This window comes from Phaenicophaeus curvirostris, chromosome 6 (genome assembly GCF_032191515.1).
Source record: "Phaenicophaeus curvirostris isolate KB17595 chromosome 6, BPBGC_Pcur_1.0, whole genome shotgun sequence".
Taxonomy (NCBI): Eukaryota; Metazoa; Chordata; class Aves; order Cuculiformes; family Cuculidae; genus Phaenicophaeus; species Phaenicophaeus curvirostris.
Genome location: NC_091397.1, coordinates 53,301,690 through 53,356,800, shown reverse-complemented (window position 1 = coordinate 53,356,800; position 55,111 = coordinate 53,301,690). Strand labels below are relative to the sequence as shown.

The 55,111-nt window shown below is 42.1% G+C and overlaps 1 protein-coding gene across 1 annotated transcript; it reads right to left on the bottom strand.

The window, feature by feature from the left end:
- Positions 1-11,192: 11,192 nt before the first annotated feature.
- COLQ (collagen like tail subunit of asymmetric acetylcholinesterase) lies at positions 11,193-54,732 on the bottom strand. The gene is made up of 17 exons (XM_069860213.1): positions 53,541-54,732; positions 40,093-40,205; positions 38,321-38,425; positions 35,706-35,750; positions 35,037-35,063; positions 34,543-34,614; positions 32,164-32,226; positions 31,135-31,161; positions 30,447-30,491; positions 29,849-29,884; positions 28,988-29,068; positions 24,266-24,362; positions 22,344-22,483; positions 18,461-18,580; positions 17,736-17,856; positions 15,371-15,473; positions 11,193-13,444 (listed from the first exon to the last, which is right to left on the bottom strand). Exons 1-17 carry the CDS (start codon positions 53,644-53,646, stop codon positions 13,375-13,377), a joined length of 1,371 nt encoding a protein of 456 aa, XP_069716314.1. The 5' UTR covers positions 53,647-54,732; the 3' UTR covers positions 11,193-13,374.
- Between the last annotated feature and the right edge of the window lie 379 nt (positions 54,733-55,111).

Genomic DNA, 55,111 nt, shown 5'->3' with positions numbered 1-55,111 from the left:
CTTGGTTGGCTGGACGTATAAAAAGTGTGCCCAAAGTTTGCTCCAGTTGTTTGCAGTTTGCTTTGGCAAATGGACATGGAGCAGTATAGAAAACAGTGTTACACGTGTCCATATGCTGGACCTTTAACCCTTTCTTTTCATTATCAATTCAGCTTTTGTGGAAAACTTTAGGGAACTCTAAAATGCCAGAAAAAATTCTTTACAGAAAGGGTCATTGGGCACTGGAACAGGCTGCCCAGGGAGGTGGTTGAGTCACCATCCCTGGAGGTGTCTAAGGCACGGGTGGATGAGGTGCTGAGGGATATGGTTTAGTGTTTGATGGGAACGGTTGGACTCGATGATCCGGTGGGTCTCTTCCAACCTGGTTATTCTGTGATTCTGTGAAAAGATCATTAGTACATTCCTATGTGGCTAGCTTTCCCTCTTCCTTCACCTGGTCACTACTTCTTCCTTTCCTTCCATTCCTCAGCGTCTTTGCTGCCGGAGCTGTTGCAGTCAAGTTGAAGCATACCTTATCAGAGCACAAAGCAGGAAGGTTTGTAAGTGATAAAAACATAAATTTAGAAGATGTCATGTGACTTGTTTGGCAGGCAATCAAACATTCAGTTGTATGTAGAATCTGCTGCCTTTTTCTGAAGTTTTAACATAGTTTGGCATATTTTTGCCAGGAAGACCACACTGTTTTGAACTTCTGATTTCACTAATGAAATTTAAGTCAGGACACTTCAAAATTGGCAGTTCTACCTCTTTTGAGTGAAAGCACAGGGATTTTTTTTTTTATTTGACTTATATCTATTCTCTTGCCTGCATAGTACTGATCTAAAAAAAAAAATATGAAAAATAAATTAAAAAAATAAAGAAGGGGCAGGAATAACTGACTTCACGCCTCTCTGCTACCCTCTGTACCCCCTTGGTGAACAAACCCTGCAAACTACTGCATGCTCCAAGCAATATAAAATTACCCTTGTGCAGAAGGGGTATTGTAGAGCACTTACGGGTTCTGAGTAAGTTCAGGCAGTAGCTGATCCTGCTCACAGCTCACACAAGGGCTTAAGCACTTACTTTGAAGTTAGAACATAGGCATATGTATGATTCACTTAAATACACGCTCACCTTTCCACTGGCATGTGCATCTTCAAAATGTGGTCTTTGACTATCATTTTTAGTATCTCTTTCTTGGTGTATTATTTCTCCCCTAGTTCCAGAAGTGCTAAAGATTATCGGTTTGTTTGGGTTTTTAATATATGAAATTTCCTTATTTTTAATATCCCAGTTTTTGCTTAGTGCTGTTTATGTGTTTTGCATTGCAGCTTTCAAGGGGTCTGAAATTTATTTTTAATTCCTTTATTTAAAGCCATCTCGAAAGTTTGAGATTTATGTCTACTTGAAACTAAACATTACAAACAAATTGCATTCCAGAATATGGTGACTAAACTGAAAACCAAAGTAGCTTCCTTTTTGTGTTTTCCTTTCATATTTTCTTTCTTAAGCCAGTTTTGGGCATGCATTTTATCAATGTCAGTCTGAGTTTACTGCAAGCCTTACTTATATTTTAGCATACATTACATACATACTGAAATACATGTAACGTGAAGAGAAGGTATATTGCCTCACATTTTAAATTTACTTAATTCCAAGGGCTTGTTCATGCCCCCTAAATCACCTCTTCTAGGATAAGCATTGCATAGATTGTGCTGTCGTAAGCAGTTCAGTCTCAAAATACTTTGAAGTTTCCAGTCTGTGTCATGTCTCAAATGCAGCACCTGTCTCTTTTTTTTTTTGGTTTTTTTTCCTTTTGGAGCATTGTTAAGACCTTTGTCAGACTTTTATATTATTTCATTATAATAAACTTATTTTAAATAAGCATGTTTTAAAATCTCACTTTCTCCTTGCATGGATTTTGTTTCTTTTGTTACGATAGAGGGCCTAAAGTGCTCTTCAGGACTGCATCTGTTCTGGGTACTGTGTGAACAGTCAAAAACAGTTATGTTTCTGGTTCATAGAAACTACCTGTATGTATCTTTGTACGAAGAATGTTAACACACATGGAGCCTGTTTTGATGACAAGAATAAAAGCTGTGTCTGCTATATGGTTGTGGGTCGTTGACCACTCTAAATATATGAAGGCTGTAGTTAGAAAAGCCAGCCTGGCAGGGTGAGAGGAATTCGTATTTTAAAACTGTATATATTATATGTCCTTTTGTTTGGACTGGAATCTCTTGAAATGTGTGTGGTCATGTTACCATGCAGGTGAAGATGAGTGTTCCTTCCGTAATGTGCATGTAACATCTCCCTTTTTTCTCCCTTCCTTTCTCTCTCTGTATAAACACAGCGCGGACCTGAGCAAATCTCTGATACCCATTTGTATCTCCATAGCAAGGACAAATCCCTCTGTTAGATCTCCACCTGGATGTTGCCATTTGTGAAGTAGTGGAGATGTTTTCTCAGCTAGGGAAGAGCTGGTGAGACTGAGCCATTGCCCAAGCCCAAGCAGCCCTGTGGCAGGGAGGAGAATGCGTAGATCCTGTTGCAGCAACAGCAGCGCTGCTCAGCAGTGGGAAACGGGAGATTCTGAACCCTTCTTTAGCTAACTGCAGCCGTCCCCAGAGCTTCAGGAAGGGCTGGCAGGAGCTGCAAACTCTGCATCCCTCTATCTCACCTGCTTGGGCTGAGCTGGTGGTTAGTGAAGGAGGAGGAGTTCTGAAGGCCTCCAGCACAGAGATCCCATCCCTTTTTCACCGCCCCAGGGTTTTCTTCATCATTTCCCCTCGCCAAGGGAATGAGCAGGTTATTTCAGTGATGAGACCCTGGCAGTTGCAACTTTGTGTGATGCAGCTAAATAAGAACAGTTGTGTTTCTAATGTTTTTAGAGAGACACTGTCTTGGCCTTATTGCATGGCAGCGTGGAAATAACTTGGCGTGTGGGTGAGCTTAGGTGCCACTTGTGCTGTCATTGGCTCTCCTAAAGTGTCGGCTGTGCCACCGCAGCAGAGAACTGAGCCCAGTTCACTCCCCTGGAAGAGCTGCCAGGTAAAGCTGTGCTGTTACAGCTGGATGGGGCTGCTGCTGGGGCAGAGCCCTGTCCTACCCTGGGTGAGCATTTTCTGCTGCTGTTATCTGTTCTGCCTTTTAGAGTTGCCTCCTTAACATTTTCTGCTTTCCTAAATAGCCAAACTAGCAGTGCTGCACAGATGGATGTCAATAAAACCCCATGCACAAACAGGCATCTCCCAGGCAAGTGCCTCCTCACCCCAGCTTCCACTGGTGAAGAAAAGCAAATCTGTTGCCTTTATGGGATCCTGGATGAACTGCGGGAAGAGCTCCAGCTAAACCTTTGACAGACTTTGTAAGGCTTGCTAGGAAGGCTCATGGGCTGTGACAGTGGCTGCTAAGTTCCTATCCCCACCCCTGTCCCTGGAGAAATCTAGACCTGTAGCTCAAAATGAAAAAATAAGTGTGCTGGATGTGTAGGCTTTATAGGGACACGGGTGCTGCTGTTAGAATGGAAAACTCAAAGGCGGAATGTTACAGATTCAAAAATGGCCAAATTATCCGTAAATATTTATCTTGGGGTTCTCCTATATGGAAAAAGACTGTTTTCTGGAGTTGAGCAGGAAAGGCAATGAAAACTCACAGCACCAAAGCTTTGACTAATGCAACCAGGCAGAGCAAAACCTTTACTGGGGTGCTTGGTTTTAGTCCAGCTGGAAACCCTGCTACACTGGGGACAGTGTGGGGCTGGCATGAGGTTTTGCTGCCCTATGGGAAATACAAAGCTATGGAAATGCAGAATATATGGCCATAACTCGATGCTACAGGCTGGAGGGACTATGAATACCAGCTTACTGTGCTTCCACAAAGCTGTTCCATGAATCACAGCCACAAGTGAAAAACTTTCTTTATCTTTTAGGGACACAGAATTAGTGTGAAGTGCAAGTATTAGGACTGAGGAAAGAAAGTAGAAGAGATGTTGCAGTGTGCCACACAATTCCAGATATCGGTGCAAGCAACTTACATGTCTGTCTGTCGGGAAGACTTAGGCCAAGATGTTACCATCTATTTTTTGGTAATATAATGATATCTTGACTCAACTATATTCATTAACAGATATTTATTGCTTCCCTTCTGTCTAATACAGATTTTAGATTTGTGTCTATTGTATTATAATTAGAAAAATAAATTAACCTCAGAAAGCCTCCAGCTTCCCTGCTCTGCCCTGTGAGGGAACGATTGCTGGAGAAGCTGCAGTTGATGGCAGTGCAGCCTCAACCCTTGACTTTGGGGGTTTGGGGAAAAAGGCTTTTCTGAGTTTTGTTGTGTTCTTGTATTCCCCTAACCTTCGTCTTGCAAAATGTGTTTAAATATCTCCAGGATCTTTTGCTGTTACCCAACGCTTAAGCAAGGCATCACCCTTAGTGCAGGAGCTTTGCCTGCAACTGGAGGAGCTGAAATTGGTGATACTCGTGTCCTTCCAGAGCTGTCAATCAAGAGGTCACTGAGATACTGCTTCCCTGTCAGGGCCTCCAGTGGGTACTGGTGCCAACCAGCATGTACCTCACTTTGCATGTGCCTCACTGCTTTTGGCAAGATGCACTGCCGTGTGGCCTGTGTAAAGTCCAGCAGCAACGCCAAAGAGACAACAGGTCACTGTTTTCTCAAAATCAAACATCTGAGACTTCAAAATGCGTTTTACATCTATTTATCTTTATACCCGGGCTCTGGCTCCAGTTATGGCTTTCCGCCAAAATAATTTTAAATCAATTTAGCATCTGTTTGCAGTGTTGGTATCGTCAGCTCATCTGTAGTCTTCAGAGACCAGACGTGCCTCACATAGTTTCCTATAGGTCATAGTTTTCCACTTGCTTTCTTGCTTAGCAGCTGGTACCCAACCTCCTTCCTGCAGGCAAGAGGAAGCTTTGTGCTGTGCAGCCACTGCTCGCCTGCCCAGCTTTCTCCTCAACGTGACATTTGAGCCATGGTCTCAGGTATTCAGCATTTGCTGAGCCAGATGCTTCATGTCCTATGCATTGATTGGCAATCAGCTTTCCCAAATACAGCACAACAAGGAGTTTTGTTCCACTGACAGGATGCACCTGCATGTGTCTCTGCAAAACCTGCTCTGCCTCAAGCACTGTGGCAGCTGGGAGAGCTTTCTTGCCAAAAAGGTGGTGGGAGCAAGAGGCATGTTGTCCTGCACAGAGCTTCATTCTGCTGCCCCTGGCCCTCGTGTTGAGGCACCACCAGCTCTGCCTTACCATTTGCGCTAGATGCAGGGACTTCATCGCAGGTGCTCGTCTGTAAGGAGCCATCCCCTTGTCAGGGACATGCTGAATGTCCCAGTCGGGCATTGGATCCCGCCAGGACATTTCACAATTTATTTTCTTCAATCTGATTTATTAAATTCCCCTTCCTCCCAATCTTTTAAGGAGTCGCATTCTCTCACCTTTAATTTACAACATGCTGTCAATGTATAAACAATCACATAGAATCATAGAATCATCAGGTTGGAAGAGACCCACACAATCACCGAGTCCAACCATTCCTATCAATCACTAAACCATGTCCCTTAGCACCTCGTCCACCCGTCCCTTAAACACCTCCAGGGAAGGTGATTCAACCACCTCCCTGGGCAGCCTCTGCCAGTGCCCAATGACCCTTTCCGTGAAAAATTTTTTCCTAATGTCCAGCCTAAATCTCCCCTGGCAGAGCTTGAGGCCATTTCCTCCTGTCCTGTCCCCTGTCACTTGGGAGAAGAGCCCAGCTCCCTCCTCTCCACAACCTCCTTTCAGGTAGTTGTAGAGAGCAATGAGGTCTCCCCTCAGGCTCACACCAGATGTTGTCTTGCTCAAAACGTCCTGGCACAGAGCAAGCCTCTCTGCTCTTCGTTGCACCCACCAAGACCAGTGAAAGTGCCAGCTTCACCCCACGGGTCCCACACTGCTGTTTGGGGTTAGTGCTGAGTTTGAAAATTAATCTCGGGTCAAATGACAGTGTTGTTCAAAATACGGATCCATTGCCCGGTGTGCAATAAGCCAATAACTACATCACCAAGAGGAACGTTGTTTATTCAGGTTTGTGCAAATCCCATGTGCTTGGAGGATTTTTATTTTCTCCAATCAAACACGACTCGAGGGGTTTGTCACTTTCATTTATACACAAAGTTACACAAAGCCATACATTATTCCTCATGCATGTAATTATATATTTACATGTAATTTTAATAAATGCCAAGTCATTGCTTGTACCTTCTGAGCATGTTTCAAGGGGGTTTTTAGGGGCTTCTGGTGGTCGGCATCCCAAAAAACACGAATCGAGTTCACCCATCAGTTAAGTCTTCCCAGTCTCCTCTCAATTATTGGCAGTATCTCTAAACCATTGGCTTCAAAGTTCTTAATTTATTTAAATGTCTATCTCCTCATTCAGAAGCCATGTTAATAAATTGCACTATTATATAAAGTGGAACGAACTTTAGTGTCCTACACTAGTATTACAAGAGATGATACTCATTAACTCAGACCTGTCTTGTGTAAGTCTCCTGCCTATCTGATGATCCCAAGTTATTTTTTAAGATGTTAAAAATATCATGTGCTTTTACCAACAACAGAAAACCAATGACTCGCCACTAGAGCCACTAGATGCTTTACGATGGTTTATCTGAATGCACTGGAGCATCACAGCTTAAATCTGACTTTCTATTGCACTTTATAACCAGCCTCTCTGTGTTTTTTGGCCCATGATACACACATTTTTACAGGACACTTCAGCACAGTTCAGTAGCCTGAACTATTCTCTATCTCTTACATCTAATCAGTCATCTTTCCCTCTAACTCTGGTGACAACTCAAAATCTAAGCAGCCCTCAATATTATTTTGCATGGCACATTCTGTTCTCAGAGCAGGAGTCCCAGATAAGAGGACAAACCCAATGGAAATGTGTAAAAGAAATTACTTTGAAGTGTCAGGGTTGCCAGGTTCCCGTATATGTTTGCCCATCAATTAATCTCCAAGAGGAAGGATGGGAAGCACCAAACGTGTCCTGCTCCAAATGTCTGACAGGCTCAGCACAGCTTCCCCCAGCTCCTCCCCAGGTGAGTTTTGTGGGGATTACAGCCAATGGAAATGAGAAGGCAGGCAGCAACGGGGACTCTTCCAAACAAAGTTCATCACTTAAAAGGTCCTACGGCCCTACAATGGGACAGGGGAACAGTAAAGGGTCCTCGAGTTATCCCATCCTTGCTCTACCAAATTGGAGATGCTCTGGTTAAGAGTACAGTGGAAAATAAGCCTTACATGCCTGCATTTCCACTTCTTAAGTCAGCACTTGGTAGTGGTTCCATGAATACTGGGTGCCTGTTCCTCCTGGAAGGGTGAAGGTGAATGTCCTGCCCTGCTCCCCCAACTGGGGGGGGAGCAGAGATCTCCACGAGGTCTCTGTCTTCTCTCCAAGATGAAACCTGAAAGCTTCCTCCCCTTCCTGGCACAAGAGACAAACACGTATGTCTTGCAACAGGCTTGAATTTAACGCTGATGTCAGTTTGTTCACTAATTAAACCCTGACACTTTAGACCAGCTGAGACGGGATCATCATTTGCTGAGTTTCTAAATATACTAAACATTCTGCTATGTGAGGAGGTTAATGTTACCTCCTCTTCCTCTTGATGATTTATTGTGTGGCTACCTCAAATTCCTGCTCTGTTGAGGCTCTGCGCTTGGGTTGTTGAACACCAGCTGGGCAGGCTCCTCATCGTGCCTGCAAAACTGCCTGGGGAGCACTTTATCCTTCCCCGTGGCCTGCAGGAGAAGCCACCAGTTGTGTTTTCCCTCGGGACAGCCCAGCAGACAGCTTTTCCTGAAGAGCAACAGACTCTCCGATACACGAGATGCTCCCTTGGAGCCCCGAGTATGATGGATAGAGAGACTCTGGCTCCCCACAGTGACCCGCAGGACCAATTGGCTTTGCTGGGGGGGGGCTCTGAGGGGTTCAGCTCTGTGATTCTCCTCCCCTTTCCTTTCCCAAAGATAATGCTGAGCAGCACACCATGCAGGAAAGGCTACTTGTTCAGTAGTGGGTGGAAATCATAGAATCACCAGATCATCGAGTCCAACAGTTACCATCAATCACTAACCCATGTCCCTCAGCGCCTTGTCCACCCGTCCCTTAAACCCCTCCAGGGAAGGGGACTCAACCACCTCCCTGGGCAGCCTGTTCCAGTGCCCAATGACCCTTTCTGTGAAATTTGTTTTCCTGATGTTCAGCCTAAATCTCCCCTGGTGGAGCTTGAGGCCATTCCCTCTTGTCCTGTCCCCTGACCCTTGGGAGAAGAGGCCATCACCCTCCTCTCCAAAACCTCCTTTCAGGTTGCGACTGTTCAAATCCTGGTATCTGTCACTCGAAAAGACCCTGTGTCCAAACTGGACCCTCCATCAGATGCACAGGAAGCTGTCAGAGAGAATTAAAAGCCCTGGGAGGCTGGGGCTATAACTCAGCGCTTTCTAAGCTCCAAGATTTTGTTGTGGGTGGAGGGCGGGAAGCAGTCACTAATGTAATTTCCAGCACTCCTCTAATACAATTTGGCCTGGCTACCCTTACAAATGCAGCCTTTGCTCTGCTAGGCTGGTTCACATCCATCCTCCTAAATGCCCCAGTAATTATCAATGCAATGAAAACTAGTGCCCAGGATTTGCTCTGGCCTCTTCAGGCCTGGAGTGGCACCAACCTTCAGCACAGAGGACACTGGTTTTCAGCAAACATCACATTGCTGGGCATGTAACCGAACTCATTAGCACAGAGGGGTTCTGTCACTGACCGTATTCAAAGAAGACACGAAATGTCTCATTTGCATAAGCTTATTCCCTTTTTCTCTTTGACTGAGGTTTGGCAGTCTACGAATTGCGCAGTCCCTTACAAGATCATTAAGCATCAGTTACTCTGAACTGGGTTTCTGATCCAAATGTTACATTCCCTATTTGCTTCTGGTTGTCCTCCTGCCAGCACCTTACGTTGCCTTTAGCAGAGTTCACTAGTCCATTGCCTGCGGCAGAGTTCAATAGCCCTTTACTCAGTGTTTGCCGTGCTAGAGAATGGTTTCCAGGAAAGGGACAGCTTTGCAGTATCCATCTCCTTAGGCAAAAACTATCAAAGGAAGAGCTTAAAAGTCTGTCACAAAATGCTCTCTTGTTGCCTCACCCTTTGTGAATTAAACCATGATTTTTCCAGCTCTTTCAAGATTTTCTTGTAGCATTGCCTTGCCTGTGTGGTACAATTGAGGATCATCAAAGAATCACAGCACTGGTTTAGTTCTCCAGGGGTTTCTTTGGTCTTTTTTTCATACATGCCCTAATTGTATGTGGCAGCAGAGTGCCAAAGCTATTGAATTATCCCCAAAAGCAGCTAACTGGGGACTTACTACTGTTATTATTCATGAAGAGTTTGTGCTCAAGGACAGTGCCTGTCGTGGGCGAGTCCCATTTTAAGGATAACCACCTATCACCTCTCCCCCTGTCCAAGTCGGTGGGACTGAAATGGGGATTGCACCACACGATTTTTAGAGGCATTGAGACCGGCTTCTCTAAGGATCCATCCTTTCAGAAGGTAAGAACAATGGCCAAAGGGCTTTGCTGTGAGGTTAGCAGGGCTGCCACAGGCAGATAATAGAAAAGGAACGGTGTGAGAGACGGACAAAGAAGCTGATGAAATCCAGTGCCTGCAGATCAATGAGGGCATTCGGGATTTTGGAGGAGCTACAAAGGATACGAACTTTGATGCCTTTAAAGGAAACCGTGAGAACTAAGAAAGGAGGAGATGAGCCACATGGCCAGATTTACAGGCAAGGACAGGGCTGGCAGCTGTACTTCTGAATTATTTGAAGCAAAGAGGGGAACAATGTAAGCACCTGGGAAGCCAGAAAGGTGAATGTCACAGAAGCTGAGCTGTTAGACAGGACAGGCAGAAAATATATCGTCCCTAATACTCATTTATTCTTTGGTCATCAGCACATTTCCATTTCCCAGACAGTGCTGCCCTTCTTTGGGATGCCCCAAGCCCCACGAGGATGGACTTGGCAGCTGCCACTGCAAGGCAGGAGCCTCTTGAAAAGCCTCATCACTGGCTGCTGGGAGCGACCGCACTCTGGGTGCCAACATCGCCGTTCCCATCGCCCACCAGCCCCCGACGCCTTTGCTTGCTGGTTTCCATGAGCTCAGCCTCTGGCAGGAGTTACGAACCAGTCAGTACATTATGAAGCAGCAGGAGGACGTAATGCCCAAACGGTAGCCCAAAGCCTCATTACAAGTAGCCCGTGTGACACCAATTAGAGCCAGAGCGGTTCTGCACGTGGCATGTGGGGTGAGTCTGTTTGGGGCTGAGGTGACAGCGGGACCGTGTGTGGGACGGGATGCGCAGTTGCACCCCTGCACCCACACAACGCCGAGGCCACATAGCGGAGGAGATGCTGGGCTTCTCCCCTCTCCAGCACGTTGAAGTAGGTAACTATATTTAAAAACTGTTGTTAAAAATTAAATAAGTGAAAGTAAGGACATATCAGAACTAAGGTATCATGATTTATTGACATGAGCTGCTAATACACGCAGTAAGTAGCTACATATATTTTATCATATAATAAGTGCAAGCTGGATTTTTGGTATACATTTAACACAGTGCATGTTGTAAGCTCAAATTATTTTTGTATTCCTCTGGAGTTGCGTACTAATCATTAGAAAACTTTCCTGCAAGCATTTGCTGCTACAAAGGCCAAGGAACTGAAATACCTCAATTAACTTTTGAACCTGACTTGGCACAACTTGTTAAGAAACTCAGAGAAGGAGAGAAGATAATTCACAGCAGATCAGGCGCTATCCAGCTGATGAATCTCCAATTAATTATAATGAAGGTGTGTCAGTAATAAGGAAGAAGGGTTGTTTTTTTCTGTGATTTTAAAAATCATAGTTATCACCTTCCCAGATGTCCTTATCTTGCTTTATCATCTGAGTGAAACAAGACAATGACAGTGAAAAACTTGTTTCACGTCATTTTTTCTTCCCTTATATCTCCCATTCCCTTCTTTCTGTTAAGATGCTGAATTGTTTCTGCTGTATTAATAAAGTCTTTTGAAAATCCATGCTTTGTGAAAGTTTTCTGACCCCTTCCTAAACGTGCAGCACAACACAAATTCACCTACGCAATCACATCTCCTGTCCATGCATTTGGCTTTGCAACTTCAATGTCCTTTGGAGGTTGGACCTTTTAAAAATTATGCGACTTAAAACTGAAGGTGAAAGGCCGCTGGGATTACTAGATTTCTCAACAACTGCAGCCTTTTGCTGGGGTAGAGATGGACTCCTTGGAGAAGGCGATGAGTTCAGATCAAGTCTCTCCAAGCCCAGAATGGTAACACTTGGCAGGTGCTGCCAGAGGTTCAGATGGAGGGTTGCTCAGCAGGATTTGGTGCCCAGGATGCGTCTGTCCCCATGAGCCTCCTGCCAGGAGGCTGCTGTGTGCTGTGATTCTGCTGGAACCCACCACTCGCACAAGCACAGGAAAATAAAAGGCAGTGGTGAGCTTATGGCAAGTTACTTGCCCCAGTGGTTCCTTGACCTTTATTAAGACCTCTGTTTAAGAACAAAAAAGCAACAAGAAGAAAATTTTTGAACTACTGAACTGGGCTACAAATGATGGTGGCTTGACTTCACATCAGCATAAAGAACCCGAGTAAGTGATAGCCACAAAGAGTACACCAATTTGGGGTTTTTTTCTGTTGATTTGGTTGTGTTTTTTTTTAATTGATGATTTCCAGTACCACTTTGGACATGCAGAGTTAATCTTCTATACAGGTAGTAAAAGTTGTATGCATTTCTTGATTGCTTTAGTGCATTATCATTAAAACGTAACATCCACCTTTATTTAACCTTTACAGAAGTACCAGTGTAAGTGCAGCTGTTGCAGTGCTGTCGCTGGCACAGATGACTCACATTTCAAACAGTTGTGTACAGCATTTATTATGAAGCAGAAAGGAGTGTCTTGTAGGAAAATAATGCCTTGATTTGAGGCTCTCAGTCCTGGATTCTGAACATCCTTTTTTTTTTTCATTTTCTTTTGTTATAGACTCTTTTTCGCATAACATTTAATAAGCTTCCCATGTTAAATATGCTCTTTAATGCCTGTTCATAAATAAGTATATAATTACCCTGACTCCTATCAGAACTAATATAGTCGAACAAAATTTCTGAAAAACAAAAATACATGTACGTTACACAGCATGAATGGGCATCCATGAACACATACTCTAAGAGCTGATTTACAGTGATACAAAAGTGAGAACATATACTTGGGGGTATTCCAGACACGCCAGTGAAAACGGAGAGCAGGAGAGAGGGGGAGAGAAGACAGGATATAACCAGCAACTGAATGATGTAGTTCAGGTGGACAAGGGGAGGAAAATGAAAAGACCCTCCAGTGTAGAAACCAGAGTAAAGGCAATTTGTATGTGGTCGTGCTGTGGCTTCAGGCAGGTAGCAGATGCTGTCCCAGCCCCTTTGGGATCACACAGAGCCCAGGCAGCTTGATGGAGGTGAAAAATATGGAAAAACGTTCCTCCTTTATCCTCCCTTCTCATCTGATTTCCTCCTGGGAGAGACGTCCTTGGCTATTTCACAGTTTATCTGTCCAGTTTGGCCTTTGTGATCTGCAGTTTCAGGCCTCCTATGACTGCCCGAATTTCCGTGCATGCACATGAATACACACAGCCAAGTGTCATAGCCCAAAGATGAAGTTCACCAGCTTTTTTCTGGCTGATTTGCTGATCAGCACTTACTGAGGGGCCTTTGCTCCTTTGACCCACAAAGGTGTACAGTTAACCTGTCACTGAACTCATCACTCGTGTGGATAAAACACTTGCAAAGTTCACGTTGTAGTAGCAGAGCAAGTCTCTATAAACACCGCATCCAAGATACGCTTTGTGTTTATGCCAAGAAGGTTTAAAGACAAACCCCCTGAAGAGCTTACATGTAGGTTTAACAGTCCTAAGTCGAGGTAATTGTTACACAATATTCCTGGTTAGTGAAATTCAGCTTCCAGTAGCTCAGTGTCACATTTGTGATGGAGAGCAAGTTCCCATCCACAGCCATGTGAAAGTCTTACTGGCAAACATTGTTAGTCATTTCTTTATTAAGACAGGATGCAGTGGTCCTATTTTTTCCCAATCTGACTTAACTTAAAAAAAACCCAGAAAAACATCTCAAAATGGCCATCAGCAGCACGGTTTGTTCTCACACAGAGGTGGTGGTTGTTTTTTTTTTTTGTCCCAGCCCTTCTGGGATAGATGATAGTGTAGCACCCAGCACCCCGCTACGTGTGGGATGCTACCCATCTTCGCTTCCCTCATGTGAAGTATCGACACTGCGTAGAGTCAATGTAGCAGTAAGAAGTGCATCGTAATTTTCCATAAGACCTAAAAAAAAAGAGAATATCTCAGATTCTGAGTATGCTATAGTGAACACCAGAAAATGCCACGTGCAGTGACATATGGCAACCAAAATAAGAGGGCAACTCCCAGCTCCTTTGCGCTCTTGCTTGCCAGGAAAATAAGAGTCCAGGTGAACCTATGAGTGAAGACTTAATTCTCAGCAATGCCAACTAAAAAAAGAAAATCCTCATTGACAGTGGGACTTGAGCGTTAGGTGGGAGTGGATATGGGAAGCCTTGGCGCTCACCCATGGGAGCTGTGTAACGAAACATCTGAGGCTCTGAGTTAAGTGTTTTTCCAGTTACTCCAAATAGCTCCAACAGGCATGACTGTGCCTGTCCTTTAACTTATTTTTCATGTACTTGAAATAACAATAGTGACACATGCCCACCATTGCAATAAAAAAAAGCAAATGGAAGGATCCTTGCAAAATAAGGAAAAACAAGTGGGTTTTGTCTTTCTACTGACTGGAACTGAGCTGCAATGACTCTACCCGCTGAAAACCTGACCAGAGATATTAACAAAAAAATCATTTTGATAAGTTTTTACTGCTACCATATGTCAAAATGGACAACCCATCCATCCTATAATCCACAAACTGTGGATTAAGCAGCCACTAAGCAAGTCCTTAAAATTATGCCCTTGGGTAATGTACTTTCAGAAAAATGAACATAAAATCTGAAGTGAAGCCGTGTGAAATATCAGGAAGGATTTGGGCAGAGGAAAGAGTAGAAAATGGGAAAATCAGTCCTAACAGAGCTTTTGGAGGAGAGAGTGTTTTGAGATGAAACTACCAGGGGAGTGCCATGCTCATATACTCATCCCATTTTACCGATCAGTCACAGTTTTTTCTTTAGTCTAGCAGATAATCTGCAGATTGCACATACAAAAACAAAGGATTTCAGCTGCTCTTCACAACGTGATTATATATGGAAATTAAATTTATAAAAATTTCTCAAGCTTTCGTGGTGCTATTTTAGGCATCAAACTTCAGACTCTCAGGAGGGAATAGTTTTCACAGTACAAAACATCTCCACACTGCCTGCATATGAAATCTTTGTAAAATGTTCCAGGTTGTCAGGTTTGCTGGTCTTGATTTTAGAAATCTTTTAGACTGGGAGTGCTCCTACAATCACAGTGAATGGATTAGCACAGCATTTGACTTATGAAGACATCCTGTGGCTTCTTATTCCTGTCAATTACCATGTTATTCTTCCAAGAATGATGATGGCTCTGTGCATAATTTCATCTGCAAATTAAATGTTTCCTGTTAGCCAGTAACAATACTTGACAGTTAAATAGAGGTACTGCTGTTGGGGGAAAAATGCTGCTTAAAAAAGGCAAAGAGGACAAGTCAACAATAAGCAGATGTTTTAAATGAATGACATTGCTAGGCAGTTGCATCTGCTGTTGGGTGAATTTCTTGATCTTTGGAGAGCCTGGTGGGTGACTGGTTGATTCAGAAACAACGATACCTCTAGAGTATCCATTAATGGTAAGAGCAAAAGGAGGTTTTGTGGTTGTTTGGATGTTTTCCTTCAGTGTTATCCTCTCCTTACAGTCTTTCCTACTCTTTGTATGTTATGGGTGGACATTAATACAATGATAATGTTATCAAATGAGGAATTCTTTGCAAGGGAGAGGTAAACATACGCCTGCATGAGCGTCTTTATTTTACTACAGGAGAGAGGCCTGTGCTTCTGACTTAGAGATGAGATTTAGCCCTTAAAATCAATTATATGCAGAAATAATCCAACAGACTCTTTTATCCCTATTACTTGCAGTGGTCCCAGTGGAACAAGGTTTATGTGAGTAACACTTCTCTGGCTTAAAACTTGCAAAGAGAAAAAAGAAAAAAAAAAAAGCCCTAACTCTCACCCTCAAACCAAAGTGAAGACAGCCCGTACATACCCTGGGAGATATGTTTTACATGTCAAATATCCGAAATCCTTCCCATCGCAGTCTTCAACTCCCTCCCGTCTGTAGCCGTCTCCACAGTAAGCACGGCGGCATCCTAGTGAAAAATACAGAAATGCCTTCAAGGCATTTGTTTGTAAAAGAGGCAGGTGAGGTAAGTGAGACTAGATTTTTAAGGGTAAAGTATAAAACAAGGCATTTTGGGGAGGGCATCCTGTAATGACTGTGAGGAGTAATATTCTTCATGGCAAAGAATAGGCTTTTTTAAACCTAATTTCAATGACCAAGGGAAAGAATGGATAAGTACTAGAAATAATTACTACTGAAACACTAACTACAACAGCATTGATTCTAATTATTATTATTACACTGGATAATTACTCTCAAAACAAATTAAAAGAAGCACAAAATACAGTTAACATAAATGATCCAGGGAGGTCACATTTTTTAAAAAAAACCAAACACTTTGAGGACTTTGAGCTCATTAAGTGGTTTGAAAATCCCAACCTAGACCTTCACTTAGTACTGCACAGTAACTATGCATGTCTACTGCAAGTGAGTTCCTACACAGGAACATAATTACATGGACCTATTGCCTGTCCATCAAAAAAAAAGCATATAAGCGTTGCCAAAAAGGTGTTTTTTCCCACTGCTGACTCATACTGACTTGAATGTGAGTGGGCCTTGTCACATTTTTTGATGGTGACTGGCATGTAGGCTGCAGTGATTTATGGGTTTGTTTGCTATTTTAGTAACTGGACTTTGCTTTGGATGTCTTCAGCTTTTTAAGCATGACTTTATAACTTGAACAAATTAATTTAGCTAAAATCCCTCTGACATCTTGGAGACACTATGCAGCAATGAATTAAAAAGACACTCAAGAATATGGAGTTTATAAGAGAGTTGGCTGTTTACAAATAGAAATGATTAATTAATTGCATCAAGCACCTGTTTGTTAGAAACTGATACTTCTGAGAATAACAAGCCTCTTTTACAATTAAATCCACTTAACATTTGGCTACCCTTTTTCTTTCGGTTAAGTCAGGAGAGCAGAATAGTGACAAATGTGCTCATTTCCAAGTAATTCAGTGATAACTCTTTGGGCCACATCAGTGTCAGAAGTCTATGTATTGCAAAGCCTCAAATGACCTGAAGCTTTGCCAAGTGTCCTGCACACAGTAACATGATGTGCTTCCAGCTAAACAATGTACAATTTTGCAGGCACTAGAACTAATGAACACTATTTTCCTACACTCTTGCTCCCCATGGTTGATTGCAGATTCTAATTGAATAATTTTCTTGTGTTTGCGGCCTGCAGAGCTCGTGCTCTCTCACTGGATTACTCTCTAATCAGGCAAGATTAGAGCAACATGTATTTATTTGTGTCCCTATACCTGTACAACTGAAGTGCCTTTGAAATCTCTTCCCTGCTGTTCTGAGAAGTTAACTTGGTTTCCTAAGTTGCAAGGGGAACGGTGCTGAAGGACAGGTGGACAAACTCAGGTAGAGTGGCTATATACACTTGGTTTCCTTAGGCTAAAAAATGGAGGGCTATATAAATGAAAAAGAAAAAATTCATCTTTGCAATTTGGCAGATGTTGGCTGATACTTGTTCTGAAATGTGAAGAAGTTTCCCTTCACTAGAACGGACTAGAAGTACCAAAACTGCTGTTTATCAGCTGTAGATGGTGTAAAGCGCTGCACTCCGGGGAAGGAATCAAGGTGTAAAAGCAGCTGAAAGGTACAAGTGGAGGCTGCCACAGCTGCTTGCATGCTTGTAGGCTCTTTGCTCTCCGCAGCCAGCAAAACAAAAGGAAGATCAGCTGTACAGGAATCAAATGTTGTATAAACCTAACAGTGAAGGTAATGGGCTGACACCTTCCCTAAGAAAGTGAATCATATAATCCAAAGTAGTTTTACTGGACCCAGGATGTGTCTTATTATTAGAAACATCCAGCAGCAGTGTCTGTCCTAAGGGGTTTTGTGGTGTGTGGCAAAGCTATGCTATGTTTTTTGGCCAGAGAGCTGGCAGCCTTAAGGAATATGTGTATGTAAACCAGCTGCTGGATTTGGCCCCTGAAATGCATTGGTTTTGCTCTGACTGCAGACATCTCTGCTCAGTGAAGCACTTGGTCCTTGGTGAGGGGGCGTGAGAAGTACATGGGCATCACCTTTGTCTTACGCTGGCATCCACGTGGATGAAGGATAACAGCTTTTGCACTATGGCCATTGTGCCTCCCTCTCCCCATGCCTGCTCGCTATCCACAAACATATGATTTACATCGTGGGGTGCCCTGCAGAAACACCTACTGCGCCTTCCCTACTAGAGTGAGGCTACCTTTGATGCGCTGTAACTTACTTATACAGCCATCAGTCACAACTGCATTGCCATCGTCGCACTCTTCCCCATCCTGTATAATCCCATCTCCACAGGTACCGCCATCCTTGAAGTGGTAATCCACAGGATAGAAAGGAGTGAGCTGGCCAAAGAAACACACAGCAGTTACTGACTCGGACCACGAGCAGCCTGGCCAGCAAGCAGAGGCAGAGGGTTGTGGGAGGCAGATCCTGCGACTGGGTTTTCATATCACTCTACTTGATTGTTCACAGCGTTTACAAAGAATCTGATTCAAAGTCCAGTGAATGCAAGAGGAATCCTGCTGTTGACCCCAGGAGGACTTAGCTTTGCTTCTTGCAGCAATGAGGAATACATGGTTTTGGTTTGCAGGGTTTGTGTTTTCCCACAACTTTATACCCTGGTAAGTTTTGCCTTATTCTATATTAAATAAAACATGCTCTTTACTATTGCAGTTCCCCAAACTCAGCCCCATTTTTTTCACCAGTGGAGCCTGGTTCACTTGGGTTAGCAAAACCTGTGACCCTGACAAGTTAATGCCTCAGTAATTAAGACTCCTGCGAACAAAAATCAGAGAATTACATACAGTTGTGGCAGTGCTCAAAAAGGAACTTTTCCTCCATTTGCTTCATTGATTCTGTACAACACCTTAAGTACAGAAGTATATTCTGAATTTAAAAATGAAACATACACTCACAAGTTTTCAGAGACCACAGTCATATTTTCACCTGGATTGGGAGCCATCCAAAGGTGTCCTTGAAATACAAAGATCTCTGATCTCTTCTGAAAGCTAAGGCATTTTCGGTGTTTAACTGGTCCAATTCTTCTTGATTATTCACCACAAAAATCTGGAACACAGAAAAAGAGGTGAGTGGTAATCCTCTCATGAAGTACTTTGGATTGTCACATATCTATCTGCAAATAAGTAAATACCTGCAAGAAAGAATGGTTTTGTTGTTTTCAGAAGCAGAACGGTATTTCACTCCTGGCTGAAAACTTACACCCACGGACTGACAGACCATAAGAGGCTTCTTTGGAACTGGTGAGAAGAGACATGATTTCCAAAGAAGAATGGTCTTTTTTGAGCCTCTCAAAGTCTCCAATGGCCCCTGTTTCAAAATGTCCATCCAGAGGTAATGATGCAAATACTTATGCATAATCATTGCTGAGAAAAAAAACCAGATTCTCAAAAGGATAGAAGATGTAACAATTGCTAAACATATATGGGCATCAGTGCTTGCTGTGGGTATGCCTATATTTTTTTTAGGCATGCTCATGGCTACAAAATAAATAATACATTGCTCAATGCACCATTTACTTAGCTTTATCCACTTTGTATTTTGTTTAGATTCAATTGGCATTGAAATGTATGCTTCTTTGCATGTATATACTTTATTCTAAACCCGAGTCTTCAATTAAACAGAAAAAAATCAGTTCAAAATGGAAAAATTAGTATGAGCTGCTCTCTTACCCGATTTTGTAATATCTCAGTCACTGAAATTGGCTGTAAAGGGTATTAGGAAATAACCTCTTCCTTCAGCTGCTTAATCAAACTAATTTTAGAAAGATTCAAACCAATTTTAAATCAAGAAAAAGGAAATGTTATGCTTCTGAGTAAAATGAGTTTAGGGATGAACCTGATTCCCACTAGCATAAACAGAACTGGCTCTTTTTAAAACAAATTACCCTGAAATTTTTACATGGCAGAATATTCCCACAGGCCCTGACAAAGGTCAATTTCATTAAAGAAGCACTGAATAAAAATGCCTTCAGCTTGAATGAAAGAAAGTAAAGAAATAGAAAGCCAGCAAAGAACGAACTCTTTAATTGTGCTCAGGAGCCCAAGTTCCAGCCCCAGAGCTCTAATTTCTCTTGAAATCAATAGCAGATCTGTGCTCTCTGAAACTCTCTCTGTTACAGATATTGGCCTTTGAAATTGCAAAAGACTTAAGCCCCTGAATGAACCTTAGCCAGCAACAGAAAACCAGCGCTTTATTTCCGAGCCTCTCCCCTCCTCTGGCAGTGCTGACCCCACAGGAGTTGACAGGCGAGCGGGTGACTGCACTGGGGATCTGCTGGGGTAGGAGGAAAAAAATTTTCACAGAAAGGGTCATTGGGCACTGGCAGAGGCTGCCCAGTGAGGGGGTTGAGTCACCTTCCCTGGAGGGGTTTAAGGGACGGGTGGAAGAGGTGCTAAGGGCATGGGTTAGTGTTTGATAGGAATGGTTGGACTCGATGATCCAGTGGGTCTCTTCCAACCTGGTTATTCTATGATTCTATGATTCTATGATGCTGCTTTGGAAAACTGTGTGACACTGGGACTGGAGGCACAGAGCGCTGTCCCTGGGTCTTTTCCCTCTGCAGCTCTAGAAGCCCTGACAATTGTTTTCAAGTCGTACAATGCAGGCTTCAAAGCTGCTACATGGGGATCTAAACAGAACAAATTATAGCAATGTGTCAGTGCCTGTTCTTGATACTGGAGGGAGTAAAACAAAGGGGACTGCTCTGCAAGCATTCCGCTTTTGGAGCTGAGGCTTGCTTCTTTGCCATCCCCCTTTTCTGAGGACAAAAAGGCACTTGATCATCATCAAATGAGGGTTTATAATGGTTGTGTAGGGCACGTATACATTAGGTAGCTACACTCTTATTACTGTCTTTTAAGATCTAATATGAAACTGAGCCTGACTGAGAAATAGCATGATAAGACCCACACAGAATACTGCAAGCCTTACACTTTTTCTTATGACTTCTCCATGCCATGAAGTATGTGGTTATTTTTTTACAATAGCACGCAGCATGATGTAATACGCACTTTTCTTTCATGCACTTTGTTCTTTAACCATTACAATTTAAAAACAAAGAGGCCTTTTCATAATGCAGCACAGACAGGGACTAGGGAGCAGCTGACAAGATTTGCAGAATACTCATGCAAAAGATTGAGTTCAATGACCCGGTTTAATGGACAGTGTTGTGAGTGTGTCCTTTTCACACTGCAACAGCTTTCTGACAATGTGACAGATGGGAAAGCTAACAAAGCTAATTGCTGCTTATTGTCATCCAGAGACAGCCAGACACGGTGCAACATCCATTTGCATGAGTGGAGTGACTGAGCTATGCTGTTACACAGCACCGAGGTAGCATTTTCATTGCTGATTAAGTGCTACAATGCACAGAATAATAAGACAGGGTCTAGCTGAAGGAAAAGTACCAAAATAGTATTTCCAAAGCCCAGAGAAATCAGAGATGAAAGATTGCTAGTTCACTTTCCACCAGTGACTTGTCCTTCAAAGTACTTTGTCTTCTACAGACTAGGAGAAGTCTGTCTAGAAAGCTGCCTGGAGGAGAGGGACCTGGGGGTGTTGGTTGACAGTGACTGAACATGAGCCAGCAGTGGCCCAGGTGGCCAATGGCATCTTGGCTTGTATCAGAAATGGCATGGCCAGCAGGTCCAGGGAGGTTCTTCTCCCTCTGTACTCGACACTGGTGAGACCGCACCTTGAATCCTGTGTTCAGTTCTGGGCCCCTCACCACAAGAAGGATGTTGAGGCTCTGGAGCGAGTCCAGAGAAGAGCAACGAAGCTGGTGAAGGGGCTGGAGAACAGGCCTTATGAGGAACGGCTGAGAGAGATGGGGGTGTTTAGCCTGGAGAAGAGGAGGCTGAGGGGTGACCTCATTGCTCTCTACAACTACCTGAAAGGAGGTTGTAGAGAGGAGGGTGCTGGCCTCTTCTCCCAAGTGACAGGGGACAGGACAAGAGGGAATGGCCTCAAGCTCCGCCAGGGGAGGTTTAGGCTGAACATTAGGAAAAAAATTTTCACAGAAAGGGTCATTTTGCACTGGAACAGGCTGCCCAGGGAGGTGGTTGATTCACCTTCCCTGGAGGTGTCTAAGGGACGGATGGACGAGATGCTAAGGGGCATGGTTTAGTGTTTGATAGGAATGGTTGGACTCGATGATCAGGTGGGTCTCTTCTAACCTGGTTATTCTATGATGCTATGATTCTAATTTGCTTGTAAAAATGCAAGCAAGAAGGATAGACATTGAAATTAGTGATATACTCTGTATGCCTACAGATAGGAGCTTAGAAATCTGACTCCCATGGTTCACATAGACTCCTTTTTGGTCCATGGTAGAGGCTCTGTGCTTCAATATACAGTTTTACCATAAATGTGAAATGCTTGACCCCAGTATTCAATTCTGAAATCACTGTCTTTGCAGAAGATGGTACAAAAAATAAGCAAGAGAGAGATACTTCACTGACCAATCTCAAATGTATTTCAATTTACTGACATTAAAAGAACAGAATATATATACAGTAGGAGATGGAAGAGAGCATCCTCAGGCTTGAAAAAAGGTTTCTAAACACGTGCTATATTACTGATGGTTTGAAACAGCTGCATTTCAGCACCTCAATCACAGAACTCTTGGACTACTTATGAGACCAAACTCTTTCATACCAACTGGATCTCAGAGGTTTTAGATGGTGGAAATCACACATTTCCCACGTACAGACATCTTCCCTGTTAAATCCAAAATATCAGTGAGTATAGAACCTCTTACAACAGAACTAGTTAAGAACTGCTCACATGCTTTACCAGAAAATTTGCTTACCGCAGGGACTTTTGGATAACTGTGTCCAAACACAGACTCCTCATATGATGGGTTATTCACATGATGTGGGGATCTGCAGAGACATCTCCCTGGAGGCCCTGGAAGTCCTCTTTCCCCTTTTGGTCCTATGGCGAATTGCCCTAGGAAAGAAAAATATCAGGTTGCCTTGTTATGAAGTTAATACACAAAACACAAATGCACTCTTAGTGGAAAAAGGACCAGGTCAACTGGATATATGCATTTTTCTAAGTTTCTGGATATGCATGTCTCCTACCAAGACCACTTGGAACTGAGGGGAAGTATTATCAGATCCGCCAATTCCATCACTTCAGGAGAAAGGCCCGAGTTTGTACCACAGTCGTATTATTTCAGATGACTTTTTAAATTTTTCTACCAACTTTACAGAGAAAGAGAGGGAGACTGTTTGCTTAGAACAAATGTCAACCTGTTTGAAGTTAGAGCAATTCAGGACATGATGAACACACAGATATCTCTACAGCACCTACGCACCGAGCTTAGTAGAGGCAGCCTCTGTATATATCCACAATGCATTGGACCTGTGCATTTGTACAACCACTTGAGCAATGCTGTTTCAGAGGTTTCTGTACAGGAAAACTCAACTAGAAGAACAAGAGTGCTACAAATAAAAATTTAAAAAATGCTACTTTTTGACTTTCAAACTTGAGCAAGGATGTGCTACTCTGCATAATTAGACTATGAGCCAACGTGTTCATACTGGAAGCAGTGACATCATTACAGAAAGGTCTTTTAGGATGAGAATTTATATGCTAGAGGGAAAAGATTAACAAGCCTGGCACATAAACTTTCTGTGGATGGAATAAAGCCTTTACAAAATAATCTCAAGATCCTGGCTGCCTTCCCGTTGGCATGGTGAAAATTCTGTCCTCTGAAAATTTCTAGCTAATTTACTCAAGACAAAGATGTTTCATAATGGTCTATATGAGATATGTGGAGATTTTGAAGCAGCCCCTAGTTTCACGGAGGCACCATTTCCACACCACCACAAGACCGGACCTCCCTCTCACTGATGCAAGAAAGAGAAGAAAAGAGGAAAGCAAAATGGAGGAGGACATTGAACAGATTGGCTGCAGTACAAGCAGCTGTTGTCCAGTTGAAGCAAGTTTCCAAACTGAAGCAGTTTCCAACTTGTTTTGGTTTTTCTTCTCAGATACTTAAGCAGATATCTGGGTTGAGAAAAATCTACCTGAGGGCTCACTGCCGCTGAACTTTGTGGGTCTTGTATTGTCCTTCATTTCTACACTTGGTCTCACTTGGTTCATGTGTGCACATAACTTTGAAGCTGTACAGTTATCAGTTATAAGATTTTTCTCATGATTTCTACAACATGTGCAATTGCAGTGAGTATATGTCTCCAGCATTTAATTAAAGGTTTTTTTTCTCCACTGCCATTTTTCCCTTCTCTTCCCTTCTTTCCTTAATGTCATTGTGATTTGAGACTCATCTGTTTTTCTTTTACAGAGCTCTGTGGTGTGAGTATGCCCTGGCTGATTAGAAATCGCAGTCTGCCACTGGAGAAGCATTAGACCTTTGGTGATGGAGATTAACTAGTCCCTCCAAGGCTGCCTGATGGCTTTTCATCATCCCTATCTACCAAAGTCCCACAGGAACCATGTAGGCCTTGTTTTTAGTTTTATTTGAAACATCAGAGCCATAATGTAGGCTTTAAAGTAATAGAGTCCTTTAAAGTATAGAGTCCTTATAATGGACAAGGACAGCATGACCTGCCTTCAGAAGAAATCCTCTCCTTGCTATCAGTGAAGGAGCAAATGGAGCCCTATAGCACTTTTTTTCTAAAGGGGCCTATGAAGGCATAAGTGATGAGTCTGGAGGGGCTGGCAAGCAGGGAAACTGTTTAGGAGATTATATGAGTTCCTGCTTACCTGATCCTGAAGGTCCAGGTGGCCCTGGCTGGCCAGAAGGACCAGGCCTTCCAGGTGGACCCATGATACCCGCAGGTCCAATGTCTCCCTTTAGTCCCTAGGAGAGAGGAGACAACCCTTTATTTGATGAACAACTAAGAACACAAACTTGTCCAGGCAGCACTGGCTTCCCTTTCAAGAACATCAAGACATTTGCCAATAGAAGTATCAGCATGAGCTTCATAGTCACCTCCCCAGGGAAGAGGTGCTGTCCTCTCCTTTGTGGAGACAGAAAAGTATGTCCAGGCAGGACTTCTGCTCCTAAATATGAGCAGCCCCAGAGATCTCGTCTGTGTGGAGTCAGGAATTTCCCTGCTCTGACTTCAATAATTTCATAACCTTTCTTTAAGGACACCTCTTTTACCCCTTTTGGGTTTCTCTAGGACTCAGTGCAGCCCAGAAAGGAAGGGCTGGTGGAGCTGGAACAGGTGACCCTTAGTTATTGTGCTAATACACAGTGGAGGAAAAAAAAAAAGAAAATTCACTAAGAAGTTGGCAGTAGCTTCCACAGTGACATTTCCTGGTCTTAGTGTACAGAAGCATACTAATGACTTTGAGGTCTACATTGTTTTCAAAATTACTTTAGGTGTCTGGACTCCTGTATCTCGTTGACTTTCACCATGAGTTTAGCTATGTTAACACATCATTGCAAGGAAAGCGAGGGCTTGGCTTTATGAAGCGCAAATTAAAGTGTGGCAGCACCATGCTGACAAATGGTGTCCTTCTGGTACCTTATCACTCCATCAAAATGCTGTAAAATTAAGGATGGGAGATGAGCTTATACGCAGTTACCATACAATAGCTAATATTCTGTAAAATTAGCCCTAATTTGCCTCATGGGAGTTTGTTTGTGCAGCTGTATCCTTAGGCATTTGGAAGTTTCATCCTAGAACTCTTCAGCACCTTCCTATTTCTGCTCCTGATTTTGATATGGTGACAGTTATTAAAAATAACTATATTTATCTCCCTGGTGCTATATACTCCAGGGCTTGGATTTCTCAGCTTTATATTTCAGAAAAGTATTACATAGCTTAAAGTTTAAATACCTGATTTGATTTTTTATGTAACAACACACATTATTTAGCACATAAAAATTGATATGTACTATGTAAGCTTTCTTTTAATGACAAAGGAAATTAATTCCTTGAAGATGGTGTAATTCCAGGTTAATGGGCGTTCCTGGGTGCATGATGAGAGGCTGCATGTCTAATTTCAGAGTACTGAAGCATGTATCATAATATATGCCACAATATTTTTTTATATATAATATGTTGTATCCCATGGATACATTTTAATGTCACTTGCACCATTTCAACAGAGGAAGGTTGATTTTCCCATGGCCCATAAAGAACTAATTGAATATTTGCTTTGTTTAATCCTATTAGGTAAGCTCTGTGCCATCAAAATATTCCAGGATTTATGTGAATGTCAGCGATGCTGATCCCTAATTACTTCTTACATTACGCAATACAGACCTAGCAGACCAGGATTTTGTAGCCCCAAAGAAGTCTGTGGGAAATCTCTTTTCCCAACACAACACCAAACTGGTAGAAGCAAGACAGTGTCAGTCGGACATGTGCTGCCTGAAAATGAGCTGTTTTCATGTCTCCTGCTTTGGAGGAATGATTGCTTAATGCTTTCTTGTTTAGCACAGATAGACTAAATAATAGTAGCAGAAAATTATATTAAATACTCTTGCCTTGTTTCTTTTTACATGTACCTATGATAGTCAGGGAAGGTTTTCCCATGGGCAATATTTATATTCCTCTCCTGTTTTTCAAAGTAACACTATATAAAGCCCTAAGTCATTCCTCCTTATCAAGACTGAAACCCTAAACTCACTCCTTCGGGTCAATTCCCAAGCTACAAAGCTTTGGGTGTTTTGTCTCAGTTAGAGGGCTGTGAGGCTGTGACTTGTGACTCCCTCCTCCTGGACACCCTTTAGGAAGAGTCTCTGCCAAGGACAGGGGAGAGCTGAAGAAGTCAGTGAGATAATCAAGACATCTTAAAATGGAAGTGGAAGTGACACCTTCCTAATTTAGCTGTTTTTATCTAGGGATGTCAGCTGGATCAAGAGACAGGAAACAGCCCCATGTTGATGGAAATATCATCCTCTCAGATGAACAAACAGCCAGACACCTACAGCACTTAAAGGCAGAAGCCAAACCCACAAGAGCCTTAAAATGCCACTCTCAAGTTTTTTCAAAGGACTGGAAAAGGCAAAAGGAAACAGCACCGATTACAGAGGTGCTTTTCCTGCAGAAGATCAGTGCTGAAATTACTTTCAGGGCACCAGAAAGGGGTTTGTGTACTGAGCTTTGGGCTTGAAAATCCTGATTTTCTGTAGGGCCAGACTACAGTTTGTTTTAGCCACACTGACTGATGCCTTGAATTATGACATGGCTTATGTCACCACTTTTTGATTAAGACAATGAGCGATGTGACAAATGTCTAAGGTTAAGTAAGGAGTGTACTCTATTCAAGCTGGTCTGCAGGCACTGTATATTCTCTTTGCTTTATGTTACAGAAAGATACTGTGTGATGTTACTTTTACTTTTACCCCACACTGAGTTTCTTTTACTTCAGGTATTAGATGACAGTGTCAGAGCAACAGTGAAGCAGGAGCATGTGCCTCTGTTTGCCATGCTGGGCATTACCAGACTGCAAATAAAGTGCTTTCAGCTGAATTCTGCTAACCACTGCATCTACAAGCTCCTGTATCTGAGCAGATTTACATTAAAACCACATTGGTCTAGCGAGAACAGGCTCCCTTTTTTGTCAGTGGAAAGAGACAGGCTCTGCAGGTGGCAATTCAGAGCACCAAAGGGACTGATCTCCTTTGTTCCCCCAATATCAGTGTTTAAAATAAATAAAGAAGGAAAGATGCCCTCAAAGAGGCACATTTGGTGTCTTGAACAGGTACATAGACCAATATTGCTACCTCCTCCTTGGAAAATGTTATAACAGAGAAGGCAGTATCAAATTTACACACAATTCCTGGTCTTTACAATTCACCTGAAAGTCTGGAAAAATAGTCCCAACAGCATAATTATTTTGAGATGTAAACAAGCACCATTTGTCGACCATCCCATTCCTGATTGGCTTCCATTCAAGATTCCTATCCCTTAAGGTCACTGCGTGTCTTCCTGACCTTTTTCAGAGCAGAAGAATCTGAGCCTGGCATGCAGCACTATGGCAAGAACTGTCATAAATATCCTGTCTAACAAATCAATCTTGGTTTAGTGCTAACAGAGAAAATGGGAGAAACAGAGAGGTTGAGTTAGTGCTAACAGAGAAAATGGGAGAAACAGAAAGATTGGGTTATTGCTTTGGTTCTTCACACTGCGTGTCGAACATCTCCAGGGCCTTCTGGCTCTGCAAACTGATCTGTATTGACCAATAATTGGGCCCAGGCAAAGCTTGACTCAAACCAATTGGATAGTATGGACAGAAAGCATCCTCCAGGATGGCCTGGCAGCAAGATCAGAACCTGAATGGACACTGGATTCACACTCGGTGCATGTGCTAGTAACCAGGAGTGTATTACAGGACTGAAATTTGGATGTATAGACCAGTGGTTTTCACTGCCACAGACCGGTTTAATTCATTACAGCATACGATTCTTACTGTACAGGTGGCTCCTGCCAGTGCACACGAGCAGTGTTTTTTGCTAGCAGTAGTGAAACTCATTGCACTGGTGAGCCAGGGAGGAAATTCATGGACCGGCAATGGGATGCCCCTTGCAAGATGCTGACATTGCCTCTCTGCCCAAAGCTGATGAGAGAGGGGCTGGTTTCTGTAGCACCCACAGCTATCCTCCTCTCATCCAGAGTCCTAGAAAGCCAGTAATTCCCTACAAACCTTTCTTTGCTCATCCCAGGAATCTGTTTTCACTAAGAGCCAAGGATGGCACCTGGACAAGCTGAAGTGTGTTGCATTTTGGATATATCCCTTTTGCCATTGCAGCCTACCAAACTTACTGCCTGTAAATTGCACAGCCCGCTCCCCAAGTCATAGAATCATAGAATCATCAGGTTGGAAAAGACCCATCGGATCACCGAGTCCAACCATTCCCATCAATCACTAAACCATGCCCCTCAGCACCTTGTCCACCTGTCCTTTAAACACCTCCAGGGAAGGTGATTCAACCACCTCCCTGGGCAGCCTCTGCCAGTGCCCAATGACCCTTTCCGTGAAAAATTTTTTCCTAATGTCCAGCCTGAACCTCCTTTGGCGGAGCTTGAGGCCATTGAGCTAGGCATCTACAAAGTGTAAGGTGCCACTGTGTAACATTCCACACTGTCTGAGACCTGGACCTTCCTCCAATTGTCTAGCCATCCATCGGATGGGTTTGGGACTGTAGCTCAGCGTTGATTACAATTCAAAAGGGGCATTCAAGGTCTGCTCAGGTTATATTCAATGAGTTTGTTACCAAGCCAGGCAACATATGACATTCCCCATGATGTGTGGTCAGGGAGATGAATGCTGCAGGTAAGGCTCCGGCCCTAAAGCTGAGGCTTTAACTCCTACACAGCCCACGTATGCATGTGTAATGCCTCAGGGCTTCTGTCTGCTCTGGCTGTGACAAAGTGCATGGTGCCACGAGAGCACTGGCTGCATGGTTGTACACCATGACCACACGGATGTTGGGAGTCACGCAAAGGGGAGACACCATAATCCTACCTGTTTGCCTCGTTTTCCAGGTCTTCCTATAGGTCCTCTGTGTCCCGGTACTCCAGATTGTCCCTTTGGGCCCATCTCTCCCTGGGTGGATGTGGAGGGAAAGAAGCAGGATGTAAGTACAGAAATGCACATTATCCTGGTTATACTCGCCTTATGCAAGACATCAGGTGAATGGTGCTTTAATTGACATGATTCCTCTAGGTAATGCTGCCACCAATTGTTTCTCAAAACATCAAAATTATAACAAAATATTTTAAAACAAGCATCAAGTGCCAATTATCTCTCACAATTTACAGTTAAGATGCACACGTAACAAAAAAGCTCAGGTAAAGGAAGGTGATTTCACTCATCTTCTAGCCTCCTTAGAAGCAACCTATATTACCTTATCGTAAGTTCAGAATAAGATGTGATTATGTCATTAAATTATCCTCTTTTAGGACTTATATCCATAAAGCAACACGTGAATCATGATTGTTTTTCAAGTCCAGAATAATGATGATACCAAAATTGATCAGGATTACAGCTGCCGTTTTTATAGCAGTATCAGCTTCAAGTGAATAAAATTCAAACAATTAGGCCACTTATGAATCTACAAATCAGAGTCTGAACATGTTGAACAGGAGGAAGATTATGACTAAACTTCTGAGGAAAAAAAAAAAAGAGAAACAACAACAAAGAGCAAAATCTCGGAGTTTTTTCCTAAGGTAAAAATCCTAAAGGATTTGATAAAGTTCAGGAAGTGTTGGTCATTGAGATAAGCAGGACCTTCTAGGACTTATTCTTTCCAGGATGGCCTTGAGGTCATTCATTGTTCCTATGTCAACCCTTAACAGAACTCCCCAACACATCATGCTCACTTACTTTTTGTCCCAGCATTCCAGGGAAGCCTGTTTCTCCCTATAAAGTAAAGGGAGAAGAAGCATCAAAAACTGTGGAGTGTTCTTTGGCAAAGCAGTACCTTCCTTGGAAGGAAGAAAAACAGGTGCTATGTACTAACATAGTTTAAAACCCCCTCACTGTGATTCAGCACTGCAGGTGAGGCAGTAGGTGAGGAATTTTAAGTGAAATTTTACTGTAAAGGCCACTGATCCTCTGTCACCTGCTTCCTCTCCTCAGGCAAAAACATTCTGTTTGTGTTTTTTTCTACAAGCAACTGTGCTACCTGGACAACTCCCAAAGCCTGCATTTGGGAATGGCATTTCTCCATTTACATGAAAAGCAGGTTACTTTCCTTTCTTACTTAAAAGAACACACAAGCCACAAACCTCACTTTTCCCCTGCTTCCAGCATTGCCATTATGCTTGCCAGAAGCATTTTGGCAAGCTCTCATGTCGAGGCTGCACCCTCACCTCCCAGGAAGATGCCTCCAGGCTCCCTTCCTCCATAACCTCCTGTGCTTTTGTCATCATTAGTCCTCATGTGCACATTCAGCTAAAGCCGCAGCCATTTGGAAAATTACCTGGTCTCCTTTGACCCCTTTGTCACCCCTGTCACCTCTGGATCCCTGGAGAGAGATAACAGGGTGACAATAGCTTACTTACTACAACTTCACAAGGAAGCAAAAAATATTTCTGCTACACGAGGCGTTATTTGGAGTCATACAGAATACAGTAATACCTCTAGAGCGATATGTTAGATACCCTAGAACATTTCCTTATTACTTTCACTGATATTATAACAGAATTAAGACTATGTTTTGTAGGAAAAGTGACTCATAACATAGATTATTACATGCTTTCGCGAACATAATACTTCCAAACTTGATTTCCACCCCCACCCCCCAGTTGGCTTCATCCAAGTTTGGTCCCACTGTATGGTCTTAGAGTAAAAACTGTGTCTGTGCTGAAATGTATATAACCTAAATAAACCAGGGTAACAATTAAGGATTACTACACCTATTCTACAGATGGAGAAGCTGTAGTGAGGTGCACAGTAGTAACTTCTTCACAAGAAGATCAGGTGTAAAACTCACTTCTTTAGCATCCCAGACCAAGCCGCAAGACTTTTCTTTCTTGATGCTTGTTTTCATTTCTCAGCTGGACCTTTGCACTTCACTCCAACAAAATTCAGTCTTGTTTCTACAGTTACCTTTTTTACATAACTGTTTCCAATTATTAAATTATAAATTATTCTATCGTTACACTGACCTTTTCTCCTCTAGTGCCAGGAAAACCCTAAAGGGAATGATAGATATTTTAAAGCTTCTCACTTTCGAGATTATCCAAGAAGCAAATTCACATCTTGCCGATTTAAAGTGAAGAAAAAGAATAAAGCACAAGTAATTAATTGCATCAACTTGTAAATGCAAATAAAGATTCATAGCTTCTAAAATTGCACTGAAACAGAACTATGTAATATGAATTAAAAACAAGACAACTCAGCCCAAAAGCCCATGTGAAAAAGCCAGGTAAGCCAGCAGGTTTGATATTGCTTTTAAAATTGAAACAAAGGAAACAAAATGTGAATGAAACCTTAGATGCCACAATTAATAGAAGAATTTTAGCAATGATCTTCCTTTTCTATGGTCTCCTGCCCCCTTTGGAATATCCTTAAATTATACTTAAGTTATTTTCTAATGTGAAGATTATTATGAAAATTAGTTTCTTTTTAAGAAACATACAATAAACAACGGTGCTTAGTTCTTCTTTCCAGTATTTTATCTGGATAAACTAATTATGTAAATTTTCTTTTCAAGTACTTTAAAATATTGTGGCCTAAATTTATAAAGACAGAGGCTATTCTAGAGACAATGATGTGCAGATACTAGAACATCCAGATCAAACTGTGCTTAGTAGTCTACTATCAATACATGTGCATAGTTCTAGCAAAGGACCAAAATGATCTCCGCACTGATATGGGGTGAGTGGACACAAGTTAATGTTGCAGATACACTTATGAACTCCAGTTTTCTAGTGTGGTGAAATTATATATAAGTTTCGCTTTGAAAATAAATGTTTACATTACAATAATTTATACCAAAGCATTTTTATGAAAAGGCAAATACACAGCCAAGCCCAACCAGACAACATAATCTTGCTTGAAGGAGAGCATATCTTTTCAACTGTGTTAGAGATGATATATCTTGATAAATGCTTTCCAGCAAATTAATGAGGGAAGCAGCTGTCAGCAGAGCGTTAGAAACCAATGTCTGAAAATGCAGCATTTTGTTAACAAACCTTGGAGCCCATTGGTCCTCTTGTACCTGGCAATCCCATCACACCCAACTCTCCCTTTTCACCCTAAAGGGGTCAATAAAGACAGTTATTGTTTGTGGCTCTCTGATGAGGTCATTTTTGAATGTCTGATAAGTTAGCAGTTCAGGTTTTATGTCAGATAGTTGAGATAAGCCTGACCTTGGTGTAGCATTGTAGTCAGAGGTCTATATTGCAATTGTATTCTGCCTGAGGCCTCATATGTTATCTTATTCTTCTACTTCATTTTCTTGGGTGTGTAACTTGTGCTTCAGCTTTGTCAGATGCTACCATAGGACGTGCAAGTAAATTAGCAGCAGCATCCTTTTACTTCATGAAGAATTTACTTGCCTGGGAAGATCATGGAACAGATCCTCCTATAAGCTATGCTGAAGCACATGGAGGATGAGGAAGTGATTAACGGCAGTCAGTACAGCTTCACCAGGTGCAAGTCCTGCCTGACCAACTTAGTGGCTCTCTACGATGGGGTAACCACAGCTGTGGACACAGGAAAACCAATTAATGTGATCTATCTGGACTTCTGTAAAGCCCTTGGCACGGTCCCCCACAACATCCTTCTCTCTAAATTGGAGAGATATGGATTTGATGGGCGGACTGTTCGGTGGATAAGAAATTGGTTGGATGGTTGTATTCAGAGAGTAGTGGTCAATGGCTTGAAGTCCAGATGGAGATCCATGACAAGTGATGTCCCTCAGGGGTCCATACTGGGACCGGTCCTGTTTAATATCTTCATCGATGATACAGACAGTGAGATTGAGTGCAACCTCAGCAAGTTTGCAGATGACACCAAGCTGAGTGGTGCAGTTGCCACACCAGAAGGATGGGATGTCATCCAGAGGGACCTGAACAGGCTGGAGAAGTGGGGCTGTGTGAACCTCATGAGGTTCAACAAGGCCAAGTGCAAGGTCCTACACCTGGGTTGGGGCAATCCCCAATTTCAATATAAGATGGGGGATGATGTGATTGAGAGCTGCCCTTCAGAGAAGGACTTGGGGGTGCTGGTTGATGAGAAGCTCGACATGAGCCTGCAATGTATGCTCACAGCCCAGAAGGCCCCAGCCATGCCCTGGGCTGCATCAAGTGTGGCCAGCAGGTCGAGGGAAGTGATTCTGCCCTTCTATTCCTCTCTAGTGAGACCTCATCTGGAGTATTGTGTCCAGATCTGGCATCCTAAACATAAGAAGGATACAGAGCTGTTGGAACTAGTCCAGAGGAGGGCTACAAAGATGATCAGAGGGTTGGAGCACCTCCTGTATGAGGACAGGCTGAGAGAGTTGGGGTTCTTCAGCCTGGAGAAGAGAAGGCTCCAAGGAGACGTTGTAGCGACCTTCCAGTACCTGAAAGGGGCCTACAAGAAAGCTGGGGAGGGACTATTCATAAAGGCTTCCCACATACTATAATACGTTGTTCCTCATCTCACACAGCTGTGAAGAGCCTGAGGTTCTACTTCCCAGATGCAGCTTGAATTCAGAAATCATCTACTACTACGCTTGCAGTGGCAAGAGCTTCTGCATCATGTCCTCTGAGTGGGGGAAGCAGCCTTCATGGAGCAAATGAAGAATCAAAGATTCACTGGAAAACGCAGCTTCAAACTAAACAACATGTGCAGTCCTTTTGCCTAATACGTACCGGACTGAAGAAAAGCAAGTTATTTCAGAAGTCACCATAGAAACTTCGTACACTGTGACTCCTGTGAAGAGCTTATTTTGCATAAGGTAATACTCAGTAAAGGACAGTCCTGCATCTTTTTAATAATAAATGCTGATGAAGCAACCACTCTGCAGTAGTGATACGTGTCCTGTTATTTCTTCTGCTGTTGGTTATTAATCACTGGAATAAATGTTTGTTTGTACAGGAATGAACTCAAGAAGCTGAGAGCAATGCACAAGGTTTGTAATCTCTTTCCCTTGACACCAACTAGGTATTTCACCTGTGATCACGTGGGCACACAATTACATGGCCAAGGAGCACACGTTCAGGGCAAAGAGATCATCATAAACAACAGTCACAAAAATGATGGTCAATTTTGAAACACTGATTTGTGTGATTATGAGACACTAGTGGTTATCAATGAGTCTTCATTAGATTGGGTTTCAGTTTCTCTTTCATGTATTTTAATCAGGATAAGAAGTGCTACAGGGCCTGGACTGAAGGTGCTGTGACCTAACCCTAGACTGGGCAGGTCTTTGCGGGGCAGTGTAAGAAACGGGGAAGCACAGAGTGTCCTTGCACTGCTGCAGCTTCCTAGCCAGCAGCAGACAGCAGTTTAGAGACTTTCCAAGACAACTGTTATGTTTAGATCTTGTTGTTGAACAGGTGATTCCATGTGGATTCTAGTCTTACCTTCGGCCCTGCAGGTCCAGGCAATCCTACTGGTCCTGGCATCCCAGGGACTCCCGGGGGACCTGGTCTACCCTTGAACAGAAAACATCAATTACAATGATCCACGTAACATCGTTCCTACACACCAATCTCCACTTCTGACAGGAGATACGGAGGAATAAAGTTCTTTTCAGGAAAAGAACTGCAAATGCTTCTTTATCATGTTTTTAATACTAAAAAATACATTATGCTCATAATATAGTGTGTGTTGATGCTACTGGAGGAAGTGTAGGCTTGCAGAAAAAGCAGGTTATACTAATTCAAATAAATAGATCAGCTACAGAGTAGATCTCCATCCAGTCAAAATAATCATCCTAAAAACCCAGTGTTAATAACTTAAATCTTCTTTTCATTTAATAATACAATGTAAATAAGAAAGACCTGCCTGAAATTGTATCAGTATGAATCAAATTTACATTAAAACCAGATATCTGAGGCAGCATCTTTGTTCATACCTTTCTTCCCGGTCTGCCAATCTCCCCCTGCCAGAGAAAGGATAAGTTAGTCTCATAAGCACCACATGTATTGGGAATATATTTGCTTTCAAAACTTTGATTCCAGAAGTAAAATGAGAATTATTCTAACAAATATCCCTCCTTGGTCTTTCTTGCATTTTCAGCGCTAAATCTACAGTTCCCCCTTTGTATAGCAAAATGCTTACTTACGTACCCAGCTTCAGGTATGAGGCTCAGAGCAAATGCTCTGCAGATCTGAAGCCATAACTTAAAACATAGGTGGCTTTTAATATCTGAGCTGACCCATATAATTAACACTGCTTCTCACATCCTCCCAGAGGAACAAAGGCTATTGTCAAAGGCTATTGGATCATTAATATCACTAACTTGTGCACCTGAGGTGCTTTCGTAACACATACTGTCGACACAGGTAGCTATCATGAGAAGACGTGAAAAATATTTCAAGATTGAAAATGAACACTAAAAGATCAAGATTTAAACTGTAGCTTCAAACCAATTCACAGCTTTGCATTCAAATTAAATCAAATCCCCACATCCAAAAAACCCATCATTGACTAAATGGATGAGGGAAACAGTGAACACAAGCCCCTCCCATCTCTTTCCTTGCCACGTCAAAAATACATCGAACTCCATAACGCAGATACTTACTTTCTCCCCCTTTGGTCCCATTACACCAGGAATTCCTTGTGGACCCTAAGGACAAAAGTGAATGCATTAGTAAGAAGGCACTGATCACTGTCTTTCCTCCACCATGGCCCTCTAGGCATGTTCTAGCAACAGTAGGAACTCCCAAAGTTGGGGTGTTGGATGTGATGTTTGATCATGGCCTCTAAATGTCTGTGCCACTGCTGAACATTAGTCTAGAGATCTAGACTGAAGTGCAGTGTCATGTTCTAGATGAAGAAAACTAGCAAGAAAAAAGGCCTAGGGCAAAGGAAAGATGAGAAGTTATTGGAGCCCTGAAGAATTAACAACCACATGGAGACACCGCATCAGCTCTCAAAGGAAGTCAGACAAAGGTGTGATAAGGGAAGTGGCATAAAACATGTGGGATGGGCTATGGACATGGAGGGTTGTCACCACTTCTGAATCCTGAAGATATTTCTCTCTTTCAAATGAGGCTGATTCTCCTTTCAGAAGACCTCTTAATCCAGGGAGACCTTGGACCCGATCTCAGAAAAAAATCACAAAATCAGTTTTGTTTCTAGAATGTTTTTGCTCACTGGCCACATTTTATTTTTGAACAAATAAGAGAAAGGATCCCATGAGCCTGCATCAGAGGAACATTAGAATCACCACACAAATCTCTCCCTCCAATTTTGTACCCTGTCTGTCTTGCACTCTCCACTACATGATGCAAATTGCACATGAATAGGAGCAAAGTGTACTTTCAAAGGAAAATTACTATTTCAAGCCATAGAGTTCTTTTAGATTTTCAACAACGTAAATCAGAAGGCATCCTATTATATTCAGGACCAGATTTTACTTTATTTCTTTCATTTTACCTTGTTACACATGGGAGGAATTACACTCTGGGTTATATATTTACAAGTCTAACTCTCCTTCTTATGGAAAACTGTTAAAACTCAGCTCTGAATCAACAGTACAAGCTTTTATGACTCCTTTGAAAGTCAGGCAAGCTGCAGCAGAGAAGAACTCATCTTTGATATATAGCAGCATTACTTTTCAGGCAACCACTATTGCTCAGGGTACTGCTAGTTCTAACATTGTCCCATTATAAGCCACAGTCCTGCAATTTATAATTAAAAATTCCAAAGCCATATTATACTCACTCTATTGTCTGCCGCTGAGATAAAATCTGCCAGCCTACTCCATTTAAAAATGCTTTTGGAGGCATCATATATCATTTCATTGCAAGATTAATATTATTTATAGCAACGGGCCTCGTAGAACAATAGAATTAATATCACTCTTTTTCCAGTTTAAGTCAGAGGGAGTATTAAGAGGGTATTTTTTTTAAAGAAAGTCGGAGAATGAAATAACAACTGCTTGTTTCCCATACACTGCAACTCTGGATTGTTGCCAACCACACTGCAGGGATGTTTTGTAATGCAGAGAAGACTTTTCTCAATGCAGGACAGGACAAACATTTGCCATGTTTTCTCTCTGCATCTCATCATTCACATGCTAAATGGGTCTGCCTCATCCTGCACCTCAGCAAAGAAAAAATGGCAGAACAGAACCATCAAGCTTCACAAAACAAGACTTTGTGGCTTTCCTATTGTATCTGCCAGACTATTTCAAATATCTTCTGAGGTATTGATTTCTCAATAATTAAAACTAAGCTCTTTGCCACATTACCAAACATTTACTGCGGTGCACTGTCCTTACTTTTGAAACAGTGTTTGGGTGCTTGCTAAATTCTCAGCTGCCAAACCCTCAGTCACATCTTTGCTGCAGGAAAGGTCCCACGCTGCGTCTACTATTAGCTGTAATGTAATAAAATAAACACCCTGGGGCCTTGAGGAAAATCAGTGCCCCAAAGCGCCAGGCACAGCACATACATCAGTACTGCCTGTGCCCCAGGGGAAACTGGAGGTACCTCTCCATGAAAAGTTTTATTTTTCTTTGGAGGGAATGAACTAGAACAGAAAGTCAGATGGCTGATCACTGCAGTGATGGTCACAAAACCCTCCCCCTAGAGGTGGACCATTTCCTCTGAAGATTTCTGACCTCCTCCAGAAGATTTCTGAATGTACAAATTGTAGAAATTTAAATAGGAGGTCAAAAGGACTGGTCTAAGGCTACCCAGCAGAGATTCTACAGGTCTCCTGAATCCCATGCCATTGGCATCCTGAAGTTCCTCCTTATCTCTGATGTTTACTGTAGGTGTCTGCCTTCTCAGGGATATATTCCTCAAACATTCAAGTTCATTGCACTTCTTGTGCATCCATTCCACGGGCTCTTTCCCTCACATAAAAGACAACAGTCTAAAGCAAAGTAAAAGCTACTGAAGGGCGTCTGAAGGAAGTGATGGCACCTCCAGGTGCTATCCACAGTAAAAACTCTGCAAAAAATTAAGGGTGAACTTGAAACCAACTGGAGTATGCAAGACAGGCATGAGAACACCGGGTAAAAAAGCCTGTATGATCTATGCACGGTCATATCAAAATGAAATTAAGCCAGAGCTTGGTATGCTTATCAAGTGCTAAAGAGCTTTTTTGGAAGATGTCTTACAGCATTGTAAGAACCGCAGGTTAAGTGAGAGAAAAATGTGCTTTAATCAAAGATGTATCACTCACCTGGGGGCCAGGAGGCCCTGTGGGGCAATGTGATTCATGCAGAGAGAAAGCCTCTATTGTCTGCAGCTCTTTGCAGAAGTCTTTCATATCCAGGTCAAGCAGCTTCTACATAACGTATAACATATGAATGAACATGCAGCAATATGTAGCCAGTCAGAGAAATACATAAACTGCCATCAAATACTATGGCCTTAAGAGAGTTTATTTGCTTCCCTAGGGAGCAGCCTCGGGCTTGTCATAAGGTTATCTTCATGGATGCTTGAACATTAGCACTTCAGCAGAGCGTCCTGTCCCACACTTGCTCCTCTCCCAGAGATGCATCGCAGCTAGGCTGTCACACAGCCCTTCAAGCCGGTGTGGGACCCTGGCCTATTCTTAGACCTGACCCTGCTCTCTCTGTCCCACTTTACAAGTAGCAGCTCCTCTCCAAAAATAGTGCCTTTGCTCTAATAATAGAGACTGCACTCAGTGGGGGTATCGGCAGCATGAACTTCGCTCCAGAAGATACGAACCTGTAAGCCTTCGTTCACTGCAGACCAGAGTCAACACCTTTAATGATCAATGAATGCCTAATCTTTTGACTTCACAATTAACTTTGCGTGAGTAAATTGGTTTATTTATATCCTGTGATAAAAGTGATCTCCCCTGGAAATGAAGATGAACACTGAGCCTGGAACACTGGGTTAACACAACTGAACTTCAGCTTCCAAGTGAAAAGTCATTTTCTAGAAAAGCTTCAACTATTGACTCAGAACCACAAAGTGAGTGTAGTAAATTCACGTGGCTCCCACCTTCCTAGTAACCACTTACTTTTATTTTGTGTTTTCATAGGGGAGATGGTGTGAAGGGTGATTTTTATGCTCAGGTTACTCTCTGGGCTGCCTGGGGGAATCTCAGGGACCCTGGTCCCAACCACATTCCTAAGGAGATCTTGTCTCTGGGTCTCCTTTCTGTGATAATCCAGGCATAGGGAGGGGATGAGAAAGGGGGAAGCAACTAGATTTTTATTTAGGCAGGGAATAGAACCCTGAGCTCAACCATGATCTCTCTGAAGACGCTATTTGTATATGGTAAATGAAGAGAAGAATTAAGAAATAGGAATTAATGTTGAAATGGAAAACATATTGGAGTTATTAGAGCCTGGCAATAAAAGTAATTGGGCAAACTGCTATATCATATATCCATTATAACCTGTACGTTGCATATGTTAACATTTGTGTATGGATACATCTCATATAGAGCAGGTACGTGCAGAGGTAGGTGAGTGAGAACTCCATACCGGCAACTCAAACATGTCTTTCATTCTGCAAAATGAAATGATGGGAATAGACTCCACAGGGGGATTTTGAGACCTTCATTTCACCTACTAGGTAAGACAAATGTCATGTAAACCAAGACACAAGCATAACATACACCCTGAAATCACTGTGCAGGATGGAAAAGAGCCTTTCTCTTTACTTGGTTTATTGCATTTCCATTTCCTTTAGTTCGGGATTTCCTTACTCTAAGAAATTTCCCAAAACAGAGTAAGGATAATATTTTAAGTTAATTGAATTAACTGCCTGAACAAACCCAGCCTTGTTTCATTCCTTTATCTATTGGAGATTAACTTCAGGCCCCAGTTGTTGAATGAATGTCCTAACAGAACCGTATCAACACATCCAGACAGGTTTGCTGAGTGACACCATGAAGCAGTGCTCAGAGAGGATACTTCAGTTTTTGTCAAGCATAATTATGTAAAAAGAAAAGAAGGGCTCCCAGGCCACACTTACAGTGCTCCAGCTGTGCCTGAAGAATGGTGGTGGAAACAGGGGTGGAGGAGGAGGGATGAGGAGGCAGCGCACACTGTCGTTGAGCTGTTTCTTCTGTTCCAAACAAGGGAGATCTGTTCAATACAAACATTCATCCATTGTCTTGAACACCACAAACATTTATTACAGAATAAGAGGAGTTTCCATTCCACAGGTTTATTCTACATCCTGTGTGCACTGACTGTAATTCAAGCAGCAATTTAAGAAACTGGATGGTCCCTTAAGTCTTTAAGTTCCTTCTTGTGCAGAGTTTTAAACTCTTAATGTGGCTATGACACAGTCTCATTTTGGAAAACTTCACATAGGCAACATTAAAAAACAGATCTAAATATTTCTCTCCCCTCTGTTCCAAAAGTGTATTAGAACTAGCATCTTCTGGTTCTCATTACAGACCATGTGCCACCAGGAAGCTCCATGATGGTGCCACCAACAAGTTCCATGATGGTGCCATCAACCTTCCCTGTGGACAAAATTGCTTCAGGCATTTCTGTGATAATAGAGTGGGACGCTCTTCCACAGCACATTTGCTTATATTTCCCCTGGAAATGAAATGAGGTTATTTTTGATTTTTGCACCCCTAAGAATAAATACTTTGCAACTCAAATTTAGCAGATAGCTTTGTCACCAACTTATTGGTAAGGCAAGATCTCCTTGTTGCTGCTCAGCAATATATTTTACTCTTTGTGAGAAGTAAAATTCCATCAACAAGATAAGAAGCTGTATCAAAGATTCACAGAGAAAGGATGTGACAATTTTGCATTTATACTGTGGGTTTTTTTCCTGAATCTATTTAGTCCTTGGGAAATAGATCTCTAGTCAGAGTGGAGGCCTTCTGGAAAGGTTTTTTCAAGCAGAGCAAACATTTATCTCTGTTGGTTTCCTCCTCTGGCTAGCGGTAGCTGGAACGGGTGTCTGTGAGCTGAAGAGTGGCAGGGAGCCAAATGCAGTAGGAAGAAAAGCCTGTAGTGAAGTATCTGGCATTAATAGAAAATCTCCAAATTAAGTTTCTAGGAAGACAAACCTGGCAAAATTGCTAGATTTGTGTGTAAATCAATCGGAAGCTGGCTATTAGTTACATCTCAAGGTAAGGCAAATCTTCTAAGAGACAGAGATACTTCTAGTTTTTCAATCTCAGAAAACGTATTATATGAGCTCCACCATCCCACGTTAGTGAGGACAGCATTTTCTCAGTCCAGACACAGAGAAAAGAGCTGCCCAGAGGAGTATGATTCAGCAACATTCAGAAGCAGTTTAGGTAATCCATTTTTTTTTCTCTATAAAAGCAGTATTTGCGATGACACCTCTGAGAGATGAGTCAACTTAAGTCTGAAAGGGCCCATGAAGAATCTTTCTCACCTTTTCCTCATAAGTTTGAAACTCAACCAAAAACTTAAATTAAAGAGTAAGGCAGAAGATGTATACTAAAAAAAAAAAAAGAGAGAGATATTTAAAGCTATAAATGCATACTGAAAGTTCCAAAGTCCTTCAAAAAATAGCAGTGGTTCACCTGTCTCCAGTTCTTGCAAGCAATAAAATATAAAGAAATGTTGGGTTAAGTTCTATATTGGTACATCTTGACTTCAGCTGCTCTTATGCAGCTCCAAGTAAGGTCTTCAGTTTTTACTACACATGCTTCTGTGGTTGTCTTAATTTCAGGATTGTATTTGAACATATTGTATTGGGACTAAATTGCATATTATTAAAGCAATGGACAGCTTGTAATTTAAATATTGTATTGATACATTGTATAAAATGTGATTATTATTTTATTTTGGGCCACATTCCAATATCAATACTCTTTCTTAGTATTACCTTATTCCACAATCTAGGTAAATTTCAATAGGATTATTATCATTCAACAAGAACAAGAACATGATATGGCTTAGTTGCTAAGAGATCACTACCAGGCACTGTAGGAAAAGGGAATATTAAAGTGTTGTTCTTTAATTCTTTTGCAAAGATAAGATTAAATACAGATGTGCATCTGTTACTTTAATAGGATGTTTATCATGTATTTATGAGCAAAGCTAAGTCCTGGGTTATAAAATATTTGGATTTTCCTTTTAAGCAGCAAATTCTGAAATTCTTTTGAACAGGTTTTATTGTGAAGAACACTATAGCTAAACAAGTTGGTAGCAAAACAGCCATTCATTTCAGCCTTTATAGTATTATTATGATAGTACTGTACCACAAGTTGGATTGAAAACCAATTTCGGTTTGCTAGTATAAATGGTGATAGTGTGTACTGATCCCAACGCAGAAACAAAAAAAAAAGTATGTAATTACTATTATATGAAATATATATCCATTATATAATGATGCAGGGAGTTAATATTTCAGGGACTCCATCACTAAAAAACATGGCTATGTTCTGGAAGGTCTATTTGTAAAACAAATATTCAAGAAAAGGCTAGTCCTGGACCCAAGGACTTACCAGTCTGGTACTACAGGTGATAGGACAGCAGAGGGAGCAAAATAAAAGAGTCTGTCACAGAGTGACTACAGGTATGACTATAATTTGATCTTCCAATAAGCACCACATTTCACTGATACGCATTTTGTTACTGTGATACCTCCAAGGTGTACAACCATTACCATATTGGCTTGTTTTATATCGTGTAAGAGTTACCTTGACAGCCTTATGGGCTCTCTGCAAATGCAATGTATATTTTTAGGCTTCAGGTTAGCTTTGTTTGCTAAACACAGCTTCAGAATGCTCTAGTCCCCATCAGTGGAAAAAATCTCAGCCCCAGAATAGGACTGTCATAGTTTTCTGTGGAATACGTAGATCTTGCCTACTCAAAGTACGTGCTTTTATATCTCATATGGAAACTGCTCTTCCAATAGCTTCAATATCAAAGAACGTATTCTATAAGAGAAGGAAGACAAAATGAAAAACTCCTTCTAGGATTTATCTAAGTGGCAGTTGTTTTCAGAGAACATAAAAATTCTAATAGTCAGCTTTAAAACAGGAAGACTGCGGGTCAACCTAGTTCCAGAAGGTGACTGTATAAATCTATGGGTATACTGGCAATGGTTGCTCCAGAAAATAGCATATTTTAGCTAAGCTGTTGCAATGTTTCAGACTGCTTGCTTCTGATGGTAGCTGGAATTTGGGACCTCTTACCCAAGACGGTCCAACGCAGAGTCAGAGAGAAGCCTTCACTCAGGCCGAATCCCCTGGAGCTGGGCTCATATGAGGTCTCTGAGTCCTCGTAGAGCTGATCCTAAAGCTGACCTTCAACCCTATGAACCCTCATAGCTGCAACAGAGGTACCGAGGAAGTGTTGTCCTTGGTTCAAACAAGATTTACAGGATTTCATTGACAAAAAATCATAAGTAACTTTTGTCCTAAAACCACAAAGCTGTAGGCCAGCTGTCAGGAGGAAAGGACAAGAAAGGAACAAGATACTTAACATGTGTTTCCCTTCCTATTTGTGACCACATTAATCCAGCAAGCCCTGATGGGAAGCCCAAGCTGGTATCCAGAAGCTTGTCACCCTGACAGCAGTGCTGGTGGCCTGCCCAGCTTGTGTCAGGCAGGACTGTGCTAGATGGAGACCTTCGATGGCTGACACTCCATCACAGGTGGTGCTCCCACTTGGATGGCACTCAGAATTGATAATAAATGAGCCAGGCAGACTAGTCAGTTAATGAATGTGGGCTTGTCCAGATGAAACTGAGACCTTCATCTGTTTTGTTGTCATTCATTCAGGCTCCTCTAACCACCCTTGCGAGGACAGTTGTGTCCCACGGGCCACAGCCACCGGGTACCATCCTGTACATCTATTGCAAACTGACTAAGACAGTTTTTCTTTTCAGGTCAGATGAGTTTGAGAGCTTGTGAAAGGTGCCTTTTGAGAGGCAGGCAGGTCAAGATCCTTTATCTACAGCGCAGATGTGGTTATTAAGCTCTCCTTTAAAAATCCAAAGACGTACATCAGCATTAACACCACATACTTCTTTAAAACTTGTTTTATGAAATTTTGTCATCCAACATGTGCCTTAAAGACATATAAGCAAAGCCAGGAATATGGCTTGTGTCTGGAGCTGGGCTGGACTCTCAGTTTGGTGAAAGGTCTGCATCTCTCAGTACCCTTTTGAATTTGGACTTTGATTGCTTAAATATATCTTTTCATATAACCCAGCTAATATAAATATACCAGAGAAATATATTAAGCCCTACAACTTTGGTAATGGTGCCTGGGTGTAGGAGGTGGTGACCCGTGAAGCTCCTGCTCTTGTGGTAGTTACAGGATGAGACACGGGGCTGCAGCTCTCTCCTGGTTCTGGCTTCTTCCTGCTTGAGATGGAACTTTAGTGTCTTTAAGAAACAGAGCAACACTGACCAGAAACTAATTCCCTGTCCTTCTGATTGAAAATGAAAAAAATCAAGGCAAAACCTTGCAAGTTTCTTTTCAGCCAAGAAAATCTTATAAAAAATTGAAAATATTGTGGTTTCAATCCCCAGAGTGGCTGCAGGCTGTGGCAGCAGTAATGTGCAACTTACCCACTGGCGAACATTCAGAAGTTGTCATAATAAATAAATAAAATGAACAAACAAACAAATAAATAAATAAATAAAATTATTTAGAATCTGTCAACGTTCAAAAAGCACAATAGCAATAGCACAAACCCTGGCACACTGCCTGGACAGCAGATCTCAGCGTTCACCTGGCTGGAGGAGCAAGGATGCTCTGTCCTCTATCCCTACCTAATATTCAGGCTGCATCCTTCACCACCTCCAGGCACATCCTACATGCTCACAGTCAGTGAGGCCCCAGGTAAGCTCTTCACAGCCTGGCTGGTAAGCAGCAAGGAGCTGCAACTTTGCAGGTCGGTCTTAGAAAAGACTATAGAGATGGCAAGACACAGGAAAGCAAAAGAGCATATGAGATTTCTAAGTGAGGGAAAAGGCTTTTTCTCCCTGTATACAAATTCTCCCTGTATACAGACTTCAGACAGTCTGTGTGTATGTGCGTGTATGAGGGCAACACGCATGCCAAAAAAATCATATAATGTTCTCTCAGATTGACTGCAGAAGGAAAATTCTGAGATTAGTACAGAAAGACAGAAGTGCATTTGATAGGGTTGGATCTGTGCTTCAGTTTCACAAGAACATGAAAATTCCAAGATCTGAAGGACAGAACACTTCGTCAGGTTATAATATGAGTCAATGATATAAACCCATGGCTTATAAATACCAATAACTACAACAGGGCTATTTTCTGCAATTTTCCTTCTACTGCCCTCCATTTGCAGAGGTCTGGAGCTCTAGACACTGCTAAATGATGCTGACAGCTCCATGTGCACCACTTCAGTGAGGCACAGAGAGGTTAAGCAAGTCCCCCAAAGCCATAGATGACTTAATTACAACACCAGAAACAGTGTTCCAGTCTGGTAAATCACAGTATCTCATCTCAGTCATTGTATGAACTCGATTATAAAACTCAACTGTATGTCACACTAGGACAATACTAGAAATACTCTGAGTATTAAAGCCTAAGAACCTACTACAATCAATAGAAGAGTCTGAAACCCTGAAGATTAATGTGAGATGGCTGCTGCATCAGCCCCAAAAGACTGCCACACAGTCCTCTCCCACTTTATCTGTGATATCAGTAGCAACAAAGCAGAGACACCGGTGCCATCTTTCCACAACTGCAAGATCATAATCTGTCAGTGCTGGCATGGATCAAAAGTGTACTTGACTTTGATATTGCTCCACTGTATGCTCAGACAGTCCCAGACAATCCCTATGAGACTCTGGGTGTTACTGTGCGCACAGAAAGACTTCAAATTCTGAGGAGAACTATTAGACATTCTGGGGGCCTGAAAGGGTCAAAGACAGAATAATGAAAGCCAAGAGCCTGGAGAGCAATATTCTGTCTGGCCTGAAAGGGTCAGGAACAGAGTATCATGCCAACAACAAAGCTGCTCCTCCTGAAAGGGAGGTTGTGGACTATCAGGGCTCTTGGCAACATGCTTAGTTTCTCATCATTCCAGGGCCCGAGTTAAATATATTTCAAGAACACCTGCAGGTCTAAGATAAGACCAGCACAAACAGAAGAATGTGTGAATCCTTGAACAGACACGTAGTCCCTCACTTGTAGAACTTGCATAACTTGTATTCTCACGGTAAGAATAGCAGTAATGTAAACAGTGCACTCAAGCTTGGTAGAAACTGACAAGCTCTCCCAGGAGAGTATAAAAACTCTGGTTGAGGAATAAAGATTTGCTACTTGCCACCAGAGCAGTAGTCCGTCTAGTCTCTCTTAGACGTCCCTGTGAGCTGGTCTCCGTCAAAATTCCTTGTTGAAACTTTGCTCCCATGGAGCAAATTAATTCCTCCTGACTCCCTCACTGCAACAGATTCACAGCCCAGCCAAATTTGTTCTCCTGCGTTTCACAAAAAATAATAAAATAAAAATAATAAAATAAAAAATATTGACTTGGTATTGTAGAAAATCGTAACTTTGTAGTTTCAAAAAGCTAAAAATATCCACAGAGCATCTGCTTTACTTTTGTGCCTTTTCTGGAAACATGGATTTATGCATATACACTTGACAGCTCCTGAAAAAAAAAACCAAACAGCATCTTTCCCCTCCCCACTGTCTCAGTCCTGCATTCTTCCTATATCCATCTTCTCACCCCAAATGCCCTTTTATCTATACAGTCGTGTGGTTATGGAAAGCATTCCCTGACTTCCTTTTCATTAAAGAGATGATTCCCTGGAGAGGAGAAGGGACGAAACAGAAGATCTAGGTTGGTGACTTCGTTAGTGTGGGTTTTTTTAATCTCTCTGCTATTTCTTGTCTTCCTCAAAGAATTCCCCTATAATTAATTGTCAGTTTTCTTCTACCTGCTAAGGAGCAGCATGAAATATGTCTCCTGGATGTGTCCTGGGTGAGTCCTATGTTACGTTACAGCTGATCATGCCCCCTGATTTTGCAGTCACACACAATCCCAGCACCAACAGTTAGATGGCAGGGACACGTGGCCTCTACAGCAAGCTTTCTCCTGTAAATCACAAATTACATTTTTCTATAATTTTAACTAAGATTAGCAGTTGCTGTTGCTGCAATCGCGCTGCTGGTGTTCCTGTGTCAACATAGCCCAGCCACATGAAGCCTCTGTGTCTCTGTGAACAGTCATAGACCCTTCCCTCCCTGTGTAAGTGTTTGGTAATTATAGAAATGCCCACAAATGAACTGTCTATACTAGGAGCAGAGACCTACAAGGACTATCTCTCTACAAGTACATAGGGAATAAGCCAATTTTACAGCACTTTGGTTTGCTTGTTGGTGGAGCTCCCATCTTTTAACTGAAAACACTTGATTCTGAAGCAGCTTGTGTTGCTGTGCTGTGCTGGCCAATCTGGTCACGATAAAAATCTAGTCACAATAAAATCCAGTATGTCTAATACCTACGGACTACAGATTGTGCCATGCTTAATCACAGCAACAGTAGAGCATGGACAAGCTGAGGCAGCTGGGTTGCCACTTGTAGCATCATTTTCAGCCGAGATTCCCTTTTGGACTGGTTGCTGCTTGTCAGAAACATTCATAGGTTATAGAAAAACCTACAGACTGGTTGTTCCTCCCTCACTGGAAAGCCAAGCAAGCACTGCCTCAGCTCCTGTACTGGCCTCTGGCTCTGATAGCAGGAGGACCCATTCATCACAAAACAGTTACCCGAAAAATACTGACTTTGCTTGGGTTATGCCTCCAGAGAAGCTTCCACAGCCTGAAGTTAACTGCATGCCTTACTTGTAACACAATTGTCCCAGAAAAAAAAATCTGAACTGGCCACTCGTGTTGTCCCAACTTCCTCAAATTTAGGAGTACAGGTATCAAACCTGGCTTATGTATTTCAGGATGCCTCTGCTCCATCAGCTCACCGTGATGTCAAATGAGTCCACCTCTATATTAAACCAGAGGGAACAGGGGAACACAGAAGGACCCAGGGGTCCTTTGACATGCATTTTCTTGAGTGAATAAATATTCACGATACTCACCTTAAGCAGCATTTCACTGAACCCTTTCCCTTCATTTGCATTATCATTACTGAATCTTTTTTGGCAAGCCAAGTACCTTGACATCCAGTAATGCCACAGGTGGGTCAGAAGCCTCTTTGCCCTCCCACATGAGAGACCCAGAGGTTAAGGAGACTTGCCACAACCAGCTTCCAACTTCCTTACTAGGTCTGTGAGGAACTCTTCTGATTTCTGTTCACTGCTGCAAGACAAATATCTATTCTAGTTCTATTCACTGCTGCAGAGCAAATATCACAACCTCCTGAACTGCCTCTGGTGTCGTTTCCTTGTCCCTCACCCGCAGGATCAAGTGGGCTTTTACTTATTGTTCTACTCCTAATTTCACAGGACCTCCTGGAGCCCTTTGCTATTGTAACTTGCATTGGTCTTCCTCTGCTCTTTCTGACACAAAGCTGGGTGCAGGCACAGAGTCGTGGACAGGCTGTGCACCAGCGTGGCTGCTCTGCTCTCATCTAACTCAGCACAGCTCTTATACCATATGCCACCAGAGAAAGATCCATGAATCCTAAGGTAAGTTCATCCCTGGGTATCATTCACATGGACCTGAACGGGAAACCCACCTTGGGATTCCCATAGGTCATATCTACCAGTGGAGAAACTAAATATAAAGTCAAACCAGGAGCTAAAGAAATCTAACCATGTTTATTTTTAAGAGTCATTTACTTAAGGCAACAATAGTCACACAATACTAAACTGTTATTTTAATACCAGTCCAAGCCTTTCCTCAGAGGCTGTTCATGAACTGCTTTCTTTATCAGCTTCAAAGGGTAACCTCTACACAACTCTTCTTCTGGCATGTCTTTCTAGACACACATTTGGGCTATCAAGTGCAATGGTCACTTCCAAGGTTAATTTTTTTCATCAAGATGAAGAGATATTCAATAGAAAGAATTTGTTTCCTCCCTTTCAGGCTTCTGTGAGCCACAAACAAAACAGAAAGCTTTTAAATGCCCAGCCAGAGTGCAGGATCCAGCCCAAAGACCTTTGCCCAGTCAGATCCACAGCCAAGTGACTGCCTCCTCCTATGGCAAATACTGCTTTGCTTTCTTTCTCCTAATGAAGCTATAGACTTTGCCAGTGGCTCATTTCCATCAGGAGTTTTAATCTAACCAAACTTTCCTGCTCATGTGTGTTCCATGAGAAAACCCTTGACACCCAATGGCATCAGGATGCTGAGCACTCCTGGGCTCACACTGACTTTCTGCTTTCCAGAGCAGAATTAGGCTTCCTTCACTGGACTGATATTTTTGCTCCTCAAAGATTCACCTCTGCTTACTAGTCACTCTTTGGGCTGTTTTCCCAGTAGGCTCTGGCTGCTGCTTTTATGATGCTTCCAGTTTTTACTGCTGGTCTTATTTTAAATTCTTTCTGTGTCTTTCTTATTCCTTTTTCCCTTGTGATTTTACATAAATCAGTATTTACAATTACTTTCCTTAGAAACAAAAACCATCCACCTGACATCTCTATTCTCCATTTTGACAATATTTAGGGTTCCTGCAAGTCATTTAATTAAAGAAAAAAAACCAAACCAATTATGGTGTTAGATATTACTGTTACAGATAGGAAGATGGGATCCCAGCTCCCTCAATGCCAGAAATCACCTCTTGGTTTTGTGTTTTCTCTCTCCCACTGTTTCTCTCACAAATGTGAATGTCCTCTCCCCCAGTGCTACAATGCAGGGGGCACCAAGATCCCCTGCATATTCTTTCCGTAGGGCAGCGTATCAGTATTGATCGTAGGAGAAAATTCAATCAAGAAACACATTTGTGGTGTGCATAAAAGGCAGTTCGAGTCAGAAAAAGCATCAAGATATTGATCTTCTCCAGCTGCTGCTGATAATTTAAATACCTCCCCATCTCTCTGCAAAACCTAAGAAACCTTTGGCCTACATGAAAAGAACATAGGAGGAGAAGGAATGAGAAGGAGATGAAGACAGTCTTTCTACTACCTGAATTTGGAAGGTGGCTTCCTTCAAGCTGGTTCTTAAAAGATGCAGAATTGTTCCTGTAACCATACTATAGATGAGTATAAAATTTATGTCTACTTTTCATCACATTAGTGCAACAACCTCAAATGCACAGTGCAAGAAACTCAGTAGAGCTGAGCTCTGAAAAATGGTTATAAAGGACACCATAAACACAGTGACCTAAGAGTAGGGTATGAAAGGTTATCTGGAAAAGAAACCTCCTCTCTCCAGGTGGGTTGAGTTGCCCACCACAGGTGTCTTCACTACCACGTGGAACCACAGCCACATGATTGTGTTGTAAACTTATTCCATGAAGCATTTGCTCCAGAAACAGTGCTTCAGCACCTCAAGACTCAACACTTTGGAGATGACATGACATTCAAAATACTTTCAGAAGCAAGGATGCACTGTTGCTTGAGGCTGATGGGACTGTAACGTGGAGTTGGCAGCAAAAGAGACAAAGATCCAGGTTATTCTTCTTTCCTCAATTATTCTACAAAAACTTACTCTCCACCCCTCCCCTTCCCTGCTGTTTATCTCTGTTTTCTAGTTGCTGCTTTGTGACCTGTAAACCAACCTTAAGACCTACCACTATGCAAAGATGTGTGAGGATAGAAACAAAAGCACTTTTAGCCCAGAAGTTTTCAGATATACCTGGAAAATGCCCAGATGTATTTTCCCAACTATAGGAAAGACAAATTGCCACTTAAGAACATCCCCACTGTTAAATGCAATTACTTTTAGCATCTGCAAGAGCAGGGCTGAAATCCATTCTTCATATGTAAAATTACTTCTTGGTGCCAGATACAAATAATTGACTCAGCTGATGGGCACAGAACATTTGAGAAAACATTAAGATAACTGAGAATTTAAATGGAATTAATTCATCTTCTGTAGCCACTGTGAAAATTCTACTAGAAAATAGAAAAAAAAATGTTTTTTCTTAAGAGATCATAGAATCAGAGAATGGGGTGGAAGTAAGCTTTGAAGATCATCCAGTTCCAACATCCCTGCCATGGGCAGGGACACCTTCCACCAGGTCAGGTTGCTCAAAGCCTCATCCAGCCTGGCCTTGAACACCTCCAAGAATGGGGCATTCATGACTTCTCTGGGCAACCTGTTACAGTGCATGTCCGGATGTTTTTAAAAATGTAGATCCAATCAAAGCACTGAAGGATTACTTAATGTAATTTTTCATTCCAAACAGCCCTGATTAGCAAGTAATAATGGCACACAGAGTATGTAACAGCTCCTCAAAGCACGGCTTTTAGTCCAGCCCTGTGGTTGTGAGATTATGGTTGAATCATCCCTCAGAAGTTATTTTTTTCTGTATGTTATCAAGTAAACATTTACAATACATCTATGATAAAAACATTGCTAAGAGCTTACTGGGTATAAAGGTAATTTTCGGTGGCTTAGTCAGAAGAGCACAGCATGGGGCTTTACTTTGGAGCAGTGAAAGATTAGCCTGCCATCCTCAGGTGCTCTTTGTATTTTGACACTATGCCATCCTTAACATTAAATCAGCTGAATTGCTGATGAAATACTGAAGTATCCTTCTGCCCCAAAGCACCATTGTGGGCAATAACAGGCTATGCATTTTCCTTCATATTTGCCTCTTTTATTAGATTTTCAGCAGATATGAAGATTCCCCTCTCAGAAGAAAGGACTTGTTTATTGAACCATGGTTTTTAAGATAATAGTTTAAATGGCTTCTCTAGACACCCAAGTTCATGCCATAGGAGAGAGGCCAGGCCATGTAGGCACTGGAAACATGAACTTCTTGTTTGTCTGGATGGCATCTACAAGTGCAAGTAAATGTAAAGCTCTTCAAAACAATTTTCAAGGTCTAATAACTCACATGTTATTGCAAGACAATTTAGAATATATCAGAGATAATAGATCTTGATGATTCCTGTACTGCAGCATTAACTAATCCCAACTAATTCCATCATGGAAAAAGCATACCCAGTTGAACAGCAATGACAATAAATTGTTTTTCAAAAGATGTGGTTCTTTAAAATTAGGCTTCTCTAAATGTTATCTTAAAAGTTATCTGAAATTACTCCAGAGCTGCAACGGCTGCATTATTAAATGCTATAGGGCTTATCTCAAAGGATATCTACGTTATTTTTGTGTTCTTCAGAATCCTGTTATTTGTGTAAGAAAATCTTTAAGTGAAAGGACTGTTTAAACAATTGGGGGTGAAATACTGTGTACTAGCTCTACACATTTAAACAGGTTTTTAAAAAACCCTTAGAAGAAGACATGCATACTGTTACTGTTACATAGTGCAGAAATCATCTCACACAAGGTACCCTCTTGATCACCCTTCTCCCTTAAACGCCTTGAATATAATTCATCTGGCTCTGTGGTCCCACCAGAGACATCAGAGAGAGAGAAACCTTGTGTGTCTTTAGATTCAAGTCTAAGGCTGATTTTATGTACAGTCTTAAAACGTGCACCCTTTTGGTCACTTGTCTTCATGTGAAAGACATAGGGAGGATCTGTAGGTATAACTGAGCTTGACCTACAAGTCTCATTTGAGCCACCAAATTTGACGGTGAAGGAATCTAGGATGTTAGAAGCATCTCTACTGATAGATACAGAGTAACAGACAGAAGGTGGGAGGCAGCAATTTGACATAAACTGGTGGAAGTTCCTCAGAAATGAGATGGTGTCAGAGTTCATGTCAACTTTCCCCTTTCCACAGAACGTGGCTAAAGGAAAGTCTCACAGATCAAACTGTAACATCAATTAAGTGGGATTTCCAGTGCCCTGGCTCAGCTGACAACTAATTTGTTTTGCCTTTGCCTAGCAGGGATTTTCCATGCAGTAGACTCTTGTTTGCTCTGAAAGCCATCTGAGTATTTGTTAGTGTCATAGCCAGAGCCAGATGATGTTTATTCTGCTAACATCCAGTCGGACTCTGGCAGCACTCATTGAGGTCAGGACTTTATTTATAGAAGCAGATATACATTGAGATTCATTTTCTTTCCCTTGTTATAATCTACCCAAGCTCACCCAGAACAGAAAGAAACATGCACACATGCAAGTAATATACTAATTGGGCCAGATCCATGAATTAGCACAGCACCATAGAAGCTGATTAAAAAAAGCTTTTTAGAGCAGCTGAGGATCTTGTCTATTATTTTTCCTGGGGAAGGGAGTGGTTTCAAACCAGAAATAATAAATCAAAAATAAAGAAGCAACAAAATGTTCCAGCATGTGGCAGAGCACGTCTACAATGTAAAATTCCTCCATCAAGATCTGCAACTGAAGTATTATTTTTTTGATCCTATGTTCCCAATCACCAGAAAGAGCAAGAATCAGAGTGCAGAGGAGAGCTCCAAGCAAGGAAAAGTAACAAGACTTAAAGCAATTTACCTTCTGAAACTGAGAAGACATTGTCAACGTACGCAGTCTGAGATAAAGCAAAGCAGAAGAAAAGCTGCAGGTAAGATCCCCAGACAAGAGGGCTGAGGACCAACATGCTGGTTGTGCCCTGGCAGATTCCAGCTCAGAGGTGCAGGGCTGCTTTGGAGATTTCTCTCTCTCTCCCCTCACTCCCTCTCTGCCTTGCCTGCTCTCTGCCTCTTCCCTTACTGTGGGGTGCGTGTGTGAGTCTGTGTGTGTACGTCTCTCTCCCCCCCCTCCCTGTGCCTTTAGGAAGAAAGAATGCCAACCATTTCCCATTAAATCTTCTCCTTATACTAGACACGGTTATATTTAACTCCTGTGCTGGATCAGTTGCCCCGATGCTGGACATTAGCTGCTAAAACTGGGGCATGGGGGATTCTGGTTTTGCTAACAGAAGCAAGAAGGCACTTTGGATGATAATAATAATGATGAGCAGGAGAGGGAAAATTATTAACTGGACTATAAACAGCATCCTTCAGTGCCAGCAACCAGACACCAATGTCAAGACAGATAAAATCCCTTACTGATCATCTTCTACAGGTCACTAATAGCAGTAATGAGAGAGATGAACGATGACTTAACGTCTGTTTATCGCTGGTAGTTACAAGCATTGAGTTCACTTGCAGAGTACACTCAGGCTGAAGGATGCTGCAAAGGCTTCCCAAACTGCAGAACAGATTATTGTTTAGCATTTAAGTGAAAATAACAGTATCGCTGATAGTGCCAGATATCATAGGACTGCAAAGAGTTTGCTGACAGGGTGCAACAGGTGGGAGAAACAATACATGTGCCATGATGGGGCGAGTGAAACGCTATCAGCACCAGGGGTGGCGACAGTCAGCACCCTACACAGCACTGTGGGAAGAAAACAAACCTCTGGAAAGCAGTGAGTGCCCTTGCTACCTGTACAAAAGCTTGGTGTTTCTGTGTCTTCTTCCAATGGGTAGGGCTCTGCAAATACATTTCTGTCCTCTGAATAAATAGCACAGAGATCCTCCTCTTTTGCCTGGGATCTGACAGTGGTGTCCATGAAAAGCAGAGGCACTCCTTCAGCAAGAAAATCATCATTACTTCCTCTCTTCAAGATGGAGAAGATTTTCTTTGCTCATTGTTTATTGTTCCTCCCAAGACAAACATGGAAATCTTTTGGATTAATTACAGAATTGATTTTTTTGTTTTCATTTGAGAAAAATACTTGTTGCCAGGGAAGATGAAAAGACCTCTGGGCATTAATGCCTACTGAATACACCATCAAAGGGCAAAGTGATGTATTTCTATAATTCTAGCTAAACAGCCCTGGCTGTTTCTTTCAATACATTGCAAACATATCAGCAAAATCTTTCTAAATGTAGTTGTTTGATAAGAACAATCACATCTGCCTTATATATTTCTGTCCTTAAAGGACATGCTTAATATAACCATAATGCTTTCTGAAATCTCTTTCCAGTACTGCAACACTTTGGGTAATGGAATCATCTACTTTATTCCATTGTCTGCTACTTTTTAGTATTTGGTTATTTATAGTGAAGTTAGTGGTT

Coding starts and splice junctions, on each gene's coding strand:
- COLQ (XM_069860213.1), bottom strand. CDS start 53,646: ATGTTGGTCCTCAGCCCTCTTGTCTGGGGATCTTACCTGCAGCTTTTC. Junction 17,857..18,460: donor TTGGATGGCTCCCAATCCAG/GTGAAAATATGA, acceptor TTCTTTGGCCAG/CTCACTCCTTTCTATCCTGT. Junction 15,474..17,735: donor TGTGACTGATGGCTGTATAA/GTAAGTTACAGC, acceptor ATTTTTCACTAG/GATGCCGCCGTGCTTACTGT.